The 72,089-nt window shown below is 33.1% G+C and overlaps 6 protein-coding genes across 9 annotated transcripts; 2 read left to right on the top strand and 4 right to left on the bottom strand.

The window, feature by feature from the left end:
• The first annotated feature begins 12,942 nt into the window (after nucleotides 1–12,942).
• LOC125219827 (FCS-Like Zinc finger 15-like) lies at nucleotides 12,943–13,617 on the top strand. Its single transcript, XM_048121939.1, has 2 exons — nucleotides 12,943–13,213; nucleotides 13,285–13,617. Exons 1-2 carry the CDS (start codon nucleotides 13,062–13,064, stop codon nucleotides 13,358–13,360), a joined length of 228 nt encoding a protein of 75 aa, XP_047977896.1. The 5' UTR covers nucleotides 12,943–13,061; the 3' UTR covers nucleotides 13,361–13,617.
• A 13,244-nt stretch (nucleotides 13,618–26,861) lies between these two features.
• On the bottom strand, nucleotides 26,862–30,664 carry LOC125216465 (type I inositol polyphosphate 5-phosphatase 4). Of its 2 annotated transcripts, none has more exons than XM_048118181.1 (10): nucleotides 30,244–30,664; nucleotides 30,061–30,148; nucleotides 29,638–29,709; nucleotides 29,408–29,498; nucleotides 29,221–29,325; nucleotides 28,490–29,123; nucleotides 28,218–28,411; nucleotides 28,030–28,138; nucleotides 27,372–27,949; nucleotides 26,862–27,235 (listed from the first exon to the last, which is right to left on the bottom strand). In XM_048118181.1, the coding sequence occupies exons 1-9, from the start codon at nucleotides 30,271–30,273 to the stop codon at nucleotides 27,575–27,577; spliced, it is 1,698 nt and encodes a 565-aa protein (XP_047974138.1). In that variant the 5' UTR covers nucleotides 30,274–30,664; the 3' UTR covers nucleotides 26,862–27,235; nucleotides 27,372–27,574. The 2 variants fall into 2 exon arrangements, with proteins under 2 accessions (XP_047974138.1, XP_047974144.1); XM_048118187.1 differs by having other exon boundaries at nucleotides 29,408–29,495.
• A 5,609-nt stretch (nucleotides 30,665–36,273) lies between these two features.
• LOC125201799 (CST complex subunit STN1) lies at nucleotides 36,274–37,640 on the bottom strand. The gene has a single exon (XM_048100058.1). The coding sequence runs from the start codon at nucleotides 37,567–37,569 to the stop codon at nucleotides 37,087–37,089; it is 483 nt and encodes a 160-aa protein (XP_047956015.1). The 5' UTR covers nucleotides 37,570–37,640; the 3' UTR covers nucleotides 36,274–37,086.
• Nucleotides 37,641–37,843: 203 nt separating this feature from the next.
• LOC125201838 (serine/threonine-protein kinase STY13-like) lies at nucleotides 37,844–39,918 on the bottom strand. 2 transcript variants are annotated; one of them, XM_048100102.1, is made up of 6 exons: nucleotides 39,551–39,918; nucleotides 39,149–39,270; nucleotides 38,844–39,052; nucleotides 38,580–38,754; nucleotides 38,375–38,509; nucleotides 37,844–38,267 (listed from the first exon to the last, which is right to left on the bottom strand). In XM_048100102.1, the coding sequence occupies exons 1-6, from the start codon at nucleotides 39,849–39,851 to the stop codon at nucleotides 38,061–38,063; spliced, it is 1,149 nt and encodes a 382-aa protein (XP_047956059.1). In that variant the 5' UTR covers nucleotides 39,852–39,918; the 3' UTR covers nucleotides 37,844–38,060. The 2 variants fall into 2 exon arrangements, with proteins under 2 accessions (XP_047956059.1, XP_047956060.1); XM_048100103.1 differs by having other exon boundaries at nucleotides 39,149–39,265; nucleotides 39,551–39,677.
• Nucleotides 39,919–48,525: 8,607 nt separating this feature from the next.
• On the top strand, nucleotides 48,526–55,580 carry LOC125223317 (protein NETWORKED 1D-like). 2 transcript variants are annotated; one of them, XM_048126414.1, is made up of 6 exons: nucleotides 48,526–48,678; nucleotides 49,001–49,071; nucleotides 49,170–49,438; nucleotides 50,008–50,288; nucleotides 50,369–53,788; nucleotides 54,328–55,580. In XM_048126414.1, the coding sequence occupies exons 3-6, from the start codon at nucleotides 49,336–49,338 to the stop codon at nucleotides 55,444–55,446; spliced, it is 4,923 nt and encodes a 1,640-aa protein (XP_047982371.1). In that variant the 5' UTR covers nucleotides 48,526–48,678; nucleotides 49,001–49,071; nucleotides 49,170–49,335; the 3' UTR covers nucleotides 55,447–55,580. The 2 variants fall into 2 exon arrangements, with proteins under 2 accessions (XP_047982371.1, XP_047982363.1); XM_048126406.1 differs by having other exon boundaries at nucleotides 49,164–49,438.
• A 561-nt stretch (nucleotides 55,581–56,141) lies between these two features.
• On the bottom strand, nucleotides 56,142–60,878 carry LOC125202672 (sulfate transporter 3.1-like). The gene is made up of 12 exons (XM_048101122.1): nucleotides 60,493–60,878; nucleotides 60,193–60,400; nucleotides 59,823–59,994; nucleotides 58,951–59,016; nucleotides 58,380–58,493; nucleotides 58,180–58,296; nucleotides 57,527–57,653; nucleotides 57,152–57,438; nucleotides 56,873–57,063; nucleotides 56,667–56,752; nucleotides 56,513–56,589; nucleotides 56,142–56,418 (listed from the first exon to the last, which is right to left on the bottom strand). Exons 1-12 carry the CDS (start codon nucleotides 60,815–60,817, stop codon nucleotides 56,245–56,247), a joined length of 1,944 nt encoding a protein of 647 aa, XP_047957079.1. The 5' UTR covers nucleotides 60,818–60,878; the 3' UTR covers nucleotides 56,142–56,244.
• Between the last annotated feature and the right edge of the window lie 11,211 nt (nucleotides 60,879–72,089).

Genomic DNA, 72,089 nt, shown 5'->3' with positions numbered 1-72,089 from the left:
GTGTTTATACCCTAAAATCATAAACAAATTTTAAATGTGCATTGTTTTTCAAATCATACTTAAATGGTGAATCATGGCCCGTCACAGTTAAAAAAGTAGGGATTTCGAATTGAAGTCAAAGTCCAAATCTATTTGAACGGCTACTTTTGGTCTGTTAGTTGTTATACACTTCCTTCGAAAAAAGAGAGAAAATAGTCTTTATAGTATGTGACAGCATATTTTAATATAAAAAATAAAATAATAGTTAAAACATAAATATTATTAGTGAGAAATAAAGACATCAGATTAAATAAATAAATTTATGATAAATAGATAGAAAATAATTTTGTTATAAAACTAATAAATATAAAAGACTAAAGTCTAAATTTGATCTCTAATTGCCCTAAAAAAAGTTTTAGTCATATACATTAAGTGTGATTTCTTTTGGTCTCAATGAATGGTTTTATCCAGAATTAACATTTCTGTTGACTTGAATAATAAAAATGTATTTTGACCAAATTAATACTTAATTATGAATCTAATTGACTAGATTCAACTAATTAATTTAATAGTAAATTTAAAAATAGTTTTACCAATAATAATCTTTATGTTTTACTACTATTATTATATCTAATTTCGTTTCATGTTTTTTTGATGCTAGACGACAATTCCATACGTTACAATTTTTCAAATTCCTTTCCGGCTTTACCGTTCTCAACAACAAACCCTTTCCCTCACTCCTATTCTAGATTGATAAAATATTTTTTTTATAGTGGATTGTATACAAATGTAGAATATATAATGATACCAACTTAATAGTAATCAATTAGTTGGGTGATAATATTGAAATATTAAGTATATATACAAATGGATTAAAATAACAACACCTTTTAAAGTGACAATGTGACACCACTTAGCATGCAATATAATAAACGCTACACTGTAATCTATAGATTGCAGTCTAGCGTATTGGATATTGCAAACGGGCAAATATTGCAGTCTAGCGTATTGGATATCGCTGACTGAGAAAATTTACCCTTGAGCATTTTTATGATTGCCACAGGACAACTGATTTTTCGTCCACGTATACAAATGATTGGCTAGGAATGGTGGTATGGTGTCACTCTAAGAGGTGTTGTCATTTTAACACAAACCTATATACACATATTCTTTTTTAGTCTATAACATTAAGAATTATTTTAAAAATAAAATAAGTGGACTAAAATAATTATTAAAATTCTAAGTTATTTTATACTATTATACTTATATCTTATGTCGTTTTTGCATGAAGATATGAAAATATACTTGATGGATATCAATTAGTTGGTTGATTGCACTGAGAATTAATAATGCATGAAGTAGTACTTTTTATACTCCCTCCCATTTTATAGTAGTGGAGACATTTCTTTTCGGTACGAAGATTACGAAAAAGGTGTGTAATGTAGAGAGGAGATAATTAAGAAAAAGATAATAAAGTATGAGATAGGATAAAATAGAGAGGAGAAAGTAAGAGAGAGAGAAAAGTAAATGAGAAAAAATATGTTGATTTTTACTAAAAAGGGAATTAACTCCACTACTATATAATGTACCAAAATGACAAAATGACTCTACTACTATGGAACGTAGATAGTATAATTTTAACCGTAGTAATCTTTTTAGTTGGAAACTAAATATGGTATAACATATTAAAAATAGGTCTCTGATTTGTTAAGGCTGCAAATTCTTGGACGTCTATAAATACACATAATTTCTATCAATCAAATTCAAAACGAAAATGGCCAACCTAAAGTACTTGATAGTTGTTTGTTTAATCATCTGTTCCACCCTTCTCCTTGTACCAGGTAAATAATGGAGTACTTTTAAATATAATATTTCTATTATCCTAAGATAGTTGAGTTAATTTCTCGTCGTCCCAAGATAGTCGAATCATTTTTTCTGACAAAAACTTTATTATCTTTCCTGGTTTGCTTTCTCTTTCTCTCTCATATTTATTCTCTCCTCTTTAATCTGAAACATCATTTTCTTAAATCATATAGTCAAAAAGAAAATGTCTCACTAATTTCAAATAGAGAAAGTATGTACGTTCGTATGGTTTCATTATTTAATAAAATTAAATGCTAATATATGCAGTGAATGGAGCGACGTGCAAGGAAGGCATAGACGTGAAGAATTTACAATGCAAAGGGAGCGAAGCTGATGTGAATTGTTGGATCGAATGCAAAAAACGCCATGGCCCAGCAGCTAATGCCCAATGCGAAGCAGATGGTTTTCCTAGTTTTAATTCTTGTTACTGCCGTTGGGAGTGTTAAGTAATTAAATTATTTCTCACATTAATAAACTTAAATTTTCATATCACTTATTACTACGTGACATTATCGTGTTATGGAATGAGTTTGCAATCCGACAATCTATATATCGAATTATTCACTTTGATATTTTTCAAACATAAATAATCTCTCCTAGTCTTTTATTTCTTGAATAATATGTTGGCTATGGTATCAAGATTTATTACCATGTAATGGTAAACATCATTATCTTTTATTATATCACTCATAGAAGTCAAAAAACAGTAATGATAAATAATTTTGTATTTATTTAAAAAAAGAGTAATGATAAACAGTAATCCCCAAATATGCAAGTATCCAAAAAACCAAATATGCAAGTATCCAAAAAATCATGTATATATATAGAGGGATGTATTCACATCTTTTTGCATCTTTTGTTCTTTTTCCTTCTCAATCTCGGCCCTCCATTTTCAAGATTTGATGGTTGATTTTCATGCTAGATTGAATTATTAAAATAATTAATTTAATTCGAAAAGGGCAGATTGGGGAGCTCAGATTTGCAACGGTTAATTTTATTCCTTAATTCTCTCCTTCTAGTATGGTAAATATATAATCTTATTTATATTTTCCTTAATTAAATCTTTTCTCTCTTCCTATTTTACGGTAAATGTATTGCAATCGACATTCTTCTGCAATTCTTAGAGACGATCATGAAGTTCTTTTTTGAGAAGTTAGTTTTGTATTCCTTCATTGATTTAGATGTTTTCGACTGTGGAAGAAGTTTTTTTTTTTTTTTTTTTTTTTTGTCGTTCTAGTCCAATTTAATTGTATATGATTCTAAAGTTTTGCAGCAATTTTTTTATGGAGTTCCTGTATTGATTGTTCATTGAGATGTATAATTTTGTGTATTAACACTTTATGCTCAGTTCACCCAACCATTCGTGATGTTTTTATTTCAACGTTCATTTTTTTGCTTGAACCAATCCAAAATTTACAGTTTCTAATGATGTTGTTCGTGTGTATAATGTAAAACTTTCGTTTGTGTAATGTAGATAACACGTTCAGATTTGGCATGGACAACTCCTATATTTCCAAAAAGTAATGTACGATTTTAGTTATTTAATGTACCAATAGTATCTAATAATGTGCACGGATCAGTGAATAATGCAAAGATTGAAGAGAATAATGTTGAAAGGAAATTGAATTCATTCCCTTTGAATTTAGCAATCCATGGGGCTAGGTTGTAGTACTCACTCACAAATGGAATCATCACAAAGGGTAGAGAGTTTGAATCATTCCCATTAGGTTTAGCAACCCATAGGGCTAGGTTATAGCACCACCACATGAATTAAATTTCATTTTTTAAAACTACTCATAAAATCACAACAAAAACGTCTCATAAACATATACATTACAGGACACAAATTGTCCATTACTGAGTAAATAAAATCCATTACACTGAAATATTTTTACATTAAGGCGTGCAATGAGATGGGCCATCACGATTGTAGAAACTGTCCAATGCTTAAAGAGATGACGAAGGAGAAAGAGCTTCGTAAGGGCAAGAGGAAATGTTGATGTATTTTGATTTTCGGTTTAGTCTTATTATTCAATTCGTTGTTTTAGTCTTTTTGGTCCTACCAGTGTCAACATTTTATGCATAATAATTTTACATTTTTAATCTGTTAATGTACATTATTATTCATAAAGTTGTACATTATTGTTCACAAGGACTTAACTTACTGTACATTATTATTCAAGTACAGTTCATTAATAAGCACATTCTGTACATTAATATGTTAATTACATCCATTATACAATTTTTGCGTCTTCATAAGAGGTACTCGTCTCGGTCCTTTGCTCAGCCAATCTCTCCCTGAACTTTTGCGCAATCACAATTGGAATAACATCATTGACCGCTTCGTCAATGTCCAACCGAGGCAGCGAAGCTGCTGTCCAAAAATCGGAGGTATCTATAATGTATCACATTTATATTATATAATGCATACTACTTGATAAATAATGTACAAATCCAAGCAAATAATGCACAATTGAACACCTCTGGCTACCAAAATGTATAATTAAATGACGAATACATATGTAGAATAATGTAATTCTGCAAAAACAGGAAACCAATATATTACACATCATAGAATAATGTGCATAACTGATCTTATGATAATGTTGACAGAGCATATAATAATGCATATTTTCAACCTAATAATGTATATCTATGATGCCCAGTAAATCTTCGACTTACAAATCACCACATACATCAACAATGACCTACACAAATAATGCAGCAAATGTACATAATAATGTAACAAAAACGGACAACACTTTAAGCAACAATTGAACAGAAATGGAATAGAGTTGTAATGCCAAAAATAAGGATACAAATGCACAAAAAATACTGAATAATGCACCAAAATAAGGGAGAAGATACTATCAGTTTGGTAAAATGTACATACATCAATAATGTTGAAAGCCAACCAAATAATGCAGCATATGTACATAATAATGTGACAAAAACGGGCAACACTTCAAGTAACAATTGAACAGAGATGGAATAGAGTTGTAATGCAAACAATAAGGATACAAATGGACCAAAAATACTGACTAATGCACCAAAATAAAGGAGAAGATACTATCAGTTTGGTAAAATGTGCATACATCAATGATGTTGAAAGCCAACCAAATAATGCAGCAAATGTACATAGTAATGTGACAAAAACGGACAACACTTCAAGTAACAATTGAACAGAGTTGGAATAGACTTGTAATGCAAAAAATAAGGATACAAATGCACAAAAAATACTGAATAATGCACCAAAATAAGGGAGAAGATACTATCAGCTTGGTAAATTGGCGCTGCATTCTCACCTTCGGTCTGCGTGGGCTGGCTTTTGAAGGGGCGAACTCTTTTCGACATCCCAAAACTAACAAACACAACAACAACAGAAACCACTTTAGATTATACACCAGAACCAAAGCTAATTCGTCAACAGAACCCACAAAAAACCATTCTTCATCTTAAATAAAATTACCAAAATCGTGACAAAAATAAAGCATCTACAAAAATTGAAAACCAAAACTCGTATTTTTACAACAAAATCGACGAATTCAGGACGTCTTAAACCCCAAATTCGAACAACAAACCAAATACAACTCAGAAACCAACAATATACTTGAAAAATGGGATAACCCTACATCTAATGCTCACAATTTCATATTTTACCAAAAAAAACGCAAAAATAATTTGTGCATTATTGCAAATACGAACTCAATCGGCGAAAAAAACGATGATCGCTTATTGTGCCGAGCCGTTAATGACAAAAAAACGACGATTTGGAGTGTTTCTAACTACAAATCGAGAATGAAGCACACCGTTTCCGTAGAAAGTAGATGAATCAACGTCCCACGGCGCAAGCGTAAAAAACCCTGAACTCTGTGACTCCGAATCGCCGATCGAAGGCTTGATTCTGAGATAATTGACGGTAGCGGCGGTTTCTCTCGGTTGTGGGAGGCGGCTAGGGTTTACTGGCTTTGAATGAGGGGAGAAGTTTTTCAATCGTGTTTTGATGGGATGGAGTGAGAGAGAGAATGAGAAGATGGAAGGACTAAGAAAATCCCGCTAAATTATCGGAGTTTCCGTTTTAAAACGTTTCTTAGATTTTGTATGATTACTATTACACCCTCATAATGCACAACATATGACCAATAATGCCAACCGGGATCCATTTACCAAGATTGATCTTGACCATCCACTACTATAATCTAGTGGATGATATTAAGAAGGAAATAGTATCTAAAGGGGTAAAAGGAGCTTAATGCTCCCCTATATATATATAGAAATGACTCAACACCAAAATGCCAAAAAAAAAATTAACTACGAGGGAATGGAGGGAGTAGAAGAGAGGAAAAAATAGAAAGTATAAAGTAAAAGAGATGAAAAGTACAAGTGAAAAAATGTGTTAATTTTTACTGAAAATAGAAATAATTCTATTATTATAGAATGTCTAAAATGAAAAAATGACTCTACTATGGTGGAATGATTTACAAGTGGAGTAGTAAACAATAAAGCATGAAGAAGAAGACGGACCCCCCAAATTTTATACGTGGGCTGCTACTCCTTTTAATATTGGTCTCTCATAATATTAATAGAAGTGGGCTAAATATGGTGAGAACTAAAAATAAGTCCATTCCGGATTTAATTGTTTGGGTTTAAACAATTCACAATTTTAGGAGCCCCTTTTTTTTATTCAAAGTCCAGCTTGTAGTTAATTGCATAATTGGGCTAGTTTTAAATTAAACAGTTGAGCCGGATAAATTAATTTCTTCGTAGTTAAACGGTTGGATGAGACTAATTAATTAATCCCTGGTTAGTTAGTTAGTTATATAGTATAAATTTAAAATTATTGGATTTAAGTAGAAATTTAATCTTCGGACTATGTTACGAATATGAAATATGGATTTTGAGATAATGAAGGGAGAAACCTGACAGGAATAAAATAATTCCTTGGTGACGACTATCCAAATAATTATATCTATTTAATTAATATAAAGCTAAAAGTAACTAAACAGAAAAATAAAATGCATATTATTAAATTAGTATCTTTTTTAAAACTAAAGTTAGCTTATTCTATTTCTAAAAAGAGAGACTTGCGAGGAAAGTAACGAAGAGAAATAAGAGAATGATTTACGAGAATCCTGAAAAGTGGAAAAATGTGAACTTTTCTATCTTATAGATAAAAATGTGAAATAATTTCAAGTTTTGATATTTATTTATGCAAATAATGTTGTCTTACCATAAATGATTTATTTTATGTGTATGAAGTCTATCTGTTTGGTTGGAACATAAGAATCGAATTCGGGCCGAGTGAGGGTGGTGTCCCTACTCAGATTAGTATACACAGGTGACAGTGGAAGGTGCCACCAACTACGATACAATGATGATATTGTGGAGGCTGTTGGGAGTTGGCCACCTCCCCGCTGGAGAAAGACGTAGGTGACCGTGGGAGAGCACCATCTCAACAGGTACTTGGTGTTCAGATATTGCAAAATTACATATGTAACTTAGACTGATCAATCAAACTTCAACTTACAAATAATTTAGTAAGCTCGGGTCTTTTAGGAGAAAACTCTCGAGTTTACTATGATGGCATGGCAATATTTTCACTGTATGTATGTATATTTCGGCAATGTGTTCACTGGTACCTTTGTACTTAGCCCTACATGTATTTCTAAATGTGCAGGTTGAGCGTTGCGTTAAATTCCACTGCGTACTAATGCATTGGACAACATCGACTGTTCTTATATACTCTGATAAATCTCCATTGATAAGTACTCCATCCGTCCGTGAAATGTTGTCCACTGTTTTTTTACCATTTTTGGTAAATGGATCTCATTTTCCACTAACTCATTACACTCACGTTTTATTATAAAACTAATATATAAATGTGAGACCTACATTCCACTAACTTTTTCCGCTCGCTTTTATTTACATATTTTAAAACTCGTACCGAGTCAAACATGGACAGTATTTCGCGGACGGATGGAGTAATTGTTTATCTCCCACCAAGACACTTATTTTGAAATTATTTTTCCTTGATTTCTAAGGGAAGATTTCGTAATTGTTTATCTCCTTTCCAAATACCCTCTTCTTATTCCCCATCTCTAGTCACGATTCCCTGACTTTTCTATCCTTAGCAAAGTGCGGTAGTGACAATCACTTTCTCAAATATTAGTTCAGTGGTGTTCATTTCCTTCAAAATGATTTGCGATACCAACCCTCTCATTCCATCTCAATATAAAAGGAAACTATTATTAAAATCTGATATAGATGTGAATACGTGATATACTCCCTCCGTCCCCTATTAAGAGTCATATTTTGTCATTTTTGTCCGTCCTCGATTAAAAATCATATTTCACTTTTACCATAAATGGTAAGTAGGCCACACATTCCACCAACTTATTCATTCACATTTTATTATAAAACTAATATAGTATTATATACTCCCTCCGTCCGTCATTAGGAGTCCCATTTATGGGCGGCACAAGTTTTAAAAAATGTTAACAAAAGTGGATGGAAAAAAGTTAGTGGAATAGGGGTCTCGCTTGTGTATAATAGTTCTAAATGAAATGTGAGTAGAATGAGTTAGTGGAAGGTGGGAACTCTATTACTATTTATGGTAAAAGTGAACCGGGTCTCCTATTCACGGACGAACTAAAATGGAAAAACGGGACTCCAATTCGCGGATAGAGGGAGTAAGTAAGATTCATATTCCACTAACTTATTCAACCACTTTTTTTTTAATTTCTTAAAACCGATGTCTAAACCAAATAGGACTCTTATTAGAGGATAAAAAGAGTACTCCCTCCGTCCAGTGACAGAACCAGGAAATTAAATAAGTCGGGGCTGAAATTTTTGAAATAATAATATATTCAAATATTTAACTTAACATGAGTGGAATATGGGTCCTACTTATATATATTAGTAGTTTTAAATGAAATGTGAGTGGATTGAGTTAGTAGAATGTATGCCTCTTTTTCATTTATAGTAATTATGAACCAGAGTCCTATTCGCGGACGGATCAAAATGAAAAAACAAGACTCCTATTCGCGGAGGGAGTAACTGTTTTCGACAAATCGATATGTCTTGAAATCGCCTAAGAATAGTCTCATTCTGATTTTTTTGAAATCATTTCTCAATGTATACAACTAATATATTATTAGTCCATTCATCTCCAATTCCATTTTAGAAATATATTCTAAATAAGTTTCACATACTAATAAATTTATACACAACTATTTGCATAACACTTGCAAAGAATTTTATACTACTAATTCTAATTCTACCAAACCATCAAGTGATCTATTTTACAAATATATCTTAAATAAGTCACATACTAATAAATTTATTACTACTACTTGCATAACACTTGCAAATAATTTTATACTACCAATTCTAATTCTACCAAACCATCAAGTGATCTGAATCCAAGTACCAAGTAAATTAGGAGGTTTTTGGGGGCAAACAAAATTTATAAAAAAACATGAGAAATATTGCACACTGCACTTAAGATTAATTTATTTGATAAAATTATAAACATTTAAATACCCATCAAATTTTTATCTGAATCGGCTAATTATGTCAAGAGTATCATTAGTTTATTATATCCAAAAATTAAAAGCAGCCCAACAATTATATAAATGGCCCAAAACTTATAAGCCCAAGTCTATCTTCTCCAACAATTTTGTCAATTGCACAGAATCAGCGGCGGCGGCGCGGATTCCGTGGATTCCGTGGAGTCTGGACGGTTAGAGACTAGAGTGCAGGGCTTAATCTGGGGTGGAGATCGGTCGGAGAACGAAAATGATATTGAAAAATAGGAAAGATAAAGAGAAAGTAAAGTAAGTGATGTAATAAAGTAAAATTGATCATCTGTATATTGCATGCATGTAATATTTTAGTTGGATAGTAATTGGATATGTTCTTTAGATTTCTCAATAGCTATTACTACCTCTGTCCTTGAAAATTTGATACATATTACCATTTCGGTTCGTCCCTGAAAATTTGATACACTTCACTTTACCATTTTTGATAGTGGACCCCATATTCCACTAACTCATTCTTACTCACATTTTATTATAAAACTAATACTTTAAAAGTAGGACCCACATCCCACCAACTTTTTCAATTCACTTTCCATTACATTTCTTAAAACCCGTGTCGGGTCAAAGTGTAGCAAATTTTGGGGGACGGAGGTAGTAGTACGTAATATATCGATCTAGAAGACATATATTTTGTATTGTATAAAATATTTTTAGTTGGAAACTAATTAATTGTGGCATAACATATCAAAAATAGGTTTCTGTTTTGTTATGGCTGCAAATTTATTGGATGTCTATAAATACACATAATTTCGATAAAACGATCAAAGAAAAATGGCAAACCCAAAATACTTGATAGCTATCAGTTTTATTATCTGTTCCACACTTCTCCTTGTACCAGGTAAATAATTCTTTTGGAGTTTAGATTTCTAACGTCCCAAGATAGTTGAGTTACATTTTTTTCATATCGTCTCACGATAGTTGAGTAATTTTTTTTGTCAAAAGTTTATTCTTTTTCCTAATTTGTCATCTCGTTCTCTCTCATACTTTACCCTCTCATTTTTAATCACAAATACCATTTTCTTAAATCATATGGTCAAGAAAATATCTCAAATATCATTTTCTTAAATGCTAATGTATGCAGTGAATGGAAAGACGTGCAAGGAAGGACTATTCGTGAAGAATTTACTGTGCAATGGGAGCGAAGCTGATGTGAATTGTTGGAACGAATGCATAAACCGGCATGGCCCAACAGTTAATGCTCTATGCGAAGCTGATGGTTTTCCTAGTTTTAATTCTTGTTACTGCCGTTGGGAATGTTAAGTAATTAACTTATTTCTCACTTATTACTATGTGAAATTATCGTGTTATGGAATGAGTTTGCAATCTAACAATTCTATATATCGAATTATTCACTTTGATATTTTTCACGTGTATAATCTGTCCAGCCTTTTATTTTTTTAAAATACAAACCGCCAATCTGTTTTTGGGATATTTCAACTTAACGTCCCAATGAAATCTATTTAAAACCATAACTACAACACTAAAAATGGTCAAAATAATATAGCATATCACTTTAAATTTCTCTATCATTATAGACACTCGGTTTTGGACTTTTGTATTCAAAAATAAACAAGAATTCCTGTTTAAATTGCCAAATGAACCAGAATGTTGTATTAGTAATTTGGCAAAGATATACTCCATATGGGGACACGATAATATATTACTATATGTTGGTCATGGTATTCATTCAAGATTTATTGCAATATAACGGTAAAAATCATTATCTTTTATTAGAGTATGAAATCTTAGTAATACTAATAAGAAATAATTTTATAGTGTATATGTAGCACTTTTAAGGGAAACTTTTATTAAAATCCTTACTATAGATGTGAATCTGTGATATCGAATATGAAGATTTTTTCATTTTTCATAATATATTCTTTAAATGTTCATAATAATTATTATAAATACATATTATATACTCCATCAATCCAGAAGACATTTCGTCCCTAAAAAATTGTCACTTATTTTCATTTTGGTCCGACCCGAAAAATTTATCACCTTTAAATTTTACTATTTTTTATAGTGGACTCATATTCCACTAACTCATTCTCTCTCATACTTTATTAAGAAAATGTAATATATAATTGTAGTGCTCATGTGTTAATAACTTTTTCAACTCACTTTATATTATAATATTTCTTAACATCTATGTCTGGTCAAATGATGATAAATTATTAGGAACGTAGGGAGTAATATTTCCAGTTGGAAACTAATTGTGGCACAACGCATTATAAAGAGGTTTTCATTTTGTAGATGCTACAAATTACTTGTGTTAGGATCGTCGATTGCGCTTTGGGTCAAGCCCGTAAGTATTTGTTTTTGGATCACTTCCAAAAGGCCCCAAACTAATTGGGGTTGGACAGGAATTATATACACCTTCAAGGTTTTGAGGGTATTTTCGTCTAAATTTTTTTTGGAAATAGTAAAAAAGTATTTCGATTGATATTAACTCATAGTTGATGGACCTCAAATGATATTTTCAAAGTTCACGGACCTAAAATGACTTCAAGGTATTGAGGGTATTTTCGTCTAGAAAAAATTTGGAAATAGTAAAAAAAGTATTTCGATTGATATTAACTCATAGCTGATGGGCCTCAAATGATATTTTCAAAGTTCACGGACCTAAAATGATACTTTGAAAAAGTTCGTGGACCAAAAAAGATGTTCCCTCACATATTAATATATATACATTTTTTTTAGTTTTTTGGTTTTTTCATATAATTTTGTTTTTTTCGGTTTAGTTCGGTGTTTGAAGTTCGGTTTTCAGTTTTTCGATTTTTCGGGTTTGGTTCGGTTTGGGTATAAAACCGAACCAAAACCCGAATGCTCACCCCTAAAAATATTATACTATTAATTAATTACTAACAATTTTTGTGTTCTTTTATTGATTTCATGATTTATAATTATTTATATCGTTTTTTTTACTTCTGTAATACCACATCAGAATGTCATGTCATTAAATAATGCCACGTACTCTTGCCGAAAATTTTAAATTATGGCACAATTGTGAAAGTGTCATAAGTTAAGATTAATTAGCTAACTATGTAAGCTGCGGAATAAACAAAGAATGAGCCTAAAAATGTGATTTAATTTGCAATTTTTCCTTTTGATAATAGTAAAAGATTTGTGTAATTTGCCTTCCAAGTAAACTATATTTACTTACAATTCCCTGCTAGATAAAATCAGAATTTTTTATTATTTAATTTAATTCTACAAAATATTATTTTGACCCATTTAAAAAAAATTCTCATTTTGTTCACAATTTCCAATTTTATTTGTTTTTTCTTATTTTTAATAATAAAAATAAAACTTATATTTGACTATATTTTTGATTCACTCGGTTCTTAGAAATTCGTTCCAACTCAAAAAGTGAGTTTATTGTGGATTAAGGGAGCAATATAATGTAACCGGAGTGTGAATCGATCAGAGATGCAAAATTCCAAATACAAGTTAGAATAAATCGACAATGTGTTTGTTTTGGGTGGAGATTTGAGCGTTAGTTATGAAAACGCCACATGTAGGATCCATAACTCCTTGAAGAGCCACCTAGCGCATCCATCTCTCTATTTTAGACTAGATTTTGTCATAACAGAGCAACATACATTCTGCCTATCCTAAATGCCGATCAAGCGAAATCTCTCCGTCGCCACGGCGGCTCCAGTAAAGCTCATCAAAACAGCCCACGCGCCGCCGCGGAATAGCGGTTTCCTCGAGCGGTGTCACTACTGCAACAAGCGGATTGCTAAGAATTCTGATGTTTTTATGTACAGGTATGGAATTAATTAGCAATTAGCAATTAGCAATCATTTTTAATTATGCTTATATTTAAATTCTGATGCAGTGACCTCTGTGCTTTCTGCTCTGTTGAATGCCGGGATCGTCAGATTAGTCTGGATAAATTGGGTGGATCAAATTAGCAAATCAAGTTGTTTGAATTGGAACATACAGTGCCTGGCTAGTTACTAGTAATCTCAGATGTGCGCTGTTGGTTTTTGAGGGACAGATTGCACTACTGCTTATAATTCTATGATACTAGGAAAAGTATACATCATGTTAATAGTAGTAATTGTTATTTATAGTTATTTAATAGTTACTTCCCTTTGTTTCTGTTGCTACCTACTCTGCTATGAATTTCTCTCTTTTTTGTGCAAATCTAATACATATTGGAGTGTAATTTATATGTTCCTTTACTGAATGTGGTGAGTCTTTAATCAGCTTGATGTTTTGTCATGAAAAGAAAAGGAAATCACGAAATAAAATGAAGAAATGGGGTAATGGATCGGCCCATCTTAGCTTGTGGTTGGGCTTTGGATGCGTAATGGGCTTTGTGGATTTTCTATACATTATATAAGTTGATTTTCTAGCTAACTTGTACAGATAATAGGTAGAGCCTAGAGTAGTTGGACTTGCATATGAAATTTATGCCTCAAAAAGATGAAGTCATCAACCTATAAATTATTGGAGGCTGGTTAAATGTTATGCATTTACTATGAAGCATCATCAGAATCTAAATATCATCACTCGTGCTCAATACTAATGAATTTCAGATCAAGTGGCAGTTTCCCTGCTGAATTGCTTCTGTAACAAGCAAACCCTCTACCTTTTTTTTTTCTCACCGAAGACAAAACCAAATCCTATTTCACATACTAGTAGCTTTATTCCATAAATGCACTGAATTTGTGAAATTCATCCTTGCGTCATCCTCAATTTAATTAATGTAACACCCGCTTTTAATATTACCTTTTTACGTTAAGATTTTTGTTTTGAGAAGAGCGAGTGATACACCTTGAGTAACTACCATCTTTGTTTTGATTGGTGGCGATTGGAAATAGTGAATGATTAAATGGTTGTTGGTTAATCGTGTGGTGAAAGTAGTCAACGAGAATGACGTGTGATTCGTCGATGGAAAATTTGGGCGATCGTTTTCAAGTACTTGGAATAACGCCAAAGTACTAAAATAAAACACCACAATTTAATCAATGTTCTAAAATTAAATATTTGGGCCTATTATTTAAAAATCTGCAGTCAAATCCTTAGGGAGTGTAGGTATTGGTGAAGAAACGTGTATCTAACATAAATTCTTCCTTCTCCTAAACCCCTACTACACGTTTCTTCACCAATACCTACACTCCCTAAAATCTCTCCAACAACCAAATAAATCAATATCTATCAGTTTTTGGTGTATAAATATTCCACATTCACGATTCTTTCACATCCAAGTAAAATCTGTGAGAAACCTACTGCAGTTCTTCTTCTCCATTCTAATAAAGGTATAATTTTTACCTTCAATTCAGTGCATACAAATTCTGTAGATATTAAATCCATAGCACCATATTTTCTTGTCACAGTGGAGAGGATTAATCGATTAACCTGTGAATCCAAATTTTCGCAGCAAATCCAATTTGGTCTCTTCATTCCAAAGGTATACTCCCTAATGTTAGAAATCCCCTGCTATCTAACATTCAAACATTCACATTAGATCACGGGTCGAAGCTGGAGTATATTGTTTGAATGTTTCTGCAACTTGTTGAAAGACACTCTGCGCCCAAAGATTCGATCTTTAACGCGTTTGAAACTGTCTTTGCTTGTCTTCAATTCAATTCCTGGAAATATTTCTGTCTGACCATTAATAAGTGAAATCAAACAAATAGAATTCTTTAACAAAAGATTAAGAATGAAATAAAAGGGAGAGAGAACTTACCGTTGGGACTAGCAGCGCCATCGACGGTCGCTGGTAATGGGGAAGAAGAAGAGATGGGAGTTGGGATTTGTTTCTGGTTTGTGTTTTGTAGAAGAATGGAACAGAGTGGGAGAGCTGCTGTGTTGAGAAAGAGAAAGAGGTGTTAAAGTAGAGTTGAGAGTTGATGGAGAGACGTGTAACTTGGGAGTATTTATGTTGAATTCTTTTAATTAGTGACTTTATTCATTTAGTGTTGGGAAGGGAGTATTTACGTGTTGATGGATGGGAGTATACTATTTAAATAATTCTCTTTTTCTTTTTAAGTATAGACTGTGATGTGAGAGTATATTACTACATATGTTGCTGATTCCTTTTCCTTATTTTAGTTTTAATGGCTTTTGTACTACTAATTACTGAATATTATTTGAGGGGAGGCCTAATTAGATTAGCGTGTAGTAGTTTTAAAAGGGGTATATACACGGAGGTGATTGGGAGTATTTATGTTCTTTTCGTTTAATTGTTTTGCAATGTATTGGATATAGAGTATATATGTGTAGTGTTGAGGGAGTAATTTATTAGTATTGCTTTGATGTGTTGAAAAATTAAATAATAAAAAAAAGAGTGAGACAGATGCGTTGGTGACGAGTGGGAGTGTAGTTTTTTTTGCTACTGTTTTGTTTAGTTGATGGGTCTGAGTCTTTAAATTATGAGTTTATTTTAGAACGAGTTTGAGATATGTGGTTTTTCTAAGAAAAGATAAAAGGATAATTTGAGCACACACATGGATGCATGCATTTTTAAAACTGCTTTCAATTATGCAAAGTCTAATTTTTTTGCATATTATGTTATTTCAAAAAAGGGTTATTTCAAAAAAGGGTGAACTTGTGCACGATGTTAGCGGTTGGAGAAGAAAATTGATTGAGGAGTTAAGCTTTTGAAGTGGGCTTTCGTTTTAAATAAGGACTATGTCCCAAATATTTTTACTATGTGAAAGAAGGTGAAAAATGTTTGTCTTGCCATGTTTTGTATTTGAATGAACCTATCTGAAGTGGCTATGCCATGTATTGTTAACGAATTCGGGTCCCAGTAGGGCCGCAAACCCTGCTCGGACTGGTGTACACCCAGTAGATCGTGCGCTATCTCATTGGAGTTGGCCGGTCTAGTGACTTGGTTCGTGGCCACGTTCCTTGTCATGTAGTTCAGATATGGTGATGGTGGATGTGGATGGAAAATGGTTGCGCAACCGATCTTTACGGAAAATATGTTTTTAGTGTACTTGGGTTCTTTTAATTAAAACCCCCAAGATCACTCGTTTATGGCTTGACAAACTGTATTTTGGCATGTGTCCACTGAGTGCATCAAGTACTCAGCCCTGCATATTGTTTTTCTTAATGTGCAGATTGAGCGGCGATGGATGTGGAGGATGTTGAGCAGAGTTGTTGGAAATTTATATCTTGTTTGGTTGTTGGATTTGTCGGGTCTTCATACTCGGCATTTTTCCATGTCTTGACGCTTCCGGTAAAATCCTAAATTTCCTTTGGACTGTTTTATCATTGGGTCTTATTATGCGAAGTTAGTTTTGTGGAGTCAGTATTCGAGTTTGTTTTAAGTTTCTTAGTTAATCTTTTGTTTTGGTCGTGTATATTTCGTTGTTCCCTTTTTCTTGCCCGCTTCTTTAACCCTCCCCTAATCGCGATCAACCATGTTTTCTATCCTTAGAAAATGCGGGTATGACAATTAAGCAGGTGAATATGTATCTGAATTCATAAATAGTAACCATTAACACGTAAACTCTATTTCAGGAGAACATGGTTGCAGAATTTGAGCCCTCCTTTTTTAGAGCGACCACACTTTTCCATCATCATCATCATCATCATCATCATCATCATCATCATCATCATCATCATCATCATCATCATCATCATCATCATCATCATCATCATCATCATCATCATCATCATCATCATCATCATCATCATCATCATCATCACACTCGTGTCTTGATTTTGATACGAGTAGAAAATAATTGAGTTTTTCATTTGTCCATTCCTAATTATTACCTATGTTTATTATCTAAGTCAACTTCCGTGCCATAGCATTGTTGTTGTCTTTAATTAGGTTGGTTGAGTGAAAATACATGTTTTACTATAGTCTATAATTAACATTCTTCATATTCTATTTTGTGTAAATGTTAATTGGGGTTGACGGGGCCATGTAGACAATTTCTTTAGCTAATCTTATAAACTACTCCGTCTGTTCCATTAAATATGAAACATTTGGTTTTCGCTACGGGATTTTATATAGTATTGTTTTGTAATGAAGAGAGAAGAGAAAGTAGAGAGAGTGTTATTTTCATTTTTAGAAATGTTTTATTTTTAATGGAACAACCTAAAAAGGAAAACGTTTCATTTCTAATGGGACAGATGGATCGAGTATATTAAAAAGTTATCTAAACTGAGTATTTTGGAGTTTTATCAGCTACAATATTAGTCTATGTCATTGTATACACGCAATATCAAAGAACTAAACAATCTTCCATAGTTTATAATGAAATGTGAATTCAATCTGGGTTGAAAAAAGTGAAGGACAAATTTTATCATGAGCCAAGTTGCGAGAAGAAATCATGAAATTTGATCAAAGTCAGATTTGTCTCGCAACTTTAAAAATTATAAGTAGAATTTTTTATAATTATCAAATAAAATTTGGTTCCCCACATGTAATATACATATATTAAGGTGTTTCAATAAAATGATATTGTGTTCTTTATAAATACACTATATCGTTTTTAGCTTACTGGTATTGATGTGCACATATTATTTTCCACAATATATAATAATTTTATTTAAAGTATTTATCATGAGATGATTGTGAATCTAATTTTATAGAGTACTGACTTTTATGATCGATATTTAAAATTGTGACAAAAATCAAAATTTAACAAAAATTTAAGATCGATATTGTTTAGACCAATGAATAATTACTTTAACTGATTACTTTGGGTTGCATCATGCGAACAAAGTATTGGCTTAAGTTGAATTATTTTCTAAATCACGTTTTGTACTATTATTCAAATCAAATATTAATGCTTCATTTGTGCATTAGACTAATAATTAACTACGGTAGTGAAATCATATTCGTTTCAGAAGTTGTGATAATTCTGGCGGTATATTTCATTATGATAAAACGTTTTTATCATTAATTGCGCTATTAAGACCATCTCCAAGGTGGGTACACTAAAACTTAAAATGGGATAGGTATTTAGCTCCAATAGTACTTAACAACCAATCTCATTTTTTGTTTTTGAGAAAAAAATACCTATCTTTAAGTTTACACTAAACTAAAACCTAAAAGTTTTTCAAATTTTGTAAGTAAAAAAGGTATAATGCAGAGAATATTCTTTTAAGTTTGAGTTTAGTGTAAATAGTTGGAGTAAAATCATATTTGATGTGTCATTTACACTAAAATGGGTTTGAGTTTAGTGTAAATAGTTGAAGATGCTCTAAGAACAGCGGCAACGCAATTAAGAACAAGGGGGTACAATTGTACCCCCAAAACCACAAATAGCCTAGTGGTAAAATGCCCATATATCAAATAGGAGAACCCATATTCGAATCCCATCAAGTGCCTTTTCTACAAAGATGTCTAGTTTTTTTGTTTTAATTTGTTACTACTATTACGTAGGGCTGGCAATTTTTGGTACGACACGATAACATGACACGAACCCGCACGAAATTAATGGGTATGTGTCAAAGGTTATTACGTTCGTATCCTTATCGTGTCGACGCGATAACGACACGAAAACTTCGTGTCGTGTTCGTGTTACATGTTAAGAAATAATATTAATATATTATAATTATTTTATTTAGTTTAAAATTTAAAAATTTAAAATTAAAATTTAAAATTTAATATTAGAAATAATATTAATATATTATAATATTATTATTATAGTGTCGTTATTGTGTCGTGTCATATATGTTGTTATCGTGTCGTGTTGACCCGAAGTGGTTCGTGTCGTTAATGGGTTCGTGTCGTGTTCGTGTCTGAGGGTAGTGGGTCGTGTTCGTGTTCGTGTTTAGAGTTTTCTTAAAGGGTGGTCGTGTTCGTGTTTGTTGTTATTGTGTCGTGTCTAGGGGTGGATCGATACGATATATCGTATCGAAAATGTTGTATCGTGTTTCGTATCGAAAATATCGATATGATAGAATTTCATATCGTTATCGTATCGAAAGTTTCGATATATCGAACTTTCGATATGGATAATATCAATATCGTTATCGTATCTATATTTCGATATATCATAAGATCGATACGATATATCGAAATATCGTTATCGTATCGAATACATGTATATCGAATAATATAATTTCAAAACTGAAAAATAACACAAAAATTAATAAAACTTCAACACAATAAAATAAATAGTGTTCTTATTAGGATTTCATATATATATTTTCTAAATATATGAATGAATTAAATGGATTTATATACATTCATAATTTTAAACTTCAATATGTATTGAATTTCAATATGTTTCGATATATATGATATATATCGTATATTCGATATAAAACGATATATCGTGATATAAGGAAATTCATATCGTTATCGTATCGAAAACTTACGATACGATACCATATCGTATCGAAAATTACGATATACCGAAAATTCGATAATTTTTTGATATTTTTCAATACGATACGAGCGATATATCATTTTTTCGGTATTTTTCCCCAGCCCTAGTCGTGTCATTATCGTGTCAACATGATAACGACACAACACACACGATTTTTCACCCCTACTATTAGGTTTTGTTTATGTTCCGCCTCCCTCTGCCTCGTTTTTTTGTTCTTCCTATTATTTCTTATATTTTGTGTTAATTTGCTAAATGTTATACGGTTGTTAAACATTGTATATAATCATTTCTAATTTTTATGGTTTCTAATTAATGTATAATTAAATAAAACAATTTATTATATGTTCTCCCATTTGTTTTTTCACAATAAAACATACTCCGTGGTTGGATATAATTATTTTATTTATGGATTCTTATTATCCTCGTAGAGGAATGATCAAGGTCTAACTAATTTTAAGTGTATAACTAGAGAATAAATCTAAGCCACACATCTTGTTACTCCAATTTAATCTTGTAGGTTAAACAAATTTCCAGATTTTTGTTAAAAATAATAGCCCAAGGGCATTTTTGGAATTAGTATATCAACATGAATTCAATATCTCAAACCCAACGTGATTTCTCCCAAATTCAAAGTGCGATTTCTTCCGAAATTCAAGCGTAGATTTCTTCCAAATTCAAGCGCCGATTTCTTCCAAATTCAAGCGCTGATTTCTTCCAATCTCAACTAAATTTGTTCACATATTCAACGGAATTGTTTTGTGAGATTTCTGAACTAAATTCAGCCAAATTCGTTCACGTTTGATCGCGACGTCGCTTCCCGGTCAGATCGCGACGTCTGGATTCCTTATCACATGGATCCAATTCCGATACATTTATCGAAAGATTATTTCGATCTTGATTCATCTTGAGAGGAAGGAGAAACTAAATCTAAAGGTAATTATCAATTAAGTGTTGTTGCTCAGAATGATTGTGTATGTTGTGAAAAGACGTTAGAGTGAAGTATATGTGATTAACAGTGAAGTAAATATGCTCAATATGCGTTGTAGTGTAGTAGATATGCTTTATAGTGAGTAAATATGCTCTATCTTGAATTAAATATTGTTTGTAGTGAAGTAAATATGATGTTTATACGGATATTTGATATTTCAGTAAACAATATTGTTTAGTTTACTGTTTTTCATTTTAGTGAAGTATATTGTGCATATAGTGAACTATATATGCTCACAGTGAAGTATATTGAGCATTTAGTGAACTGCAATATGCTTACAGAATTGTATTGAGCATGTCTTATGTACTTTTTTTTTCATTTCAGTGATGAATATTGAGCATATAGTGATGTATATTGCACATTTAGTGAACTAGTATATGTTTATAGTGATGTATATTTATGCATGCTTATATAGTGTAGTAACTCTTGTGTACAGTGATATAAAACTGCTCTATAGTGAAGCAAATATGCTCTGCAGTGAAGTAAATTAATAGTCAACATAATATTGAATTTAATTGAAACGGATGAGCTTTATATTGAACTAAATGACACATACTATGGACTATATCAGTTTCATACAAATGGTCATGAACGCTTGAAGTTTACAATCATTTTTCCACATCTATCTCCATGTTGTTGCTACATTCTTCATAATGCTTTGATGTTGTTTCCAAGTTATTCAGTGACTCATGGTTTGTTTCCGACAACATTAATGCGTTGCAATACTTTGCTCTTAACCTTTGGAGTATTTCCTTGCTGCTTCTTTTAGGCAATACATTTTCAATCTTGTTCCCGATCACCATAGTAACAATCATCATATACTTCACTCTAAGGTCTATACACTTCACTGAATTTAGACTAGGCAAAACACTATAAGACATGCATTATATATTCACTACAAAGGTAAAACACTTCACTCTTAGCATTTATTAGTTCACTTGAAGCTCTATACACTATAAGCATGGATCACAAACACTTCACTCTAAGCATAGAATACTTCACTCTAAGCACATGTTACTTCACTAAAATGAAAAAACAGTGCACTATAAGAATGGATCACAGGCACTTCACTCTATGCATGAAATACTTCACTATAAGCATGGAATACTTCACTCTAAGCACATTTTACTTCACTAAAATGATAAAATAGTGCATTATAAGCATGCATCACAAATACTTCACTCTAACCATGGAATACTTCACTCTAAACACATTTTACTTCATCAAAGTGATAAAACAGATCACTAATAACATGCATCACAAACACTTCACTATAACAATGAAATACTTCACTCTAAGCACATTTGACGTCACTGAAATGATAAAATAGTGCACTATAAGAATGGATCACAAACACTTCACTTTATGTATGAAATACTTCACTCTAAGCACATTTTACTTCACTGAAATGAAAAAATAGTGCACTATAAGAATGGATCACAAACACTTCACCCTATGCATGGAATACTTCACTCTAAGCACATTTACCTCACTGAGAGGATAAAATAGTGCACATAAGCATGCATCACAAACACTTCACTCTAAGCACATTTTACTTCACCAAAGTGATAAAACAGATCACTAATAACATGACACATTTTACTTCATTGAAATGATAAAATAGTGCACTATAAGAATGGATCACAAACACTTCACTATATGCATGGAATACTTCACTCTAAGCACATTTTATTTCATAAAATAGTACACTATAAACATGCATCACAAACACTTCACTCTAAGCACATTTTACTTCACTGAAGTGATAAAACAGATCACTAATAACATGCATCACAAACACTTCACTCTAACCATGGAATACATCACTCTAAGCATATTTTACTTCACTAAAGTGATATAACACATCACTATAAGCATGAATCACAAACACTTCACTTTAAGCATGGAATACTTCACTCTAAGCACATTTTACTTCATTAAGATGAAAAAATAGTGCACTATAAGCATGGATCACAAACACTTCAATCTAACCGTAGAATACTTCACTATAAGCATCGTATACTTCATGATAAACAATAAACAACATATTCATCACAATAAACAACATATTCATCACTATAACCATAATTTACTTCACTCAAAGGCCAAGATAGTGAGTGTAAGACCAAAACTGCACAATCACTGTGAGCGCAATAGTTTAGTTCACTATAATCATAATATGACTCTATGTAGAGTTAATATACTTTACTCATATGTCAAAACAGTACACTTATATTTCTACATTCTAGTTCATTGTAAATTGAAATGAATAGGCATAATGCGACTCCATTGTTAACTGACTACATCACTATAAGCATAATATGACTCCATCGTTAAAGTGAAATGCAATGAAAATCGGTTAAATGAATCATTCCTCAAATAAATAAGCCGACGAACTTACGTTTATGAATTGAAGGCAATAGGTATGTTGAATCCAAGGCGACGACGAAATGAGCAACCAAATGGAGGCGACGACGGAATGAGCAACCAATGGAAGCGACGATAGAGTGAATCAATGTTTATGAGTGAGAATTGGTGGAGAATTCGAGCAGAAGAGGAGAACCGATAGAGAATCGATGGAGAATTTGAATAGAAGAGATGACGGGCTGAAGAAAAATTATCCGATTGAGAGAAATTCATGTTTTACCCAGCTTTGTTTGTTAAATGATTATTTTACCCCCGCCTACTTATAGTGAACCAATTCTTGTTTATAGTGAAGTAATTTTCTGGATCAGATTTGAAATCCTAAGCAGAATTTCAGCCCTTGATTTCTTAATCTTGTGGTTGAAATTTATTCTCTAGTTATATACTTAAGGTGTACTTGCCCTATATCACTACTCTATGCTCATATTTGAGATTATATAGAAAATATAAAGTATATTGTTTTATTTTACTAATATTTAAAACTCTTTTTAAACTAAAATAAATTATCTATTATATACATATCTAGAAACCTATATTTTAAAAAGTGATTTTGTAAAAGTAATAATATTAAAAATAATCCATTTTTATATACAATGATTATTTTTATATAAAATGGTTCAATATAATTATTTATCACATTCCTAATATGAATCTATATTTTAAAAAGTGATTTTGTAAAAGTAATAATATTAAAAATAATCCATTTTTATATACAATGATTATTTTATATAAAATGATTCAATATAATTATTTATCACATTCCTTATATGAAATTCTTGGATCCACTGTATAAGAACATAACATTTGAGTTGAGCCATCTTTATGCTTACGTTGACATGATTGAGGCTTTTTGGTTGGTTAGGCTCATGTGATTATATGACCCAACATTATTAATTTATACTTCAAAGAATAAGCTTTTTAATATATATATTTACTTACCCTCGTGTATATTACATTTTTATAATTCTTGATTCCAAACAAACTCTTATCACTAATCGGTTCTTAATCTCTTGTCGGGACAATATTAACGATAGAATCGCCCTAAAATTTCTTATAAAAATTAAATATTGATGTTCTGTCCCATAATGAAGTAACATTGTGACCGGTCCGTATTAAATTATTCACTGAATTTCTATTTTCCTATGTTAAAAAGGAATGCTGATTTTGCAAAATAAATTACTAATTAAAAGTAATCAAATGGGTTGTAATGTCCTGAAAATGGAAAGCAAGAACAGGTGACCCATCCCCACTTAGATCTTTGTCTCCCCTTTTTTTTTATCTTTCACTTAATCTATAGTAACAAAAATGTTACCTTAACACCGGCCAATATCTTAATATTGGTCAAGCTAGCAAAGGTAATATATACACAACATATTTATGACTAATATGTGACAATAATTTATATTCTGTCAATACTTTCACAATTATTTATATTCTGTCAAATATATGACATTGCAAATTAGTTTGCAGGGTGTATTAAAATTAAGTGAACCAGTGTGTAGAAGTCGTGTGATATATCAATGTCACGATCACACTTTACTAAGGATAATAAAACTCGAGAAGTAGTAACTACGGGAGGATTAAAAGAAGAGTATATAGAAAGGAGATTTGGCAATGGATGGATATTCACTTAGAAACAAAGGATAATCAATTTCATAATATTCCCTACTCGTTGGTCACAAAGACTTAAGTGAAAATTTTAGACATCATTAAAGATTAATAAGAGTCAAGAAGTAATGATCAAACATAGACTGGGATAACATTAGCATAATGAAAATAGTTCCGAATACACTTGTACGAAAACATTCATCTCCGAGAGTCCTCACTTAATGCATAAGAAAAAAATTACCGAAACTATGCTCCGCTCTCTCTCGCAATTCAACTTACACATCCAAAATGAATGCATGAATGAATACATTAATATTCAATGAATACATGCTAAAATATACATTCATACTTTAGAATTTTATCACCACCCTTAAATGTATCTTGAATTGTAGTATGTACTAAATCATGTTCCATCAAAAAACAAATACAGTACATAATAAAATTTACTCCCTCCGTCCACGATTAAAAGTCCCATTTCTAAATGGCACGGGTTTTAAGAAATATTAAGAAAAGTGGGTGGAAGAAAGTTAGTGGAATAGGGGTCCCACTTGTATATATTAATTTTAAATGATATGTGAGTGGAATGAGTTAGTGGAATGTGAGGTCTCTTTACCATTTATGGTAATTATGAACCGGGACTCTTATTCGTGGACGGACAAAAATAGAAAAACGGGACTCTTATTCGTGGACGGAGGGAGTATTTATTTAGTACTAACACGATTAGCTAAAGAGAGAAACTAAAAAAGAGGAGAGAAAAATGAATCGACATATGTCACATCTGACGGTAATCGGACGATCTCACAATACGGAAATCAGAAACATCCAAACAGGTATTGTTATAATATAACCATCAGATGTAAACTCTGAATATTTTATTTAATCTAATTATTTAATATGCTTGTAGTATCAAATCAGTGGGAATGAATAAAGGAAAAGGAAAAGGCTGATTTTGGCACTGGATTTTGTTGGGTGGAAGCAGAATCCGTAGTTAATATTCCATGGGTATTGTGGGACAAATGTCTGCTGCTATTTTTCTTCCAACAATTGTACTTGCTATTTTATACATCAATCCCTCTTTCTCTCATTTTTTTCATTCGTTTTAATTTATAAATATTTTATGATATTAATTGTGTGATAATGGTTATCATGGTTGTTTATGCTCTTTTAAATAGCGCATTAAGGAGAAAAAACAGATAAAATCAAGCTGCAAATTTTATACTAGTATTAGTAAGTATATAACTCAAAGCCACTTTTTCAAATGTAGTATTCTTTTATGCCTCTCTTTTAATTTTATTCCATATTTTATGTTAACTGTTATACACGTCGATTATATCACAATTGTCTTATATTTTATGCGTAGGTAATGAAACTGAGGATTTCTGTGAAAGTTCGTGATTCACTTTATGTAATTGATGTATGTTAATAAAGGTCAAATTGTCAGAAAAAACCTAAGTTTATTGAAATCGCAATTTTAAAAATATAATGGAAACATTATAATTTTGGATTTATTCGCATTTTTCTCACATATAAAAAGATGATTTCTTCTCCGCGAGATAATTACTAACAAATCTAATGTTCATGATCTTTTCGGCTGATTTTTAAAATTACCAACGAGAATTTGACTAAAATACGAGTAACAAATTTAACACAAATCACTCAAAAATAAGTGATTTCATCACTAATTTAATATAAATAAGTGATTTCCCTCAAATTTTACACAAATCTAAAGTTGTTTATAGTCTTGGCTCCTTAATCCTCACATGCTTTTTCAAAAGGGTATAACATATTAAGTGGAGTACAACACTTCTTTTTGGACTTAGGTTTTATTCAAGACTTCCCAATAATAGCATGGCTACAACAAAGAGCACAGACTCTCACACAACAAACAAAAAGCAAAAGTTAAGAATGTATACACAAGTAAACTTGAGGTTACTAAAGTAGCATAGAGCCCTCAAATTTTGAGACACTAAAACCATTGATGGTCAAGCTCACCATCCATGTTTTATGGAAAATTTTCATACTAGCCTATATATCCTCTGCACACTACAACAAATATTAGAGTTTCACAGGCACAAGAAAAAAGAATTCAATAAAATGAACTATATACATCATTGATTAATGAAAGAATTGACCTCATAAACAAAAATGTTTTTTGAATGCAATGCTCATTTACAGTTGAAATAGCCATCTTCAATTGGCCATGACTTTCTAATGTATACAAATGTTCCTAGAAGAATTTGAGTTTCAATATGGTGTTCACCATCAACCTACGATATTGAACGAATAAGTTATTATTGCAACGACGAAACTGAGATTTCTAGCCTAATTGCTTGCTTGCTGCATTCTCTACATTTCTTGATGTTTGAAACATTGTGGCAGAGTTTACACTTTTGAAGTGATGCACCATACATTTTTAGCAATGAGTCGAGAATCATCATCACCGTCTCCCTCCATCTCATCTGCAAATACGAGCCAATGTTAGACGAGGACATGACCAATATAGGTGAATGTCAACATAAGTTGTTTATGTAATAGGTTTAGCAAATGAAAGTAGAATGATTGAGCAACGAAAACGAAAAGGGAATCCGAACTCACCTCAAATCATTAAAGGACTCCTAAATCAACCATTGAATAATAGGAACTCCACTCCATGTAAGAGTTGTAAACCTTCTGAAAGAAACCTCCAGGAGATTTTGAGTTTTTTTAGGAGAAAACAACGTACTTGTCGAGGGCAGCAGCTAATCTCATGGTCCAACACAAGATCCAAATGAGCAGAAGAAGCTAAATTTGAATTCCATTTAGAAGAAATTCGATTGAAGATAACCATGTGCATATGGAAGCATTTCTTCAACCTCAACTCTTGAGCTCGAATAAGCCATGTTTTTCTTGATGCGGTTGCGATTGATGGACTCGACTTCTGCCAGAAATATACTGTATACTGGTCTGTGATCGGAAAACCTAGACTCCCCACGAACATATGATAGTTGTTGGAGGCCACGGCCATACCATAATATACGATCACACCACGCTGGTGTTCTTCGTTTCTCTTTTGGATGCATATCTTCACCTGCATACCGGTCAGAATTGTTTGAATATTTGTACGTAGGGGGGAAATATATCCTCCCTTCGTTCCATCCGGTAAAGACTCTCCCATGTCGCAGCTCTACACGAAGCTGTTTTGAAGCACAGAAATCGATCATTATAATGTTTTAAAGGTAAAATGGAAGCTTTGATGAAATTATAGTTTGCTTGCCTGGTCATTATCTAACAAAACTCTCCAGTTCCTCATCTCAACGAGAGCTTTTGCACATCGGTAAGATAGCGCTATTCGGTAATTCAAGTCCCCGAGCCATATGATTCGACTGGAAAAGGGTTTTCAAAATCAAATCAAGAATGAAAAAGTAATTAAAAACATACTGGAAAAATATATGAAGAACTTACTCATGCTCAAGAATTGTTTGAGGAGAGTTCTCGTCACCAACGCCATGAACTCGTGGGAACCGCGTTTTCCTCAGAATCTCCATGACATCGGAATTCCTCCTCAGCTCATCACCATCCTTTTCTCCAGAGGTCAAATGGCTACAAATGAAGCAGAAGCTCGTTTGGTGCAAAGACAAGCTAATAGATATCGAACCCTGCCAAAACACACAATAAGACTTTGCCTTTTGCTTTAACTACAAAAGTAGTCTCATTCTTGAATTCAACAACCATACCTTGTTTCCAAGATACCCCATCAAGCCTCTACCGACACACGAGACCTTCAGATTCCGTACTGCGTCTCTTAGATCCCTCTTGACCCAAACAGTGAGAAAAATCCCCACCATTTGCTTGCTTGCAACCAAGCAATACCTCGACTGAACAGGACCCCTGTCTCTATCCTCCATAGAAGCAGAACCATTGTATGGAATGGACGAGGAATAAGTACAATGGGACTCACTCAATCCGTTATTATCATCATCTGAGGAGCAATCCCACCTCCCATTCGGATCGTAACAGTAATCACTTGGCCTACTACGGCCGTAGATAGCTCTATCGCAGACACTGTATCTACGATCAAGCCTTGGTTGGGACATCGAGCTGTCATCCTCGACCACCCTCATGCTATGGCTCAATGACTGGAAGGAACGGCGGTGGAAGAAAGAGGAAGCATTCTCCCTGTTGGATCCTTCAAAATCATCATCTAACTCAACTATAGGGTCAGGCACCGGTGAAGGAGTGCGACAGTTGCCACTACTCCCCGGTAGACTATTCAGCGTTTCTCGAATAAGTGCCAGCCATTTCCTAGCAGGGCCATTATCCTCTGTGCCCAAAACATTACCAGCGTTTAAAGGGACAATTTCTTGAAACCTTAAATAAAATTTGAAAACAACCCTTCATCAATACTACGAAGCAGCAATCAATACAAACACAAAAAGAAGACGATTTTCGACTGACTCAAACTCACCCTAGGACATAAACATCCGCTGGAGGCGAAGTGTGCAGCCATTCTTCAAGATTTAGATAACTAGGTGGAGATTTCCCAGCCACATTCCATGTTGCCACAAAGATTCTGATACATAAATATAAAGGCATTATGCATAGTAAAGTGATAAGTGATGAAACACACAAACTTAGAATTCAAAAACACACACCTAGAGTTATGCACATCTGTGAGCTGGGAGGCCTCAAGATCAATCTTACTTCTTCGGAGACGATCTGAGGTTCGTCTACCTGATCTCTCTACTAAACCAAATAGGAGAAAGTAAGCAAACACAAATCTCAAAACAAGAAAGGAACTTTTTTTTTAAAATGCTTGCAAAGATTAATAATGGCCAGTAATGATATACAGTGGTCCTAAAGGGAAAACCAGTTGTGTCTGAACCTGTTTTGCTTTTCTTGATAGTGCATGCCTCCTCCCTCTCTCTGAAATTGTTCCTCCATTCTTCATCAACACCTGAAAAAGCAAAAACATACTTCAAAAAAAGGTTTTTAAAGTCATCAACTGTTGCAGCATATGACCCACATTTGCACGAAACCAAAACATAATTCTTTATTTTTGGAAAAAAGGGATAGCTTGAAATAAATATAGGTAACTACAGAGATATGATGCAGAATGTGAAAAAAAAAAAAGGCTCAGCAGATTGGAGATATCAGAAATCTCTGCAGCAATCTAAAACTGTGATTCAACACACCAATTGCACATGAGCACCTTCTATTTAATCTTAAAAATGTCAGAGAAATAAAAAAGATTCCATTTTTCCTTCTTCAGAGACCCAAATTAGATTTACCATGAACATTTTTTTACCTCCGGAAATGATGTCATCAGCGTGAAAATCCTCAGTTTTGCCTTTGATGTTGAGCCATTTCTTCACCAATGTCTTCGGCCATGAAAACTTAATATCAAGAAACAGAAATTTATAGAAAAATTAATCAGAAATCTTGAAAAAATCATCAATGCAGTAATGGTTTCTTCTTCAAAGATGCAAACCTTGCTTTTCTTGGAGTTCCCATTTCTCATTGTTTCCACCGATTCATATATGATTGAACACTTTCTCCACTCTCGGAATCAAAGGGTCTAAAAAAGATGGGATTTTTAGGTGAGAAAACTGAATAAAAATAATGCAGCAGTGGAAATCAGGCGCTCGTGCAAGTCAGTTTTTTGGAAATCGAATTTTCAATTGAAGAATTTAAGAAGTTGGTTGTATTTTTTGAATCCGAGAAGGAGAAAAGGAAATGAAGGCAAAATCAAGAAAGTGAGGAGAGGAGTGAGATAGTGAGGGTTGTGAATTTAGAGACAGGAAAATTGCAGTAAGTACTACACAATGACTTATAAAGAATGGGAATTTGTATTGAAATTTATGTGTATTCTCTCCTCAAAAATCTCGTTATGAGCACAGAGAAAAGTATCTAAAATTTCATGAGAATAAAGTGCAGAGAGGGGAGAAACAGGGGTACCAAAAAAAAATGTTTTGAAAAACACGTACACATATATACACACAGTGAAGGGCCCTGAGTTAAATATAAAAATATAAAAAATAATGATGAAAATTCAGTTTGAAGAAGCAAGAAAAGGCCATTTGGGAAGGTTGGATTTAGTCACCTTTTTTTAACTTACAACTTTTCTTGAGAAACTAACAAAGGTTAAATACAGCTCAGCACACATACATAAACTGTTTTATTTAAATGGGATAAAGAAAAATATGGGCATTTTTACAGATTGTGGAATGTTTTGGGGAGAAATTATGCATGCGAAAACATGTCTAGATTATTGGGTTTTGGGTAATCTTGCAGTGGCTTTATTGGGTTTAGTTATGCATGGGGGCATTGGCCATTTCTCAAAATATAAGTTTTTGGGTTCACAAATTTTCAAGAAAATTAATATAGTGAGGTTCTTACATCTATACACTTGTTTTCCTATATAGAATGTGACAACTCTTTGTAAACCAATTTGGAGTTAATTTTGTGTCAAACTAGGCTAGTGTCTTGGGATTCATAGGCAACTATGTCCTAATTTGAGAATTGTTGTTGGAATGATTCTATTTGCTACAAACCTATATTGTTATAAGAATTAATTTCATGAGATAATGCAACTTCCTTTCTTTGTGCTTTGGAAATACCTAATTCTCAAAAAGGGGATTTGCATTCACAAAACTGGAAGGAATGTTTTCTTCTATTTTATTTTTGAGGTAATTAAGGTGTACATGTCTTAATTCATTACTAATATGTGTGTACTGTGGTAACGCGTAAATGAAAAAAATAAATAAAAACAAAATAAAAAAAATTGGAAGGAAATTAAAGAGTTGACCTAAATCCCATCTCAGATCTAGTCATCTAACTCATTTTAAAACTAGGTATCCTAACTTTTATTTAGAAATAATTGTTAATTAATTAAGCCCAAATGATCTTAGACTAAAATTATCTCAAAACGGAGCTCTAATGCATAATTATTGATCTCGTGAATACTAAAATGTATACCACTTACCAGATATTAATATACATATCACATGCATTTATTTGGTAAGAAAATAGATACACACTTTGGTTGTTGGACTTGAAAATAACTCAAGAAGATTTTTATAAATTATCATTGAAATAGAGTTTAATGATTTCATCATAACATAAAGTAAGTAGTGAATTTTGGCCTTAAAAGAAGAGCACTTTTGCTTTGATATAGGTAGGAAGATCTTGTTTAGGGCATTAGCCATAGATTAGTCGACCCACAGCCCACGCGATCTCCTAGGGTTTTGATCAACAAATCCAAATTAAGTGAATTAATTAACGAGCTAAAACCGATTAATTTAATTGGATTAAGCCCTCTTAGACTTGGAGTATTGATTGACTAATCTAAAAACCCACATGACGCATGTGGGAGACTGTGTTTTGGTCCCAACCTTAGTCTTTGTTTCATATTTCCAAGGCTCTTTGCTCTTAATTTTTTTATTATGTTAATTACTCCTAGATTAGCCTAATCAAGTGACACGCAGGAAATCCACATAGACCTACTACTTCCATATACTCCAATTAAAATCCCTCTAATAACCGATGAATATCCTATTATAAATATTCCTAAAACGGTGAGCATTAAGTTCTATTGAAGTTTCAACCAACCATGGATAGTTTATATAGGGGGCGTTCGGTTGTCAAGATTAAATCTCATAATTAAATATGTATCATGTTTGGTTCATGAGATTGAACCCTATAACTTAATCCTAGATGGATAGTCTTATGATAATTAGTCATAGCCTCCCCCCTCCAATTAAAATAATCTCACAACTTAATCCTAGATGGATAGTCTCATGATTATTAGTCATGGCAACCGAACGCCACCATATAGTACTAGCATATACGAGTTTGTGTTATAGGTTCAGTTCGCAGAATACATATTCCAGATTTTATGATTTTAATTGGATATGGCCATAGGGTTATACTAAAATGACAATCCAAATTAAAATGACAACCTACCACCAATAATGACTCTTAGCTTTAAGAGCATATTCACGTGGCAGGTTTGCTTGTCTATGTATCGCAGATTGTTAGATTATCTATGATTGCGTATCGCAGATTGCTTGGAACCATATGCCGAATTGTTTGGCTATGTATCACAGATTGCTTGTTTATGAATTGCAAATTGTTTGCTTAGGTTGACATTTTAACTATGGTGTCCCCATAATACTCTGATTTTGTATTATTGTTGCTTGGTATTATGCTGAGTTGCTTGATCGCAGATTGCCTATTACGTTGTTGTCAAGTTGTTACCCTAACACACCCTATGGTCATATTATATATGTACACCTCTATATGGGAGTACATAAACTGTAAAATTGATAGAAAATAGTCTAATTAGATAATGTATAGTAGCAATAATCCGTCAAGAATATGGTCCAATTAATGCTTCTTTCTTAGTATATTACTTTGAAAGTGATAAAAGGGAGAAATCTTTGTGGCCTCACATATCGCGCTTTTTCTATCTAAGCAAGCACTAAGCAATAGACTAAGGTGTGTGTTATGTGCTAATTACTCCTTTGTTGCAATTTGTTGCATTTTTTGTTTATTAGTATAAATGTTGGTGATGCCGTGATGATGTTTAGCCAAAACATGATGCCATGATGATATAGGGTTTATATTAATTTTAGGACGACTTTTTATAAGTAACTAAATTTGAATATTTGTTGTTAGATGTGAATTTTAGACGATTTTGATTGCATTATATGACGACACTGCATATTTAACTAAGAGTAGGAGCATTTATATAAATTGTGTTGTGTTGAAGTATGATTAGCTATTGTGTAGAAATATGATTTATTATATTGAATGTTACGGTGAAATATATTTTAATTTATTGTTGTGTGATGTATATTTCCCTTATTAAAGATGCCTATAAAAATTATTAAAAGTGTTTAATTAATTTTTTGGGTGATGTAGTGCTTAGTTATCAAGGAAGAATGTTATTAATTGCAGTCATGACAGCATCACTGTCGGTTTTTTCGACATTGACAGTTGTTTTTGACATTAACGGTTCTTTCAACATTTATTGTATGTATTTCTAGTTTTGTCACTTATTCTTCAATTCGTTTTCTCCCATTACACATCTCTCTGGCAACTCCCGCTACAATGTCAATGTCTTTTGGCGATGCCCACGTTCAAAAGTATCCAAAAAATTATCAATAATGACTTAGGCCCTAGGGGCCGAGCCAGGAATTTAGTTCAACAGAGGCAAAAATAAATATATGAAAAAATTTTGAAATTTGAAGTAGAGCATTTATAATGGAAATTAAAAATTTTTAAAATTAAATAACAAATTAGTATACATTAAATAAATTGAGGTGGGGCAATTACCCCTTATACACATTAAGTAGATTCGCCCTTGTCGGGTCCCATCTTCTGAATTCTGGCCTCGCCACTAGCTGTAGTACTAAAATCACTGCATAAATCTCCAAATGTCCATTTTTATATCTTGCATTTCAAATTTGGTTTTAACTTTAACTACTAATAGAAGAGAGTGGGATATGTCACCCTCATGAACCTTGATAATGTATAGCTAGATATATTCATAAAGAATTATACTACTATTAACCAACACATATAAGAAAGTGTATATATAGATGATTTTACCAAAATATATACGTGTAATTAACATGCATGACTACTATATTACGAATTTAGATCTACAATGAATCATGTATGTCAAACCTTGCTATGCAGATTTTGCCCCCATGCGACCGTGCAAGTGGAAGCCATTTGACAAAAATGGATAATCTAAATATTACTATCAATTTGCTCACTTTATATTTTTTATTTGGCTCATGACATCAGGTATTCAATTTCCATGATTTACTTCACTTAATACTTGAGAAGAATATTCCCTGATTTTATACAGCATATCTTATAAATAGCATTAGAAGTTATAACAACTCACAAATGTAATATTTTCTGATTGATTTATAGGCTGCACATGAACATGATTTACTAAAATATTATGTACTATCAGTAGGAGTGTAAACTTTTCCAAATCGGCGTCTCTGCAGACAAAAATACACAGAAAACTCTAATACTCCTAGTAATATATAGTTATAGGACAACTGTAGCAGACAACGAAATGCATATATTTAAATAACACAAGAAATCTGAGAATATATTCTGCATAATTTTATAATTAAAACCTTTCCTAAGTAAACCATCATCCAAAGCATAAGAATGTACATATCGTATCCATTGACTTTTATTTATTCCAAAAAAAATACACATATTTATGCAACAGGACCAGAGAATGGCATGGGCAGCTGTTGCAACCTAGTTCATGCCAATGTAGTAAAACGAGAAAAAAAATACAATTCGTATATTATAATTTTTGTAAAAAAGAAGCAAAACTAAATGAGAAGGTTTAAATTATGATTTGAAACTTTTCACCAAAGGGTGTAAAACTGAGGTTAAAAAAATTCACAATCAATATCATTGACTTGGACTCTGCCTAAAAATCTCGTCAGTGTCTTTCTTGCCTTCCCTTTTTCCCAAGTTCTCCTACATTTATTTCTAACTATTGCACATCAAGTCTTCTCACTCAATCATGTTTTCCCACTCATTTTTTGATCCAAGGAAATAGAATTGTGTTTCAATAAATATATCGACTATATAAATAACCATTTTTAAAATATTTACGTAAATGTACAGTTTGCTAAATGTACCGATAGTAGTAAAGATTTTCGACCATACTGTCAAGTTTCAAAATTGTCCATTAAATTATAAATATGCTCTTTCAATTACGTATTATGGTCAATCTATGAAATTTATTTTCTCTTTCTCAACTTTCTTCCCATTCAGAAGAAGGTTTTGCTTTAAATTTACAAATTTATCATATTACTAGGAAAGTTATATTCAAACATATTGACAAATGACATTTTGAAGAATTGAATTTTATTAAATGCTATCAACAGTCTTATTTGTTAGATATATCCAACTTGCGTACATCTCTACTTGTAAATGGCCGTACGTAAGATTTAGTCTTTAAATAATTACTATAAGTATATCGAAATAAAATAAACACGAATGATTAATGTCCATATGCCAGTAGAAACAGACTTGCTAGTTGTTTTGATCAAATAATGAACTATCTATTTTTAAAAGTGAAAAGAAAACGATATTAATGAAATATTAAGAGGTGGGAAGCAAGTTCTACAAGATTATGAGAGACCATGTCTTCTCTAAGTTTTCCTAAATCGTTTTTTTTTTCTGGCGAAATGGTTCTTCCACCCAACAAGACCAAATATCAGTAGTTACTTATGGTTAATAAATATTTTGAGTATGGTTCAAAATATGCAACCACCGTCACTATACATTCCATGTGCTTTGATAAATGAATATGGAAGGCATGGAAGAAATATGGGGGCAATAGTGATTCAACTGCAAAGCTCTACCAAAAAAGTGTAACAGAACAGCATAAAACCAAACTTTTATCTACTATCGACCACAATTAATAAACATCAAAATGAAGGATACAAAACAAATCTACAAGAGGTGAAAATTTCAGTACAAAGGAACATGTAATACTCACATATACGACGGACAGTTTAAGGCTGTGTCGATTGCTTAACATTCTGATTGGCCAAAATTGTCAGAGACAGTAAACAGAGCATTGTTTGACATTAGATTGATCACATATTTCTCTAGTAAAAAAAGCCAAACACTTGCTACAATCTAAATGAAAGATAAACTCAAATAAAGAGACAAACAGACGCTGTTGATTTGGGGTTTTCTAGCAAGGAAAAACATGTCCCACTATCGACATATCGCTTAGTTCTCAAGAAATTGGATTGTAACACTAGCTAAACAGAATTACAACCAACAAGTTACAGCAGGACAAGATTTACCATTAGAAAGAAATGGACTTGATATGAAAATAGCAATTGCTATACAGAGCAAACAATTAATCGACAGCTCCTATGTTCGGCTCTGTTCAACTAGTTTCCAGACTTGGTGAAACATGGAAATTTATTAGGACCCTAGTGCAACAAGGGGCCGGGGTCCCCGAACACAAACAAACTCGCAGAGGAACGAAAACTAAGTAGTATCTCTCAATACCAATTGTTTTAGTGAATGAGAATTCCCTATTCTCTAAAAATTGAAGTACAACACATGCTTGTTGAGATGATTAACCATGGTGAATGAATGAATCAAGCAAAACCCCAATTATTTGGAATAGCAATACTCACAAACAAGGAATCAAGAATCATCAGCCAGCAAATTGAATGAATCAAACAAACCCCCAGCATATGAATCAAGTAAAATTGGCTCAATTAAGCAAAGTAACTTCATAAACGAGAAATCCCCAAATCAATCAAACCCTAATTGTGGAAAACTTATCGTAACATCTCCTGGCCAACCTGACACAGTCCAACCAATGCAAAACCTGCGCATTCGGATCGGTCTCCAAAGCGGAATCGGAAACCGTAATCTGGACGGTTCCTCTGTAGGCGGTGATTCTGCCGCGCACCCGGGCGACGACGCCGAGCTGGATCTCGGAGGCGAAGTGGAGCGCGGTTCGGGCAATTGACCGAACAGATGATGGGCTCCTCCGGGAGAAGTAAGAGGAGGTGAGTTGGTTGAGCCAGAGCACACAGGGGATGCAGCCGGTGCCGTCATCGATGGAGAAGCGGAGGAATTTACCGGGCTTGAGCTCCCGAGTGACCACCACTCCGATCGACTCGGCGCGCGAGAGGCGCAGGCCCTTGCGTTGGAAGCAAGAGGGATCTGATCGGGTAGGGGTAAGAGAGAGAAAATCAAAGGCTAGAAGCTTGACGTGGGTGTTGTACAGATCCATGGCTGATGGCTCAATCCAAACTCAACGTTTTTTGCGCGGGAATTTCAACGGTGTGTTCATTTCATGTTACGGATAATACTAATGCTAATTTAAATCAGTATGTTCTAATCCATGTCAATATTATATTATAAAGTTTTAATTTTTCTTAATTATTAAAAAATGTTCTATAATATTCAAAACGATGTTGTTTGATTCAATCATCGTTGTTTCGAACTATACTAAAATATGTTACTCCATTTAATTTGTTAGTGAAAAATAGGTATAGAAGCATCACTCTCCAAAATAATGCATTATTATTCTCATATTATGTGAACTTACAAACAATGATCAATGATTATGAGCCAATTCACCCAGAAAGAACAAAATGAATGGCATTTCACTCAAATTTTAATTGGTTCAAGACTTGCACACGAACCATGTTAATAAACCAGGCTGCGGCCTAACAGGCCTCGACCAGTTCTAATACGAAAGCAAAAAACTAGGTCGCGGCCTCAGTGGCCACGACTAGCTCTAATACAAAAGCAACCACTTGCCTCATCGTCCGGTATCATCCCACCACCTTTGCTCGTCTCCACTGCTTCCAACATCCTCACAACCTCGTCCATCTCAGGCCGATTCTCGGGCTTCGCATCCCAACATCTACGCATGATGTTTGCGAATAGTGCTGGGCAGCATCTTGGAATTTCTGGCCTCAGATTCTACCCAAAATTGCATCATGTGTAGATGTAAAATTGTGAAGGCATAGATAGTGAATTTTTCATTTTTCTAAACAAAATAGGAGTACCAAAAAATAAAATATATAAACCTGTTGAACTACAGCTGCAGAGACTTCAGCAAAGCTCAAATTAGGATAAGGCATGTTGCAGCTGTATATTTCCCACAAGCATATGCCAAAACTATACACATCACATTTCCTATTGTATGGCTTCCCATCAAGAACCTAACATTTCGTCGCATAAATTTCGATTAGACGAGCCATAAAAATCTAAAAGATAGTAATAATAACATACCTCCGGAGCCATGTAGCCAAGAGTTCCGGTGTTTCCAGTCATGTCCCTCGGATTCTGAGCCTCAACTCGAGCCATACCAAAATCCGCAATTTTCAGAGTTCCGAGAGCATCGAGCAACATGTTCTCTGTCTTGACATCACGGTGCACGATTTTCATGGAGTGGAGGTAACTCAAGCTGCAAGAATTGGAGGGGAAGTGGGAAATGAAAAGAGGACTAATCGAGCTAGGTTAAGACCGTGGAATGATGAACACGCGTTTTCTCACCCTCTAGCAAGATCCAGAGCAAGTCGAACCACAGTCTGGAATGCCAATTTCTTCCTGTTATTCGCAATCAAGAGCTTCTTTAACGTCCCACCAGAAACGTACTCTACCACAACACAACATGCTCTAGATGGCAGCGAATTGAGACTAGCAGCTAAAGTCCCTTCAGAAGGTAGCTTAAGGTTTGTAGTTCCGACTGAGGCACCAATGAACTAGACACCAAGAACGAGTAAGGAATATCTTCAACCACAAAAGAATGGATACTCTTTTATCAAAATGAAATGTGGAAACGGTTCATCTTCTTTCACCTTAGTAACATTAGGATGGTCGAGCTTATGCCAAACAGCTACTTCTTGTCGAAAAGATGTCTGAAGAGCATCGCTCTCATCAGGCGTGGTCATACCGTCCTCCCCCCACTCCAATACCTTAACTATATGCAATTGAGAATAGCCTTATTATACTTAAATATGCAACTTCATCCCATATCAAGAAATGCCCACAATCAATCAAGATCAACAATGGCAACATAATCTATCTTTATCCACAAAATACACTTAACATGATGGTGTCACAAGGTTGTAAGAAATGAGATGATTGATTCAATAAACTCATTAACACTGAAAAAGAGAGCTCAACCTATTTATAAATGTGCATACAAATTGAACCATATCATAATCATAAAAGGAACAAAAAAAGAAAAGAGTTATGACCTGCAACATCTTGGGCATCATAAACAGCTTTATAAACAGTGCCATAGGTGCCATGAGCAATGGCATTCTTGATGTCAAGCTTAGCCAGATCAATCTCCCATTCCTCGGGCTGGTTTCGGGACGAGGTGTTTCTGGGCCAGGCCCGGTTCAAATGCTTCTCCAATTGCACATCCCATGTCTTGAAATCAATCATATCAGCCCTCGAGTACGCACTACTCTCTGTAGTAGTATTATCTCTCACATTCGAATCCAAGGCCTCTTCTTCGAATTCCCGGGCTTTCCCCACATTCTTGGAATCCATCAATGGTAGAAGCAACTTGAAATATTCAAATGCTGGAAGAAATTGAGAAATGAGATGATAGTAAATACTCCTATATTGGGAAAGAAGGGAGGGAGAGGAAAAGTTAAATAGATGAAGGACAAGAAGCATATATATGTCCTTGATTTTGCAGAGATACGTCTCAACGAAAGAGACGTGAAGGAGACAAAAAATTGAGATTTTAAACAACATCGTGGACCGTATGCTTCTGCTAGACCAGAGATTTTACATATTTTAGGTAGAAACGTAGCAAACTGACTTTGTTATCATAATTATTAAGAAATATGGCAAATTGTCATTTAAATTACATAATCTTATGAACCAAATATAATGTAAATTGAATGATCTCTTAGTACTATATTATTTCATTTTGTAATTTTTCGTTATTAGTTACTGATTTGGGGATATCCTCAACTGCATCTCGGCGCCACTTTTTTCTTCCATCTCTACATCCGAATCTGAGACCACAACAATGATCTGCCACCGCGTTTTTGGAAATGGATTGTAGTACTATATCCTAATTGTTGAAAAAAGGTTAAAGATGGTAATCGAGAAAGATATAGAAAGATTGGATAGACATTTTGATATAGAAAGTAAAGAGATTGTATTTCTTGATGATTTTGTTATGCTCATCTCCCTAGTATTTGTTGGAAGATTTGAGTTTCGTTAAATACATCAATAAATTAGTATTGGAAACATACTATAACTAGGAACTCTACACATAATAAATGTGGGCGGACATTTATGCTTCTTCCTTTTTCCAACACTAATTTTGTGCAATCTCTTCAAAAAAATCTCATAATGCAAAAATTAGGCTCTGTAACTTTAAATTACGTTTTGAAATCTCGTTAGATTGACAAAACTCAAAAGAATCAATGTCACTTTATGATTTCCTTCCAAATGGTAAGTACTACTTTGATTCCCCTATTTTAATCAAGAATTTATGATGGTGCTATTTCATTGGTCGAGATGCTAGGCCCTGTTTGTGTTAGGAGATTTAGAGACCAAAGAACGAATGTGGAATATACACAATTGAAAGAAGTGAGAAAATATCTAAATACACTAAAAGTACTCATAATATCCAATCATGGAAGAGGATTCTTAAAATTTATTTACTGTACTAACAAATTCAATTATGAGTTTTAACAATTATACTATTTACTACGAAAAATCGTGGGCCAGATTGAAATAACAAGATTTATTTTTCCGAATATGTGGTAGAAGTTGGAACACATTTCAACATTCAAATCCCATTTACCTCATCACACTAAAAATGAACATTTTAAATATTTTTGCGAACTTGCTTTTTCATATTGCTTATGAAAAATGTACTACTACTACATTTCACACTTGTATCAATTGGATAAGGGAGGACCTCATTTTTACCCATGAAAGTTAAATTGTTATGTAGATGGCTATCCCTATCAAGTCCAACGACACAGACTACACATTCAATTTAGGTCAGGTAATGATACACACTATTTGCTTTTCAAGTGAATAATAATGAAGGACCACTCTTACTCATATGCTATAATATGTCAAAATAAAACTACAGATATTAGTGATGAATTATCCTAGAAATAGAGTAGTTAATATCTGAGGCCAAATGTCTCGAGCTTGAGTCCATCGTGATGCGACTTTAAAATTTATGCTTATTTGTCAATAAAAAATAAAAATAAAATAACATATATGATCAGTGAATAAGTTGATCTTTAGGAGAAAAGAAAAAATCTCTATGGATTCATGGCAGGGCAACAAGCCACTTAAAAAGGCATAAATTGTAGATGTAGTAATGATATTAAACACAATAGCAAAGAAATGAATTTAGAGATGAAGAATTTGAGAACATGTTGGTCCACACAACCTAGAATTATCATCCACTTGGATACAGATAACAGAATAAAGTCCAAATCAACAAATTTGTGGGCTTCACTGTTTCTTGTTGTTATATTGAATGTTTCAGGCAAAATTATTACATTTGGTTTGGTTCATTGGTTGAGGTGTATTTTATACATTCAAAGGTACACTAAACGTGTTACACTTGGAGGGGGTGGATATCAAATCAACACTGCATTGCAAGACCTCTCTACATGTTTCATGTTCAAGAAATAAGTGCACTTTGCATTATTCAAACTAAATATTTTGATTCAATAATCTTTTATACAACATATATTTTGGATTGGATTACATGTTATTCTCAGTATCCAGAAACTCAATAATTATACCATTAGTTAATAGAATATCACACCATAATAAATTATATGCTTTGACATATAAACAAACATGTTGATAAAAATAGAGCTGGAGCTCGGTTCATCCTTTTTACGCTTGGTTTAATTAAAATAATATTAATGTATAGTTCATAAAAAAATCTTTGAAGATGATTTGTCGTTTGGCCATCGAATTTCGTAATGTGGGAGTATAAAATTGAATTATGTTCCATGTTAGAGAGATGTAAAATAAAACAAAGATTTTGAGACTTTTTTTTTCAAAAATCACTCCAAAGTTAGAACACACACTATGATAAGCTAATACGATAGAACCTTGTATCTACGAAGTGAAGGAGACTGGTGGTGCCACTGGCGCGCAGAGTGGTGGCCAGTGTTGTCGCCAAATGCGGCGAGTAAACTAAGGTTTTGAAAACTCTAGTTTGATGGCGATGGAGAATAGGGCTCCACTAGTCCACATCTTTCGGCGTCCCTCTTTACGTGTCCCACTTTCCGTTTTGGTCCATCCCATATTAATTGTACTATTTCATTTTCACCATTTTTGGTAATGGATCTTGCATTCCACTAATACATTTTCACTAACATTTTATTTTAAATTAATATATAAAAGTAGGACTGACATTCCACTAACTTTTCCAACACTTTCTATTACGTTTCTTAAAACGTACTGGGTCAAAGTAAGAACACACTACAACAACAAAAAAGCACCTAAGGACACTTTTTAATGCTATTAAAGACACTAATTTGTGTGTCTAATTATACCGCCAATGCTTAATAAAAATGTGCTTATTGTTGTTGTCCCAACTAATAGAAACTTCCTAAAAAACAAAAGACTAAGATTTGTGCCATCAACTTAAGGACGTTTTCTTTTGCGTCCTAAATTATGGTTATTTTAAAAAAGGTCCAAACACTAGCAATTGCGTCTCAATTTTTGTGTCCTTAAAAGATAAGTTTTTGTATCTCTTGAAATGTGAAGGAATAGCATGCCTATTTATAATTATCTGGACCATATGCGATTCTGACTCTTTTTTTCATCTCGAGAAAAAATAGATAAAGAAAACGGATATTGTAACCTTTAATTTTGCTTGATTCTATTAATATTATAATTAAAATAAGAAGACTTAGAAATTAAAAACTACACATAGTAATCCAGGGGTTTTGGTCGAGTGGCATGTGACTCGTCTATCCTTAACCAAATGATCAGGGTATCAATCCCTATCTTTAGGAATGGAGCAGCCTTGTCTCATCCTTTAAAATGTCTACTAAACAGCACGAGAAATAGTCATTAGATCTGCCGGTGGATATCTAGATCCTTGGTCTAACAACCAAAAAAAAGTATGCATACTCAGTAGTCTTTAAGATTACGAGGTGGGGCGACGCTGCACCTCAGGCGGTCGTGCGTCATGAGGAGCCACCGAGTTATTCGTGTATTTAATTTACTTCAACCATTACACATTAGTCATTAGACATTAAGTAATCTAAATCACTTATTTAATTTTTTCTATTTGAACCAATGGTTGGTGCAATAATAAATGGCTTGACTAGCCTTCTGTCATGCAACTTTTCTATTTATTCTCTATTTGTTATTTCTCGCTAAAGTCAGTTTATACTTCTGGCTGGCTATTTCCTACAACTCCGTCCCCACTCAACCACCATTTCGGACTCCATCATCAAAAAAAAAAACAAATTTTAATTTCTCCTCTAAATTAACTATGATCAATTATTTTTTCTCCAAAATTTTATTTTATGAAGTGGGATAGTAGGGTTTTCAAATCATAACATCCAGTTCATTTCTGCTATAATCATGTATGAATATTAAAAATAATAAAAATAACAAAAGATTGTATAACGAACATCATCTACAAGGATATTAGTACTAGTACAATAAAAAAGCATTATCTATATTTCATTTTTTTGGCATGTTATACGTATATATATTTATATATTCATCAAAATAGCTTCTACTGAGTACACATCTAATGTATGCATTTTCGAGTATATTATATATATATATATATATATATATATATATGGGTGCGTTAAAATGACAACACTCTTAAAATGACAATATGGATTAAATAATTATAGTTAAACTATAAATATATTAATTAATGAGTCCAGCAATCCTAGAACCCACAAGTGACTTTTCAAATGCTGGACTTATATAACATAAAGTCTCTACAAGAAGATATCTTAGCTTTCTACTGCAGCGTAATTGCATCGAGACCTGCAATGGATTGGAATACACATAAACCTCAATAGTAGTAGATTCAACCTACAAGATTCAATCAATCTTGGAAATTAAATACACAGCTAAGTATAAGATTTAATTCCGTTGTGTTTTACATACTCAACTTATAATTTAATTATAAACTAGATCTTATATTCATGTATGCTTTCCTGCTGTGCTCGTCAATGTTGGAACATTTTAGTATTGTCCAACATAATAGTCTAAAGATTGTATTCCCTCCGTCCCGGATAATTCGGGTCACTTTGACCGGGCACGAGTTTTAAGAATTGTAATGAAAAGTGGGTTGAAAAAGTTAGTGGAATGTGGGTCCTACCTTTATATATTAGTTTTATAATAAAATGTGAGTAGGAATGAGTTAGTGGAATATGGGGTCCACTACCAAAAATGGTAAAAGTGAAATGAGACAAATTATGTGGGACGGACCGAAATGGAAAACAGGGACGAATTATTCGGGACGGAGTGAGTATAATATTTATGGCTATTTATTGATTGACCCGATTACGTGATCTACTAAGGTTATATAATTTATAGGGTCAAACGATTATCTATAAAAGTATGAGGACTATTGTGCAGATACTACTTTGGATAACTTTAATTTTGTTATGAGTGAAATTAGAGTTATAATAAAGTTAGGGACTTATTCCTAAATAGTACATGGTTATGGTCCCAAAGTGCAACCTATAAATAGGTCAATAGATTTTCATTCCTATTGATCAGACGTATCAAGATTCTACAGATTACAGAGAATCTGTGAGAGAGCGTTGTCACTTGGAAGACTAATTTCCATACTTCAGAATCATCAACGACATCATGAATCCGAATCCATGTACGCTTCCGTTTTATATTTATCAATATGATTTATGTGATGATTTATATAAATCATTAATTTGATTCCAACGGTCAAATGATTACATGAATTTTTAACAAGTGTTACATGCACTGACGCACACATTCTCAACTTTAAATTTGAATAGTTGATTGGACATAGAAGTATTACACTACATAGAAATATTAATTTTAAATCATGATGTAAGAATTTAGAAGTCCATGCAAAAAAAATCAAAATAAGTTGGGATATTGGAGTGAATCGAAATCCCTTGAATTTTAGTTCAGGTATCACATAAATATGATGTGAATAAATCACTTATCTACGTGTTGTCCACGTGTTTGAAATACTGTAGTATAAAAAATATCCAACAACTTTCTTAAAATAAAAGTTTGACCAAAAACCTGCATAGTATTTTGTCAAATGAAGTGTATCACGTTTTGTTTTTGTAAAACAAATGTAAAATTAATTAATAAAAATATAAAGTTATCACAGCAAAGCAGTTTGAGGACAGAATTATAAGCCAACAATAATTAAACATGAAAAAGACATGATTCACGTGGGCCAATCTTACGCAGAGGACGGTTAAACGACACCGTCCAGGCCAACCCAATGGGCCCCCACTTTCTAATTGGTCTATATCGTCAGTCGACAGCGTGTACAGTAGACCAAAGCATACACTTTAAAATTACAAATACACCCTTCAAACGAACTTTTCTAAAGCTGCCAACTGAACGAATCTTTTAATCTTTTTTTTTCTCTTTTTAATAGGGGAAGAACATTAGATTTTTACATTAGGATCATAACCACAAGATTTGCAGAAAATTAAAAATACTTCAATAGTAGAATTTGTAGTCTTTTTAGGACAATTAGATATATCAATGAAATTTGAAGTTCAATCTAGAACCCACTCAACTACAAGTACCAACTGTATATGTATGCATTTTTCACGAAAAATATATTGATTTTACAAAAGTATTGAAATGTAGAAGTTTGTTAAATTTTAAATATTGGTGGCATTGTATAATATTACTCTCTTCCACGAAAAATAAATTGATTTTACACTTTTAGATCATCTACCGAAATTAGACCTATTTTAAAAATAAAAAGTCTTAAGTACTACTCCCTCTGTTCCATAGTAGTGGAGTAGCACGTAGATTAAGAAAAATGTGAGTAATAGATAAAAAGATAATTAAGTAGGAAAGGAGAAAAGGTAGAGACAATAAAATAAGAGAAAGGAAAAAGTGGGTGAAAAGAAATATGTTGAGTTTTACTAAAAAGAAAATGACTTTATTATTCTGGTATATACCAAAATGACCTCACTATTACAGAACGGAGGGAATACTAATAACATAGATCTCATAATCACTAATACTATTTCCGCCATTTTATCCCTCGGTTTGTTACGTAACAATTGCGTGTTAGAACTCATATGATCTATAATTTTGTTTATTTTTTAAAGGAGGTAATATTTATTGGTTGCTATATCTAAGTTTTGATGAACAACATTTCTCCATAAAGCACTCATTGCTATAATTAATTAAATAAAGTTTCACTAGTAATGATAGTATTAAAAAGAACACTTATGGACTCACATGGCAATAGTACTTCAGCCTATTATTTAGCCTCCCACATTCGCTATTTATAAAAAAATTAATGATTCACTCCGATTAAGTTGACAGTTGGTACTTGTATACCAGTTGAGGAAATTAAATGTTAAAAGTTATAAATAGAAAGAATGTTCGGTTGGGAAAACTAAATTTCATAATTAAATATGTATCATGTTTGGTTTATAGGATTAATCCCTTCAACTTAATCTTAGATGGATAGTCTCATGATAATTAGTCATAGTCTACCCTTCAATTAAAATAATCACACAACTTAATCCTAGATGAATAGTCTCATGATTATTAGTCATGACAACTAAACGCCAGCTTAGTGAATTAGCAATCATAAACAAATGAATAATGTGACAAAAATAGTAAAGCTTTGACCAAAGATGTTGGTTAAAGTATCTTTATAGTCCTTATTACCCAATAAAATAGAATTAACTAGTGGTCGCAACCATAGATACGTATAATTAAATTTAGTTGATTTATTTCGAAATGTACACAGGGAAAGTTCAAATATAAAAAACACTAACCACTTATTCAAATATTTAATAAAAAAAACCATCATACGACTCCTTAACTATATAATAATACTCCACGTATTCAAGGAATGAAAGGGCAGTAGTTTTGGTGTCCCTTCCATTTCAGAGTTCGGGCCTCAAATTCGCCTCAAACTCTCACAATCACCGCCCAATTATTAGATTGAGGTCAAACCTTATGATAATTGTGTCATTTCCAAGTTTACTAGTTCCGGATTGAGTTTGAATAACTCATAAAAATAATATTATTATTTTAATTTTTAGTTCATTTTTTAAAAGTTATACGTTAATTTTAGTTTTTATTAGATTCTTGTAAATCAAGTTTACAAAACAAATTTAATATTGTAATATCATGTTCTATTCGTGTAATCAATTTATGTGGTTATTTTATTGTTCCTATATCGTGTCAATCCAAATATATCAGGTTCTTAACAATTGCATGTCGTGTTCAGATTTAAATATAATAAATAAGGTTTGGTTTGTATCCAGCCTTTCAGTTGATAACTTTTCAATCAAGTCAAGTTTAGATTTAGTTGTATCATATTATCATGTTAACCTTATAATAATCCAAATCATAATATGTGTATTCTATATTCTTTGTAAGATGATATCTAAAATAATCATGAAATCCACTAAATATTATGAAAACAAATACCCCAAGCCATTCCATCATAAACATATAGATATACGGTCCTCCGTTTCAGAATAATATAGTCATTTTCCTATTTTGGGTGTTCTGAGCAGTAAAGTCATTTCTTTCTTTTTTTAAAGTAAAAGTAACACATTTTTTCAGTTTTACTTTTTTCCTCTTTCTGTTATTGTATTATTTCTATTTTTTTTTCTTTTTACTTTATTATTTTTTTGTATAATATATTACATATTTTTTTTTATTAATTTTCATAAAAAAAAAATATGTCTTTACTATTATAAAAACGGAGGGAGTATTAATTGTCAATGAAGTACTACAGTAGAGAAAATTGCATTTGGTCAACACTCGTGTGATGTCAGTGTTCTCTGAGTAAATCGCATAGCAGAATCTTAGAAATCCGCAAACAATAAAGACGAGGTACGATCCCAAGGCCAACATCGTCATTTCAAACCACCAATTAATTATAGCCTTGATTGTGGATTTAATTTAATTTAGGAGCGGGAGAGAATTATTATTTGAGCATTATTAAAGTTGCTTTAATTTCGTCCCGTTACAATATGATCAGCAATTCACAACGCAGCATATACATACACACCAAACATACGTATCAACAAACTGAAAAGCAGCTCTACTGTTTCTCTTCTTTTCTCTTTATCACACCCACCTACTCATTTCTTCTTCCAATTCTTTCGATTTCCCTCACGCAGTAAGTTTTTTGGTTGACTTAGTTTCATCAATTTTAATTATTCACTGCTGTTTTGAAGAATTTCATTTTGTGATCACGTAAACGGAGTCGCTTCGATGATCTCGCTTTTTTTTCGAGAATTTTCCTTGATCATACTCAGATCCTGTTTTTAACGGATTTTGATTTTGTTTTTTTTTTAAAACTCTGTGTTGGAACCTCACTGTTTGTGTTTATTCTGTTGAATTTAACAAATTAGGTATTGTTTGAAATGTTTCTGGTATAGTTTACTATTGTCACTGATTTTGTTGTTTTTTGTCTAATTCATGTTGTGAAATTTGTGAAGATGCTTGGTGATGAACTTCTCTGTTGAAGGAAGCCACTGATTTATTCGAATTATTGGAGGGTTAAATCTCTGTAAGTTGCTTTTTCTCCCCAAATTTGTTCTTCTTTTTAGTTGTTAACTACTGTACTTCATCTCATACTTTAAATCCTTTGTCTTTGCGTAGTTGCAGTGCAAGAGAAGCCGCACTCAATTCTGACTATTTACTCTTGAATTGAGTGATCACAGAATTTTTGTTGAGTTTATTCCACAACGAATCTAGTTTATCCGCGCCTTAGTGTTTAATTTAGCGAATATATTACCTATTCGGTGATAAATCTGCAACTAGACATTGAAGGATGGCCAAATTGTCGCATTCGGATTCGAGACGAATGTATTCCTGGTGGTGGGATAGTCATATTAGCCCCAAAAATTCAAAATGGCTCCAGGAAAATCTCACAGGTATAGATTTGATATTATTGTATGGAGGTAAATGTGCTGATAGTATGCAGCTCTTCATTGTTGAAATATGTAAATTTTTTGCTTGCATGATTAGCCAATGCTTCTGAATCATGTCAATTTTTTGAAGCATATTACAATGGCTTGACATTAGATGACTTTTATTGCTTGCATTAATTGTCATTCTGTTAAAATCTCGACTTTTGTCTTTCTCCTCAATTCATTAGTCGGACCTTCTGTGCTGTTATATGTTTCCCATATCACACTTTCTAGTGGATTATCAGAGAATCAATTGAATGCCTTAGTTTATCTGGTCAGACTGTTCGAGTTTGACGAGTTGTGTGTGCTAAGTTAGGGTCATTGGAAAGATACCTCTTAAATCTTATCTTTGATAAACTAATGATTCTTTATCTGATCTCTTTTGATGCCCAACAAAATTGAAATCCTCTTAAGCAGATAATTTTGTGATCATATAGCTGTGGAGTTGGTCCCTTTTGGTTGTCTCTAATGCATCACGGTGGAAGGATGCAATGCATGTGCATCTACTGAAAAACCCTTGTGTGCTTTTGTAGATATGGATGTTAAAGTTAAATCAATGATAAAGCTCCTTGAAGTGGATGAGGACTCCTTTGCGCGAAGGGCAGAGATGTACTACAAGAAAAGACCAGAGCTTATGAAAATGGTTGAGGAGTTCTATAGAGCATATCGTGCATTGGCCGAAAGATATGATCACGCCACTGGTGTGATTAGGCATGCTCATCGAACTATGACAGAAGCTCAAGTTCCTATGGTGTTTGCTGATGATTCACCTGCTAGTTCTGTTTCTCGAGCTGATTCTAGAACACCTGACCTGGTAAGTTATTATGCGGAGTTGATTAGCTGTTACTGTATCACTACGATTCTATTTTGTCTGATTCTCGTTTTGTCAAACAGATTGGAGAGTTCACTGATGATTCTGATAATGGGACTAGAAAAAGGACTTCAAAGCCATTCCCTGTTTCATTTGGGCAAGTTGAGCGGGTGAGGAGAGGTCTGAATTTTGATGAGGCGGATGACGTGTTTAGCAATGAGAACAACCATGTTGATGATAAAAGTTCATTAAAATACGACCGACAAAGTGATTCTAAGGAGATAATAGCATTGAAGGAAGCCATTGCCAAACTGGAAGCTGAGAAAGAATCTGGCATTGTTCAGTATCAACAAACTTTGGATAAATTGTCACAGCTTGAGACTGAAATCTCCAGAACCAGAGAGGAGTTCAGTATGCTAAAAGATCATGCAAATAAAGCTGATGCTGAAGTTGCTACATTAAACGAAGCTCTGGTGACATTAGAAGCTGAAAAGGAATCTAAGCTTCAAGACTACCAAAAATGCTTGGACAAGATATCTGACCTACAGATTACTGTATCTACTACTCAAGATGATGCTCAGAAACTTAGTGAAAGAGCTAATAGTGCTGAAGTTCAAGCACAATCGTTGAGAAGTGAACTGGATGTATTAGCTGTCGAGAAGGATGCTGCTCTCAATCAGTACCTGGAATCGCTGGAGATCATATCAAACATGGAAAATAAATTACGACTTGCTGAAGAAAATTCTTCAGGGTTTAAGGAGCGAGCTGAAAAAGCAGAAAGTGAAGTGGAAGGTTTAAGACAAGCAATCTCCAAATTGACCGAGGAAAAGGAAAGTGCAGCTCTGCAGCACCAGCAATGCTTGGCGACAATTTGTAGTCTGGAGCAAAAACTCACATTGGCCGACGAGGAGGCTAAGCGCCTCAATGGGGAGATAGAAAATGGGGTGTCCAAGCTAAAAGGTGCCGAGGAACAATGTCTGATGTTGGAAAGATCAAACCAGTCTCTTCACTCTGAGTTGGAATCTTTGATGTTAAAGATGGGAACTCAATCTCAGGAGCTTACTGAGAAGCAGAAGGAACTAGGAAGACTTTGGGCAGCCGTACAAGAAGAGCGATTGCGCTTTGTGGATGCTGAAACTGCTTTTCAGACTTTACAGCATTTGCATGCGAAAACTCAGGAGGAGCTCCGAGCTATGGCTTCTGAGCTGCAGAATAGGGCTCAACTTTTGAAGGTTTCTGAGACCCAAAATCAGAGTTTGCAAGATGAAGTTCTCAAGGTTAAGCAGGAGAACAAGCATCTTGATGAGCTGAACTCATCTTCCGCATTATCAATACAAGATATGCGGAGTGAGATTTCTAGCTTAACGGAATCAACAGTAAAACTTGAGGAAGAGGTTGAGCTAAGGCTTGACCAGAGAAACGCACTGCAGCAAGAGATTTATTGCCTTAAAGAAGAACTAAATGAACTGAACAAGAAGAACCTTTCAGTTTTGGACCAGGTACATGAAGTAGGCTTAAATCCAGAATCCTTGGGATTGTCAGTGAAGGAATTGCGGGATGAGAATTCCAATCTGAAAGAAACTTGCCAGAGGGAAAGTACTGATAAAGCAGCTCTCCTACTGAAATTGGAAATCCTGGAACAGCTTCTCGAGAAAAACTCGCTCTTGGAGACCTCCCTTTCTGATTTGAATGCTGAACTAGATGCTGTTAGAGGGAAGATAGAAGAACTAGAAAAATCTTGCCAATCTCTAATCCAAGAGAAATCTACTCTAATCGATGAGAAGGAGACTCTCACGACACAGTTGCAGGAAACAAACAAGAATCTGGAAAAACTCTCAGAAAACAACACAGTTCTAGAAAATTCCCTGTCAGATGCACATCATCAGCTTGAAGCTTTAAAGGCTAAATCGAAAATCTTGGAAGATTCATGTCAGTTGCTTGTTAATGAGAAGGCTGATTTGATAAGTGAAAATGACGGTTTGACTACTCAGCTGGAACAGACTCAGAGAAGACTTGTAGATCTTGAGAAACTTCATGGAGTACTGGAAGGAAGATATGAGCATCTAGAAAACAAGAAAAAATCAACTCTTCAAAAAGTTGAAGAGCTGCAAGTGGCATTGGATGTAGAGAAGCGAGAGCATTCGAACAGTATTCAGATGAACAAAGCTCGACTCTATGAGATTCAATCTGAGATGCGTGTTCTGCATGAAGAACACAAACAACGAAAGACAGAACTCGATCATGTGCTTGATAGTGCCATAGCTAGTGAAATTGAGATATTTGTATTGCGCACGACTGCTCAGATGATGAAAGAAACCAATTGCTCCTTGCTTTCAAAGAATCAGAAACTCTTTGAGCAGTCTAGTTTATTCGAAAAGGAGGTCTCACGGCTAGAGCATGACAAACTCAGGAAGCAGTCTGAAATCAGATCATTGTCAGATCATGTTAGTACTCTGAGGTCAGGGACCCGCCAGTTGTTGAAGGTTCTCAGCATTGCTGAGGATTGTGTGTCTTCGGATAATGTGGAACTAGACCAGATTTACATCAACCAGCTATCAAGTACACTCCAAAATTTAAAGAAATCAATTTGTCGCGCTGATGAAGAAAATCTGGAGTGGTCTGTTGCATTCTCAGTCCTTAGCACATGGATTGAGCAACTGGGATTACATTCAAAGAATGTCGAGGTGGAAAAGGACAAACTAGAGCATGAGTTCAAGCTGAAGGCCGAGCAGGTGTTACAGTTACAGAGCGACTCCTTTACACTTCTAGAGATGAATGAACAACTAAAGTCAAAATTGAGAGAAGAAGACCACAATAAGAAAGCTCTGATGATCCAGATTGAGAGTTTGGACTCAAAGCTTAAAGACATGCAAGATACTTGCCAGGACTTACAAAGAGAGAAACTACAGAGTTCTGAGGAGAAAATTTCCTTAAAGGATAGAATCGTGCACTCAGAGGAAAAACGTAATGTTCTGGAAGAGGAAAATTATGTCTTATGTGATAAAGTATTAGCTCTTGAGAACTTATACTTGATTTTCCAAAGCTTTGCTGATGAGAAACTTAGGGTGCTAACAGATCTTGGTGATGATCGCAATAAGCTTAATGTGATGAATAGTGCTCTTATTGGAAAGTTGAGCGTGGCTGAGGGGAGGCTTGAAGAATCAGAACTCAATAATCTTCATCTCAAGGAAAGGCTGCAGAAGACAGAAGATGAGCTCAAGGCTATAGCAACAGTCGAAGATCAGTTGAATATTGAGATTGAAAATGGAAAGGAAGTTTTTGGTCAATTGCAACACACCATGATCTGTCAGGTTCTCTATGAGCAGAAGTTTTATGAGCTCCACGACGCATGCCTTGGCTATATCGATCAAAATGAAGGCCTCAAAAATCAACTGGATGCATTTCGGCCGGAGATTATATCATTGAAGGAATGTATTTCATCCCTGGAGGACCAAACTGATATACACATCAAGTTTCAAATTCCTGAAAATGAGGATTATCAGGTCAGTTTTAACACTAGAAATATTTTGCAACTGCCTGTTCTGATTTTCAGCAACTACTCTAATCTGATAATGCCACCTTTCGGTTAAGTTAGACAACATTTGTGAAATGTTGGTGCGGCCTCACTTAGGACTTTTGAAACTTTTATTTCGTGTGCTAAATAGGCTGGTTTATAATTTGTTTTCTGATTTTTTTCCCTGAGAAGTTTTTTGCTTGCTAGTAGAGGCCTTCAGGTATACTTCTACGGTTCTACCCATACTGACTGGAACCATAATACGGTAGCCCTCCTAGATTTGAGTTCTATAACTAGTCATGGCATATCAAGTCTCAGAATTATGCAATATAAGGTTTGCTTGTGTGACTAAGAATTACAAATGACAGGACTTCTTGATTGTTAACTTTTGCTATAATTTCTGAAGCAAGTTTAACTTTGATAATGGTGATTGTCTATGGAGGTCTATAGAGTAGTACCGCTTTATATCTTTTATTCTATTTTAAACATTTTTAGCTAATTCTCTGTTCTGCTATATGATCTTTTCAGGGTGCTCACAGTACTGATATTTCACCCAAAAGCATTCATAGTGAAGACAAGAAAGTGTTGGCGCCGGTTTCTGACTTGCATGATCTACGAGTTAGGCTTCAAGCGGTTGTGAAGGCAGCAGTCGAGATGAAGGAGCTAATGGTTCACGAGAACACTGATCTGCACGCCAAGCTTGACCAATCATCGAGGCAAATCGAGCTACTGCAATCTGAAAGCGGGAAGCATCGAAGAAACAAGAGACCTACGTCTGAAATCACTATGGAAGACAGTGCACTTTTGACAAAAGATATTGTTCTTGATCAGGTCTCCGATGGTTCATACCGATACAGCAAGAATGAAGCCGCTGACGTGGACAATCAAATCGTCGAGTTATGGGAAACTACAGAACCAGATGGCACCGTGGGGCTCGCCATTGGCAAGTCAAACAAAACCAATCCTCCTTCCACCACCGCGACCTCTGATTTTCATCGTTCTAAATCAACAAGGAGACAGAAAGGCGGTTTTGGGGCCTCGTCTGATGCACTCAATGTGGACTTGAGTGTGGACAAGTTAGAGATCTCAAAAAGATCAACTGATTCCTTACAAGAAGGGAACAAGAGGAAGGTCTTGGAGAGGCTTGACTCCGACGTTCAGAAACTGGCGAATCTCCAGATCACGGTCCAGGACTTGAAGAGGAAACTCGAGGTGACTGAGAAGGGCAAGCGGGGCAAAGCTGTGATCGAATGTGAGTCGTTGAAGAGACAGCTCGACGAAGCTGACATGTCCGTGATGAAGTTGTTTGATCTGAACGGCAGGCTGATGAAGAGCATCAATGACAGGTCGTTCTCGGACTCAAAGTCCTCGTTCGACTTTGAAGGCGAGGAAGGTGCCCGGAGGAGGAGAGTGTCCGAGCAAGCACGTCGAATGTCAGAGAAAATTGGGAGGATACAGTTGGAAGTACAGAAGCTGCAGTTCGTGCTGCTGAAACTAGACGACGAGAAGGACGGAGCGTCGAAGATGTCGGAAACGAAACGGAGAATATTGTTGAAGGATTATCTGTACGGAGGGGGAAGAGGGAGCCAGAGGCGTAAGAAAGGGAATCTCTGTGCTTGCGTTCAGCCATCAGCAGTTAAAGATTGAGAGAGATTGTTGATTAAAATTGCTTCTTCTATTAAGCATTGTAAATTTGGTCACAAATTAGCTCTACTTATGTTTAGTTCATTAGCATAACTTCACGTATTTTATTTTATCAATGCATCGTAGCTTTGTTGTGAGTTTGAAAATTGTCTAAAAAGCGTTATTATTACGATGGCTTAAAATTAATTTTGTTCAGATGCAAAAAGATATTTTGCCATAGAAAGCAATTCGACAGAGAGAAAAATTGCAATATATTTTGTAATTTTCAGTTTTTTTCCCTCAAGTAAATTTTTGTTTTTGCCATTTTACTCTTTCAAATTGACTATATATTGGCCTTTATCCATTTTTCACTTCATAATAATAACATTATATATAGTACTTGGAATTTATTTACTTATGCGGTAGAAAGCACTACCAAACTATTCAGAATATAAACAATAATGCAAAATTTATAATATTACAATCCTAAAAACTTTATATCAAATTTTTAAAAATATAAAAATCATCGACTATAATCATCAAGTTGGAGTATATAGATAGTACAATAGATACTGACTTTACTCCAACATTTGTAGTAACTTATAAGAAAAAAAAATCAAATTTTAGTCAAGTTATTTCACATTTTCACTTTATTATTAGTATGACTTTTGCTTGTAGTTTTTTTTTTTTTTTAAATGAAACGAGACAAACAGTGGAAATATATTAATGAAATTTATGACATCTAAACTTGTTGACTTGTGAAATTGATTAGCCAAGGATCTAATAGATACATATACAGCATGGTTTGGGTATTCAATGCACTCAAACAATATTGGTATATTTTTCAGAATCTTGTGGTTTGCAGTCAAGCATGTAACTACATGCTCTCACAGCCTCCTCCACTGTTAAGAAGATCCATTCCATTCCTAATGTTTCCAGAAATTTCGATTTTTCAAGCTTCTTCATCACTTCTGCAACTGGATTCACCAACACCAACTGTTCCACAAATTTCCCATCATATTAAGTAACCTATTTTCATATAAATAATCCTACTAGAGTATAAATTAATTATTTTATAGAAATTGATTACCTTGAGCCCTCTTCGATCAATAATCTTCTTAATCTCATCCATCATGCTAATCCCACTTGTATCAATGTTTCCCACAGCTGAAAATCATACACATTTTTCAGTTAAGCATAGAATCCTCAAAAATCAATTTTGTTACAAATGTTAGTATACTTACCACTCATGTCGAGCACAACGTGTTGCAATCCTGTATCACCGCAGGACTTGATCCTTTCCTCTTCCTCGTCGATCCATCTTGAAATCCTAAAGAAAAGATGGCAAGAACAACAATCAATTAGATAAATTAAGAAGCATAATGTTCATTTCATACAATTAATTAATCTCAATCTCATGTAACATATTAATTATTTTATTAGTACATACCTCTCTCTCAAATAGTTGGAATTGGCAAAGTAAATGGGAGCATCGATTTCAAGAATGAGAATTCCGGGCACTGTCTGTGCTTTCTGATAATGATGGACGTTTCTGTAAACCTTGGAATCAGGAAGGTTTCCAAGAACTAATGTTCTTGGTCTTGCTATGAATAGCAAAACCCTCAATACCGAAAGTCCAATCTGTCAATATAATTAATTTTTAATCTTAGTATTAATTATTAATCTAAATTTATTGAAATGAGGTGTGGAGGTAGGGTAGGATGGTTACGGCGAGAACGAGTCCAATCTGAATGCTGCCGAAGACGACACCTACATAGGCGGCCATGCAGACGAGGAAGTCAAATTTGTCGACGTGCCACAAATGCATGGCTGCCTCGTAGTCAATGAGCCCTAGCATCGCCGCCATAATGATGGCCGCTAGCACCACCAACGGCGTGTAGTAGAACAACGGCGTCAGGAAAAGTAGTGTTGCCATCACCGCAATCGCCATCACTATGTTCGACACTGCCGTCTTGCATCCCGCGTTGAAGTTCACAGCCGATCGAGAAAACGGCCCTATTTTTCAAACCATTAATAGTGATTTTTCAGTTTAGTGTCTATTTTTATGAGACGAATGAATTCTTATTTTTATTTTTTTTAGTACCTGTGGTAAGGTAGCAAGAGGTGCAAGAACCAACAATGTTCATCATTCCAAAAGCAATCATTTCTTTGTTGCCATCTATGTGGTAATTCTTGAACATGGCAAAGCTTCTCCCCACTGCCATCCCCTCCTATCATCCATAAAATAAATTCATTTATTATTTCATTTCAGGATAAAAAGTGGTAATTCAATTTACATATACCTATATAATATGATGATTAAGAATGAATAATTGAAGATTTGACATAGAGAGATACTAATTGATTAGACTGCCCCAAAAGATAAAACCTCAATTGGAGGGCAGTTGCTCCCCATCAATTATTCATCCTCGTCACAAGCATATTTATATTTTAAATAAATTTATATTGATATAGAAGATCAATAGAAACCATTAGTTTAGAGTGCTACAAATAGTCAAGTTGCTATCTTGACGCACTAGGCCATATATAGGGACCATTTAAAGCCACACTAATGAGTAATGACAAGTGGTCCAAATAAATAATGAGCAAATAAAAACAAACCATGTTTTCTATGTTTGATGACGATAAAAAAAAATATACTTTACTACTTTGTAGTATTATGTGTATAGATAGGATAGCCAATACGACAGTACAAAAATAGACGATAAATACACCAAAAAAGAAATATATACTTACAGCCATTGAAATGATGCCAGTGATGATGCCAGTCTTGATTGCTATAGGCAGATATCTTGAATCAAAGTTGAGATCCATAAATGAAGCTGGATTTATTCCCTTTTTCAAATGTCCTATCTGCATGTAATAACAACCAACATTATTAATTTACCTTTCTTCCTATTTAATTCAAATAATTTTGGACATATTAGAGGGCTCACCACTTGCACTCCGTGCTTTTCGGCATGGGTCAGGTACACAAGAAGGCTTCCCAATATCACTGATGTTAATGGAGCCATTGCTGATATCCAGAATAGATTTGCCCTCTTCTTGCTCTGTAATTTTCATTTATTGTTATAACTATTTTTCCTTTCAAAAATTGTAGGAAAAAGTGGGATCATGTCATGGCTAATTAATTAATTTCTTCTCTTGACATTCTAGCTGCAAAGATTTCTAGAAAAAGTTTAATTATTAAAGCTAATCTTGATCAACTTCTTATGAGTTAGGTTTGAACATGAGGGTTTACTTTAAATTTGTTAATACTAAGCAAACTTTTTGTGAAGGAATTATTGGTAAACTAGCTGTGTGGGCCCTCTTAGGAGAGATTACATGATTCTTCTTTTTGCTAAACAAGTATTGCTTGACTTCGTTGTCGAGTAACCTTCTTTAGTACTAGTAATAGAATAATATTGATTTTAATCCTTTATACAGAAATAAAGAGTGGCATGATAAAATTATATACTGCTTAAAATGGAAGAGAAAGTAAGTCTAAAAGTTGAGAGATGAACTTACAAAATATCTCGAAATTAGGAGGTAGAATAGGAAGACAAATCCCAATAAAGCACTTTCCCATCTCCACTGCAAATTACCATAGTTATAATGAGAAACAAACTTATTGTAAATACATAATTAATTATTGCTATGAACGTATTGATAAAATGAAACGATTCACGAATACCACGAATGATAGGACACAACTAAATCATTAATACTATAGGTGGCCACGTTTTAGTTTTATGATAAATAAAATAAGTGATATTGGTTTTTCTAGAAACAAAAGTCATTTTCAACACAAATTGATAAATATGGGGCAGTGATCAGAGATAAAGTTGAGATAAACAGATGCATCCAAGTTGATTTTTAAGAATAGTTAATTAAGCAAATCAATGTAATTCTCTTCTATCGGACAAGAATATATCTAAGATTAGCTCGAATATCTATTTTTAATCAGTTATTAATCTCGATTAAGGAATTATGTATGTGCGTGTAGACAGAATATATTCACTCCACCCGTTAATAAGAAACTTTTAATACTCAGTAGTCTTTGATGCTCGTGTAATAAGAATATGTCAAGTTAATGTAATCTTTTTAACATTTTAACCATCACGATTAAGAAGCTAAACTCTGTCATGCGCATACAATTGATGGGCAATATCAAAATTAAGAAACACCTAATTGTTTAATTAATTAGTAATCCCCTTTGGAAAAATTGAAATTTATCTACCAACCCAATAAACAAAGCCAAAAAGAAAAGGAGAAATTGAGCACACAAATAGTAGCAACAAATTGATTTCTCAACAACAAATTCCATTCACACAAGAAATAATGAAATATTGACATGCACATGCTAACATAATTGAGGAGAGAGATAGTAAAAAAAATACCTGGTGAGTTTGAGTGAAAATAGAGTGCAAGACATCGATGACGTCAGTTTTATGAGTAAAATGTTCAAGCCCTAAAACGCCTTTCAGTTGTTGCAGAATCACAACCGTCGCCGCTCCGGCCATGAACCCTACTATCGTTGCATGCGACAGAAAATCCACTATGAATCCCAGCCTGTCACAATTTTATGTTGCAATATATTAATTTTATCACGTACATAAATAAATTACTACTAAAAAATTACTTATGTATTACTCCTATGTATTATGATAATATATGAAAATAGTGACCTGAAAATGTATCACTTAGAATGAGACCGAATAAATTACTACATACTATGCAATTATTATGATAATATATGAAAATAATGACCTGAAAATGCCCATTGCCGTTTCAAAGAGGCCAGCGAAGAAAGCCGCGGTGAAGGCAAGATGGACATAAAGCTGCGGATCTTGTTGCGCGTCCACGGCATCCCCAAGCATGGACGCCGTGAGCAGTGATGCCACGGCCACCGTGCCAACGGCCAAGTCCCGCGAGCTCCCCATTACCGCGTAAATCAACGGTGGAACAAAGCTCGAATCTACACATATCATTATATATATTTATGTCACGCATTTAACATCAAGAAATAAAAATAATAAATGGATGTATATTAAAAATAAACAAACTTACAAAGGCCAAGAATGGGTGGCAAATTGGCGAGCTTGGCATAGCTGATTCCCTGAGGAATGGCCAAGCTGGCAATGGTGATTCCGGCGATGAGGTCGGCCTTGAAGAACTCGAGGGTGTAGTGGCGGCCCCACTCGATGATCGGGAACACGTATTGCAGGCCGAGGATGAGTCTCCGACGTGGTGGCTGGTTCTTGAACTGGCGGAGGGGGTCGTCGGGGAAGAATGTCTCCTTCAGTGTGTTCTTTAGGGACTCCGAGAACGGCTGCGGAGGCGGGATCTCCACGCGGTGGCCGGCGTACGGGTCCACGTGGTCGGCGGTTCCCATGTAACTAGTTTTTGGTTTACTAAGTTTGTGTGTTTTGGGTTAGGAGAAATGTTGTGTAAGCTTATAATGTTGGTGTAGAGTGTGAGGAATGGTAGGGGAGTTTATATAGTGGTGGAGAGGGCATCAAATTTGAGTGCTTTGTGGGGTCACACACCCACACACACAATAAACATTGATGATATTAAAATGTTTTGAAAAAAAAATGTTTGTCAAAGAGTGATTGTTTTTTTAATTTAATTTAATTAACTACTCTTTTTAATTGCTTAGTTTCCTCTTTTGCAAGAATAGGAAACTTCTTGGAGTATCAATATCCACTCACTGACTATCGTAAGCATGTTTTTAGCTTCCTTTTACAAATCCCACATTTTCATTGTACAGACAACCACCACTATAAAATAGATGAACACAAAGAATTATTTAACCAGTTTAATACGATGTGTATCTACGTTTATAGACTATGCTAAGCTAGATATTTCACTATATAATTTTCAGGATAATATTACAATAATAAGGAAGCACCGCTATTTATAGGCACAATAGAGAGCCAACCAAAATTCTAATCTCACGAGGAAAAACAAGTAGTATATATTTACTATATACATGACCGAGGCACTCCCATAAGTAATCTTGTTCTTGGAATTTACTATCTCGTGTTTTTACTTGATAGTGATAAAAAGATGTATTTATTGTATTTAAGGTGTATATAATTCCTATATAATAGATGACTCAAACTCACATCTAATTGTTTTGTACAGATTTTTTATCTCAACTAAAATTATGTTGAGAATAATATCTTCTATTTCATGTTTTAAGTGTAACATCATCTCACATACTATTATTTTAATAATTATAATTTTGAAGTAAAGTTAATTCTAAATTTATCATACTTACTTAATTTTCTTCTGTTGTAAGATGATAGAATGAGATTCTGAGCACTTTGTACTTCAATCTTTTAGTACTAATAACTAATTAAAAATTAACACTGAAAGTTAAGGCCAGATAGTTATTATGGATCTTAATTAGATATAATCAATCTTAGTTAATAATAGTAAGTAAAGTCAAAACCAAAACACGAGAAGTATACCATGTGCTAATTTTTTATTTTTATTTTATATATAAATATATAATTATTGAGCTACAAGAATAATTTATGTCCTCGCATTCTTTATGTGTTATATCCATACTTATCACATTTATACAATAAAAATAAGTTTACAAACTAATCAAAGGATATAAATTAGGTCAACAAAAGCCCCAACAAAACTTCTCTTTCTTTATAAGGTATATCCCTATACATGCAATAACAAAATTTTCCAGTGGGTATGAGTTGGCCAAATGGTAGAGAGGTTAATGCTGAAGTCAAAGGTCTCAGGTCCGAATCCTTTGTGACGCGGCCTTTAAATTAAAATTCATTTCTGTAAAATAAATCCACTCTTTAATTCTCATGATATGAATTTAATTCATAATAACCAAGTTTCAATAGGCTATAAATCTATGAATCATGAATTCTCAATCGAATATATATAAATTTCAATGTATGTTTGAGTTAAAAAATTGAATCTCTACGCATTCGACCTAGACTCCGAATTTATTGATCAACAGTATAATCCCTATACCTTTTGTAAGAAACTGATTTATTTATCAAATTTATGTACACGGCCATTTCAAATTTGAACAAATTATGATCAATCAATATTATACAAAATTCTCCACTAATTCCTCATAATAATTTTTTTTATTTTTTTTATTCCTATTATCTTTTCTTGAGAAAACACAACTTTATACTCCCTCCGTTCCATAGTAATGGAGGCGTTTCTTTTCGGCACGGAAATTAAGAAAAATTGTGTTAGGTGAGTTAAGTAAAGGGAGAATAAAATGAAAAATGAAAAAAGTAGAGAGATGAAGAGAAAAAAAAAATAAAAGAGAATAAAGTAAGTGTGAAAAAATGTGTTGACTTTTATTAAAAAAGAAAATAACTCTATTACCATGGGGCGTACTAAAAATGACAAAAATAATTCTATTCAAGTATCTTGCAAAAAGGTACCGGTAACTCTGGTATGATTTGAATCTTCTAGGTTGGTATCATTGCTTCTAAAATGGCTGCCTACCAACGTGGTCGACTCTTATTGGATGCAAATTACAACAACCAATGAGCTTGCAACACTTGTCACATGAACCTACAGCCAAAACGATTTCGATTAATTAAAGGGTGGCATCAGGCATGGCATCTGATAAAATGGCATGCTGATCGAATTAAAAAACCGGAAATGATTAATGATTATTGAATAATTAATTCAATTTAAAGTTATAGTTTTTGGTGGTAATGAAATCATGCCAATTTAGGGGGTTGCTCCGAACCTAACGGTAGGCTTCGAATCAGATATTTTATACATATACGTTACAAAACCAGATTTAATTAAATTTGAAGTTGACGATGCTCTGACAACCAATCAAATGTTTACATATGTGGCGATTTTGTCACACACAATAGAGTCAGTCAAACTCATAATTCGATATTAAATCTAATTGAACAGTTTATTATGGGTTCAGTTTGTTACTAGAGTTTGATTCGAATTTTAATTCGTGCCTAGATTTTGAAATGTGTTTGGCTCAAAGAAAACCCCTAATTTCATTGCATCTATAAGTGCATTAATTCTAGTAATTAATGTTTTGACTTATATACTCTATTTCATTTGATAGTAACTTGAAAACGACGAACGCATTATTACTACACAAGGAGTTTTTAACCCCTGCCACCGACTTTTAAATTTATTTCTAAATGGTTATCAATTGTCGTAATTTTTGTGTTGAACTTATGTTGGAAATCTTTAGTTAGAAGTCACGCTCAGGTAACTAAGTATCCCTGAACTAATTTGGTATTCGCTTTCTAAGATAAAATAATACTAACATGCAATCTGAGATTGAGTTATGAGATTATTTTAGTCATAGGGATCAGCTATGACTAATTATCCCATGATTATCTATCTAGGATTGAGTTGTGGGGTTGAATCTCATGAACCAAATACACTACAAATTTAATCCTGGATACAATCTTGCAAACCAAGCACCCCCTAAAAGTACATATGCTATTAATTAATCCTAAATAGAATGATGATATAAGGTATAAATTTATCTTTTATATTAAAGCTCAAAATTTTACTCTATCCAAGGAAAATGTGTTGTCCGAATTTTTATAGGACCTATTTATTTTATAGAATTATTTGATTATTGTTTTGGGTGGCACGTAGTTAGGTTGCTGGTGTGTGTGATTATAAATTTTCAACTTTATCAACTTATATATGCATGACAGGAGAGTGTTATATTGCTAACTCAATACCTAATTGCTAACTACAATTAAATAATAGCCATTAGATATTCAAATTAAGGGTCTAGATCATCAACCACGAAATGTCAATACGATCAACAAAAAACGTCAATAAAGGCATATGATTAATTCCATAAAATATCAATAGGGATATTAATGTCAATTAACTATATGTTTAGTTATAACTAACTTTTAAAAGAAATCCCAAAACGTTAAATTCATATAACATATATCAAATTAAAGATAATTTTATAAGGATTCCAACGATATCATACATGCATATGTTCAGACGTCAAAATTTGAAAAAAAATTCGATTTTTTTCAATTTTTTCGTAAAGTTAGAAATGTCAACGTATTATATAAAATATGTCAATATAATACATGTATAATGTCAATATAAGCAATGGGTTAACATTCTTAAAGCATTGTGTTGATATTCTCAAAGCATTGTGTTGATATTTCCGAAACACTATATTGACATTTTCATCTAAAATCCTAATTTGACGGTTTTTTTATCTTTTTTTATTTTATTAATAAAAATGAAAATTACACGTGGCAAATTGTAGACCACACGTTTTCTAAAATCCTATGGCCTTAAATTAATTATAGTTAGCAATTAAGTGATAAGTTAGCAATTGATCACTCCCCTAAATAGACAATAGTATCCCCAATCCACATATAAATAGACAATAGTTATGAAGGATGTTTAAGTACGAAATTATCTATAATAATTATTTTCGAAAAATGAAAAAAAATGTGTATGGTCGTGCAAATTGTGGATTGGATGCAGCTAGGTAAAGTAAGAAGCACTTAATGTGGATCCCCTGCTTCCAAGTCTCAATGTATGGGAAAATACACTTTCACTTCTTTTTATTGGATTAATAATTATGACGAAATTTGTTTTTTTTTTAATCTGTAAAATTAGACTTTGGACTGGATCGACATCATTTTCTTAGCTAGGTATACACTTATTACTAAAATAAATACGTACACTTATAATTCCAATATATTTAACTAATTAAAGTACCAAAAAATATTATGTTCAAATTCAACCTAATTAGAATTTATATTTATCTAATGTTACGTACACGGTTATTAACAAATTTGTCTTACATATGAATGTTACAAATCTTGATTATTGCACGACCTCAAACTTTTTAACTATCCAAAATTTGAGTTGTGAGTGATTATAGTAATCGCAAATCAAATTTAGATGTATAAGTTTTTGATGAGATAATAGATGCTCATGTTTGTACTTTAATAAAACATAATCATTTTCCAAGAAATTAAAGATGTTAGGCTCGCAATAATTGAAAGTAAACCAATAGTATCCATTACTTTTGGAAATTAAAAGTAAGTTATGTAGCCGTCAAATGAAATACGTCACATATTGGTGGTGTGGAATGGTGCTAGTTACATGAATAGGGCTCGTTTGGTTTTGTGAAATGCATAGACACCCTTATCCACATATTCGATTGAGTTGTTTTGTTGTTGAGGCCTTTATTTTCAGGTTATGCATGAATTGCAACCACTAACATATTAGTCTCTTCATTTCTCTCATTTGGGATGAAAAAAAAAAAAAAAAAGTCGAGCATTTGTGAAAGTGGCGGTGCATAGCAGGCCACTCCTATTATAGGTCTACCGTTAGGCCAAAATATCTGAGCAAGAAAACCCAATAGGCCTAAATCGAAAATAGTCCAAATCAAATAAAGTTGATCCATATCAAAGTAAAGGTAGCCAACATCCCAAATGACTAAATGTTACACAAAAATAAAAGACATCAAAATTGTAAGACATCTCCTATTGTTTGTTTCTAATAATAAAAGGGGCTCATTTGTTATGGAGCATGTGATATTAATATTGTATTTGGTAATTATCTTTAAAAAAGTGATGGTAGAAAAATAATTTCTTTGTAATTTAACCCATAGGTTTATGGTTGGATGCTGAAATTATGGTAATTTAATTTATTAATATATGATATGATTAAGGTTTATATTACGTTGAAAAGACAACGATGAAACCCGACACGGAAGTACACTTAGGTTGACTAGATAACGACTCGATTTGTACCATTTTCCAGCCCTACATGAGATGACAAAAACTTTCTCCATGTGACAATTGAAAAATATACGAAAATTATAATATAATCAGTTACTTTTTAAAATTGCAGAATTGACCACAAATTATAAATTGGCCAAATTTAATGGTCTTTTATCAATGCTAACTAGATCTTATGACTTATGAGTATAATTTTGATCGTTTCATCCACAGCTCTGATAGAAACCCTAGTGTGATAGTGTCATTATTAATTGAGTGCAATTAATCAAGTGTGACCAACTCAGCCTACAAATAAAATAAATAAAATGCTAGGTGGACTACATTAGTCACACTTGCATATTTATTCGAACCTAATGTGTTTTGCCTTAATAATACACTTCTACTAGGTCATCTCAAATAAAAACATTATAGGTCATTTATTAGTATACGCCTATTTATATTAGGAAGGTTATGTTTCTTGTCTTGACTTTCAAAGTGAAATATATATAGTCTATCCACATTGTGCCTTCTTGTCGATGAGATTCCTTCAACCAACAATCCATATAGAAAATGCCAATAAATGTCTGTATAAAATAGTCGCTTTTTGGTTGTCTAGTCATTGTCATTTGATCAGATAATCTTCGTTAAAGTTTCCTCTTCATATCGATATGATCATCAATTTAAATCATACTATTATGCGGTAGATTCTATCCAACATGTCCATTTTGTATTTTCTGCTCTCTATTATTGCAAGTCTAAGTCTCAAATATAAGGGTTTTAATAACTTATTTTCTTAAATTGCTTTCTTCCCCATGTCGAATATTTTTTGTCCAAACCATCAATTCGCATATCAAATTCACCTTTATAAAATACTACTTCCGTCCTTAAAAAACCTACCCCCGCCCGATTCACATTGCCTCCTCGGCTGCAGTCTCGCTCCCTCTTTGAGTTCTCCAGTCGATTTTCTCCCTCAATAGGAATAGTCTCCTATCAATACATCACACATGCACAGTTACATTTAGCTAGTTAGGAATAATTTTTTCCTTTTGTATAGGGTTACATGAAGTAATTCGTTAAAAAATAAGAAATATTCGACGGTATAAAAACTAAACCAAATTAATCATATCAAACAACAAAGAATAGAAATGGAGTATAAACGAAAATGTAAACATCGTGTGAGAAGATATGGAAATTTAGTATCTGCATAATTTAAGCTCGCATTGCTAGTTTTAAAAGAAAATGTAAACATCATATAGAAAAATATTGGTAGAAATTTATCTCCGCATTAATTATCCTTATCATATCAAGCCCACGTTGCTTCAGACGCGTAAAGCAAACAGTTTCATAGCTAAATAAAAAAAATACAGTATATAAATAAAATCACGATTTAAAAATACAATAGTACTCGATCCTATACTAAAATGTGAGTACCATAATTGAATTTTAATTACAAAATTATTGCCAACCGTGCGCTCAGCTTGCAGTCACCGACTAAATCTTCATCAATTTTTTATTTTTAATTTACTTTATCGTATTATAGATATTATAAGTAGACAGGCCCCATAAACTTTTCGTGACAAACATACAAACCACCATGTATAGTTATTTATACTTATTTTTCAAGTCAAATATATATAGGTAGAAAAAAGGAAAATTTCAAGTAAAACATTTTTGAACACGTCTTTATGCAAGACAAATAATTAATTCTGATTTTCATGACAACCTCTAACAAAATAATCTAATGAATATACGATATTTAGTAAGATTTTTATAATTTTATGATGATTTCACGTTTAATATTCAATACTATATTCAGGTAAAATAAATTGAGCATGTAAATGTTTTTATTGAGTAAGAAATACGGTTATACTTCCTTCTGTCCGCAAATAAGAGTTTCATTTTTCTATTTTAGTCCGTCCGTGAATAGGAGTCTCGGTTCACTTTTCCATAAATGGTAATAGGGTCTCACCTCTTTCACTAACTCATTTCATTCACATTTCATTTAAAACTAATATATACAAGTGGGACATTTATTCAGGTAAAATAAATTGAGTATGTAAATGTTTTTATTGAGTAAGAAATACGGTTATACTTCCCTCTGTCCGCGAATAAGAGTCATATTTTTCTATTTTAGTTCGTCCGTGAATAGGAGTCCCGGTTCACTTTTACCATAAATGGTAATAGGGTCTCACCTTTCACTAACTCATTTTATTCATATTTCATTTAAAACTAGATACAAGTGTAACCTTTATTCCACTAACTCTTTTCCACTCACTTTTCTTAACATTTAAAAACTCGTGTCACCCATAAATGAGACTAATAATGGCGGATGGAGGGAGTATATGACAGTAAGTTGCAAATATGAGTGCAGTACTATACTAGAACTGAAATTTTGATTCAACTTAATATTTAATACTTATTCAAATAAAATAAATCGAGTATGTGAATATTTTTGTTGAGTCGAGAAATTAGTTGTCAGTTTGAGAATATAAGTGACTGTGCGGAGTATACTAATTTACATTAGAGTCGAATATGTTGGTTCAGGTTTGATATTAATTATGGGTATTTTATATAATTTTAGTCCACTAAATTTCTTATATTTCAAACTTTCATTCTGCTCTATTTATAAAAAAAAATTTAAGCTCTATTGCTCTAATAACACATTCATATGTCATAAATTACTTTGACTTATATGCACATGATTATTCAAACTTGAATAATGTTTTCAAATTTATTGGGCTAAGGTATGTAACATCATCCCATCGTTTCCGTGTGAATTCTTCATCAAACAAAGTAGATGTCCTCTCAAATATGGAGACAGCAGACATATAGATGTAATAAATATTGGGTGGTACCATTATTTAAATGGGTAAATAGCCATAAATTACTAAATTTGGTCAAAATCTAGTCCATCCCATAAAATTTAACATTCGTTAATTTCACGAAGTTTCAATTTTTTTAGTTTATTCCATAAGTTGAATTATAGATGAAATCTTTGCATCTCTACATTGAAATTCATTATGAAATCTCCATTCAACTTAAAGATCAAACTTCTTATAATTACACTTTGGATTATACACACATTTTTTTTTGTGATTTAAATTTCAAATTCATCTTATGAGATAAACTAAAAAAAATTGAAACTTAATGATTTTAATTAGCAGATTTCAAATTTTATGAGATAAATTAAATTTTAACTGAAGTTAGTAATTTAAATGCCTCTTACAAAGGTTATAATTGATTAATTGTGAGTGTCACGAATTGTGTACGGTACTGTACACGGTAGGGGTCCAATTGGCAAAATCATTTTATGATAAGTGGTTGGTGTTGTTGGTTAGCACAGTTGGCCCATTAATCAATTAATTTATTATACAGGAGTATATCCAAAACAATAACCAATGCATTTCGATAAAAATATGAGTATTTTTCATTTTCATTCGTCTCATAAAAATATTAATATTTTTATTTATAGAAGGTTGTTCACAACTTATTATTCATAAACATCAATTTATTTACTCTTCCGCTCTCAAAGAGTATGAGTTATTTCCTTTTTTTCGTCCGTCCCTGAAAAGTATGAATTTTCTAATTTTGAAAAAGTCAAACAACTTATTCCCTTGCACATCATTTTATTTACAACTTATACAATTACTATTAACAACTTAAACCATTACAATAGTGTGGACCCCACTATTCACTAACATTATTTTTACTACTACAATTTTCTCTCTCTTTCTCTTACTTTTCTCTTTATTTATTAAAATCCGTGTCAAACCCATTGTTCATATTCTTTAGGAATGGATGGAGTATAACTTATAGCCCCCAACATTACAACTCCTTAAATACTAATAATGTGAGTACAGCATGCACTAATACTATTTAATTACCATTTACATCATCTCTTACTTTACCAATTGTACATTAATTTCGATGTCATTTCAAATACATACTGTTCCCTCCGTCCCACTTTAGGAGTTCCGATTTACCATTTTGGGATATCCCACTTTAGAAGTCCCGGTTAGAATATTCCATAAATGGTAGGTCTCACATTCAACTAACTTTTTTCCACTCACATTTTATTATAAAACAAATATAAAAAAACAGGACCCACATTCCACTATCTTTTTTCACCAATTTTCTTTTACATTTCTTAAAACTCGTGCTGAACTCAACCGGGACTCCTAAAGTGAGACGGAGGGAGTAGTATATTTTTGTGGGCGGAGAGAGTATATATACTAGGACTATACGATTTAACAAACAAAATATTTTAAATCAAACTATAATATTTGTAAAATAAAATTCATTTCATAATCTATAGCATAATTTGATTTGATGCTGCCGTGAATTTGGGGGAGGATCCCCTACCGTGGGGGAAAAACACAGCACACATTTGTTCTTCAAATGACATGCAATTAGTTAGTACCACAGTCTCATTGTGTTCATTTACTATGCTTTTCTTCCTATATTAATATTCCTATATTAAATATTAATAGTAGAAGAAAAGTGTAGTAAATGACTTAGTGATATAGTACCACTTTTACTATTTTCAGTAAAAAAAGAAAAACAAAAGACTAAGTTTACTTGGAATGTCCATTAAAATAGATCAATTCTAAATATAGAAAGTTTACAACGAATCGAGATAAATTTACACCAGCAAATCGATTGACCAATACTTTCATATTCTTTCTAAGAAAAAAAATGATTCAACATCTCTTATTAAAAGGGTAGTTGTAAATGACAACATCATTCTTACTCCTTATTTTTCTAGGTGTATCCACCCTCTTATTTCTATTTTTATCCGTTTTTAAAATTTATTACTTTTTCCTTTTATTATTTTTGGTAATATCGATTAACTCATTATCACTCACATTTTATTATAAAACTAATATTTAAAAATAAGACCCATATGTACTAATTTTTTCAACCCACTTTCTATTAATGCATTTTAATTCGGACGTTGTTTTGCAAAAATGAGGAGTAATTACTTAGAATAAAGATAAAGCAAAGTAAGTAAGAGAATAATGTATATACGACTTTCTTCTATATTATTCTCTCTCTTACTTTACTTTCTCCATACTCTAACTATTTCTTATCATATTCGCAAAACAACAATAAAAATGAAATGCCTCAGTTGTAGTAGGATATAATGAGTATATTTCTTAAAACTCGTGCCAAATATATAAGTGTTGGAGGTAGAGGTGCCCATAGTTCCGGAACCGGCGATTACGGTTTCGGAAATTGCCGAACTGCGAGGTTGTTTTGCGGTTACGGTTACAAAACTGCCGGTTTCGGTTCCAAACCGGCAGTTTTTTACGCGTTCCGAACCGCCAATTTTTTGCGGTTTCGGATGAGTTTCACGGTTTTCGGCAGTTTTTTGCGGTTTCGGTTTGGAACAGTCCGAAATCGGCGATTTCGGTTCGAAAATATTTGAACCTGAACCGAACCACAGTTCAAAAATCGACGATTTAGGTTTGGGTAAATTCTCACGATTTCGGTTTTAACCAGTGGCGGATTCAGAACCTTAAAATGACGGGGGCAGAATTTAAATGTTAAATATTAATAAATTTAATATTTAAAGATGAAATATTATATTTGATATTATTTAAAATAATAAAATAAATAATATTATATTAATATTTAAGTAGCACTAGCTTCGTTAATAAAATATAAACATATACTATAGCTTGCAAATATATATAGTTCATTTTAAAATATAAAATTATTGTAGTTATTATATACGTTCAAAACCACTGTAAGTATTATATATAAAAGCGATATAAGTAGAGCAGTAAATATTTCAATTTCAAAAATATTTAAAATGTTTATTTTATTACATAGAAAATACGATTCATGGATCACAAATTATAAGTACTTTAAGACAAAAAAACTTTAACACAAGATTAAAAATGATTT

This window comes from Salvia hispanica, chromosome 1 (genome assembly GCF_023119035.1).
Source record: "Salvia hispanica cultivar TCC Black 2014 chromosome 1, UniMelb_Shisp_WGS_1.0, whole genome shotgun sequence".
Taxonomy (NCBI): domain Eukaryota; kingdom Viridiplantae; phylum Streptophyta; class Magnoliopsida; order Lamiales; family Lamiaceae; genus Salvia; species Salvia hispanica.
Note: the sequence above shows the minus strand (reverse complement) of the source record. Positions and strands in the feature narration are given on the sequence as shown.

Coding starts and splice junctions, on each gene's coding strand:
- LOC125219827 (XM_048121939.1), top strand. CDS start 13,062: ATGCCGATCAAGCGAAATCTCTCCGTCGCCACGGCGGCTCCAGTAAAG. Junction 13,214..13,284: donor TCTGATGTTTTTATGTACAG/GTATGGAATTAA, acceptor ATTCTGATGCAG/TGACCTCTGTGCTTTCTGCT.
- LOC125216465 (XM_048118181.1), bottom strand. CDS start 30,273: ATGAGAAATGGGAACTCCAAGAAAAGCAAG. Junction 30,149..30,243: donor GGAACTCCAAGAAAAGCAAG/GTTTGCATCTTT, acceptor CTTGATATTAAG/TTTTCATGGCCGAAGACATT. Junction 28,139..28,217: donor CAAACAATTCTTGAGCATGA/GTAAGTTCTTCA, acceptor ACCCTTTTCCAG/TCGAATCATATGGCTCGGGG.
- LOC125201838 (XM_048100102.1), bottom strand. CDS start 39,851: ATGGATTCCAAGAATGTGGGGAAAGCCCGGGAATTCGAAGAAGAGGCC. Junction 39,053..39,148: donor ACCATCCTAATGTTACTAAG/GTGAAAGAAGAT, acceptor CTTGGTGTCTAG/TTCATTGGTGCCTCAGTCGG. Junction 38,510..38,579: donor TTGGCTACATGGCTCCGGAG/GTATGTTATTAT, acceptor ACGAAATGTTAG/GTTCTTGATGGGAAGCCATA.
- LOC125202672 (XM_048101122.1), bottom strand. CDS start 60,817: ATGGGAACCGCCGACCACGTGGACCCGTACGCCGGCCACCGCGTGGAG. Junction 58,297..58,379: donor AAAAGCACGGAGTGCAAGTG/GTGAGCCCTCTA, acceptor TATTACATGCAG/ATAGGACATTTGAAAAAGGG. Junction 57,439..57,526: donor CTCTTGCTACCTTACCACAG/GTACTAAAAAAA, acceptor TTTGAAAAATAG/GGCCGTTTTCTCGATCGGCT.
- LOC125223317 (XM_048126414.1), top strand. CDS start 49,336: ATGGCCAAATTGTCGCATTCGGATTCGAGACGAATGTATTCCTGGTGG. Junction 49,439..50,007: donor GCTCCAGGAAAATCTCACAG/GTATAGATTTGA, acceptor GTGCTTTTGTAG/ATATGGATGTTAAAGTTAAA. Junction 53,789..54,327: donor CTGAAAATGAGGATTATCAG/GTCAGTTTTAAC, acceptor TGATCTTTTCAG/GGTGCTCACAGTACTGATAT.
- LOC125201799 (XM_048100058.1), bottom strand. CDS start 37,569: ATGGATCTGTACAACACCCACGTCAAGCTTCTAGCCTTTGATTTTCTC.